The following is a 60,948-nucleotide window of genomic DNA, read 5'->3' as shown; positions in this document are numbered from 1 at the left end:
AGCAGAAGGGGTTAGAGTCCCTAGGTTGAGCCGCCTTGGAACCTTGTGATTCTTGGAACAAATCTTGCCATTTTTATAGTATTATGTTGCTGCTGAAATAATTTCATTTTTTTGCCTTGATAATAGCCCAATACAAATATTTATTGTGAATTAAAGATCATTTCCCTCATTTGTTCAAAATTTAAACAAAGAGTCCAAGGGAGGAATAGGATAGAGGCCCTTAGAGAATCTTGGGAGAAAAAATCTGGCCTACTTCTGGCCAATGGCCGTAATACAATACTTATTTCTATGAATTGATGAGTTTGGAAAACTGCCACTGGGAGAGCCTGGCAGAGCAAGGCTCAGACCACCTTATTGTAAGAATAATTTATATGTTGTAATAAAGAACGTGGTAGAAAATAAGATATTCTTTATCTTATATCTTAAGAACATGTGTGTGCTAATCACTTTCCAATCTCTCTGAAGAGTAAAAGCCCAACTCTCAGTGTAGCAAGTGAGAAAGGAGACGTTAAGACTGGCCAAAATTGATGTCAATTATCTTGGGACTATCACAGAAAGGCAGTTCATCATAACAGGGAAAAGATGTCATGATCATATTCATGGTGCTTGTCTGTTTGCAACTTCTTTTTTTCCACCCATCCTAGGATATGAGGAGTGGGGGACAGGTCAAGGTCTCTAATTTCTTCTTAGATCTTTGGGACAGTGCAGCAATTTAGCACATAATTCATTATTAGAGGGCCCAGATAATAATCTTATCACTACTTAATATTGTCTTGAGCAGGAAATAAAGCAGTTCTTCTGGCAGATGTCTTTTCTCCAATATATGTATTCTGAAACTTAAAAAAATATTATTACTTCAGGGACACAGCAGGACAATTTTTGTCAGAGAGTCTCATTTGAAAAGTGAAGGATTATAGTAAGTTCATGGCTTTCCTTGGCCATTGTCTAAACAGAACTTGGAAACAGGGAGAAATAACCAATTTTATTGAACTTGTCAAGAACGCTGCAATCTTACTAGGAGGGGGAACAAAACAACCTTTTTGATACATGCCTACACACCTGCTAGGATTATTACTAGCTACTCAGTTTTTAAATGTTCAGGCAAGACCTCTGTATTAGAGTTGTTTAGAGAAACAGAGATCTGGTATAACCCGTCATAGATGTGTGTAAGTCAAGACTAGTGCTTATCAGTTAGGGAGGGGTGTAGCTTATAACATTTGAAAGACAGATGCAGATATGAGCCTTGAAAGCAATGCAAGAAAAGAACTGGTTATTGTTGTGGGATTGCGCCTACTCAATGAACACTAAATAGCTAATTAGTAGAAAGCTACCCCTCATCTAGAGACAAAAGGCTTGGGAAACTGGGCAGGCTGAAAAGAAAAGACAAATCAAGATGAACAAATCTTGAGGTAAATAGCATTAATTAATATGTAATTATGAACTAATAAAATAATAAATGACTGTTGAGTTAAACAATTTGCTAGCCTATGGGGAGCTGGTGGCAAAAGCTGCCTCTCTGCTCCAGAGCTAGTTAATAGGCATCTAAGCTGGGGGATACACCACTTCTCCAGGCTGATGTTAAGGAATGGTCATCCTGAACTTCTGAGTAAAAAGAAGACTGATGGGGCAATGAATCAGGGAATGACTCTGGGATCAATGACACATGAGGTCTGGCAGTCAGCCCATTCACACCTGTAACCTTCACTCTTGAGCAATGCCTTTTGAACAGACAGATGCATAGAGTGAGTTCCTGGAGACATGTGAACATGCAGGAGAAACTGCAGTCTCATCCAGTGGAAAGAGATTTTTCACACTAGAGGAAATCAAAGTGAAGAATTATGTGATGATTCTGAGATGAGGTGGACAAAAATTCACCCTGTATCAGGGCTTTGTTACATGGCTTTAGTTTAGTTGCTATAAGAAGTTATCACTCACACAATAGGGTTTTGTCTTTTGTGTGGAAATTACCATTCCTTCCAGCCAGTGGGAAGTTACTGGAAGATTGCTCCTCCCTCCTTAAAAGGACTGGTTGAAGAAGAGGATATTTGTAAAGGAGTCTGAAGATTTTAGTGGAGGAAGAGTAACCCCATTGTAAGAGATCTTGACTCATTAATTAACAAGGAGATACTGGAAGGGAATTTTTCTGAGCTTGGCACGCCCTATTTGGATTAAACTATTGTAATAGTGTTACTTAGACTGGATAATGCTGAATTTGAGAAATGTACAAATGTCCAACTTTTGAATGATGGTTGCCAAGGTTATAGTGAAAGGTCACATTTCTGTGGATGGGCGTGAGCTTTCTCCTGAGAGGAAGGGATAGTCCTACTGTCAGTCATTCTGGGGAGATATGAATCCTAGGATGAGAAGTGAGGACATGAGGAGACCCACAGCAGAATGGGGGAAGGGGAAATGTCCTTGGAGGCCAAGGGTCATTTGGATCTAGAGTTGAGGTCCTCATTGCTGTGTGGAGTAGCATTCTCATTGGATTGAAATTAGCACCAAGTGCTAATTAGGTGCTTGTCATGGGTAAATAGGTGAGAAGGAGGCACATAGGGATTCTGGGATGGCTCTGGTAGTGGGCAGCAATGCGATATTTATAATTGACTTTTGACTTAAACCTTCTGTTATCCTCAAGGCCCCAGCAGTCTTTTGAAATGACCAAAATGTGGTGGCTGTTCTCAATAGCGCCCTGGGAAATCTGCAGAACCTCTAGTCACACTGCGGCTATTTATCCTAAATAATATTCCAAACATGCTTCTGAGTTCATGTCCCATGGCGGAACTCATTTTTGTGCCACAGGTGTAAACAAATCTTTTACTTGTTTTTAATTCAAGCTTTTTTTTTCATAAATTCCTCTGCTCTTTCTCGTAAGTTTGTCTCAAACATTGTACAGTTGTCCTGGCGGTATTTTGTAGGAGTGTTTGAGGAAACCTACAGTTGCCATGTCACCGTCCAGGTAAGCCACCGAGATGAGTAGGTGAGTTAGACTAGCACCTGTTGGTGCTGAGTTGTGCAAGGCAGCCTGGCTCGTGGGCCAGAGATCAGGTCCCACCTCCTAAGACTAGTTAGCTCTTCCGTAGTCAGAGATTTCTCATAGGTCCAGAGTAAGAGTACTCTTCTTCATTATCTTGTTTGCTTTCTGCTGAAAATGTTGCAATTCACCTGAATTTCTGAAGTTTTGTTCTTTAGTCTAAAGTCAATTCCCATTTTTGATCCTTTGTTATTGCTGCTCTTACCCTTCAAACTAAGAACATAACAAGGGAAAATAATAAGTTATTTTCCCATTTTGGCTCATTATCCTTTTAGCAGTGACTTCCAACTGACTTTGCAGTTTGAGGGATAGGCTATTAAGATAAAGACAGTTCAGAAAACTCTTTATGCTTTATGATACCTCATGATGATTTAAAATTAATTTTATAATAGAAAGCATCCAGTTCTAACTATATCTAAACTGAAGCTCATATTTGAAAAAAAAATCAACAAACTATTTTAAATCATAATTTATATGGGAAAATATAAGCAAAAAATATAAGCAATTTAATTTATCCTCAAGTCATATTTATGTTGTAATCTGTAAAGATTCTTCTTTATATGATAAAAATGCATTGCTTTTTATTAGGACTTAGATTAATATACTCATGGTGGGCAAACAGGAAATTCCAAAATCATTACTAATACTACATTCAGTTATTAATGTTCGTATTGCACCTAGAATTTTGCAATACAAGTTAAAAATATCCATAATATGTTTTCTTCGAGTTTTTCTAAAGCAGATTCCTACAACTTTTATTTTGCGGAAGCTAAAAATGGAAGCTCACAGCAATTGTCATATTAGTCAGTAGGCTTAACAATAAATATCCTCTATTACACAGCACAGTCAAAACAATCAGGGGATAGCAATTTTAGAGTTTTAGTCTTTCAAAGGACAGTCCTAACCAGGCCAGACTCTCATAAATCTGAAGATAAAGTTGAAATCATAGAAAAACTAAGAATAGTTAGAATAAAGACAGACACTTCAAAGTCTTTCATCCCCTAGGTATTAAAGAAAGCCATATTACAGCACAAATGGGTTCATATGTGCAAACTCACCAAAAGTGACAATTTTGTAACAGTAGTTACTAACCCTTTTCACACATTGAATGGATGGTTCTCCATTTCTGTCAGGATGAAATTAAATTCCTCAGCATGGTTTGTCATGAACCATCTTTCTAACCGAATTCCCAGTCATTGCATGTAACCATTCTGAACCAACCCCTTTCTGCTTTCTTACCCTGGGGCACTCTCACAAGGCTCTCCAGAGCTTCTCATGTCCTGTTGATGTTGTGTTATCTTGAAGCATTCTCCTACCCTTTCCCTTTTCTTTGCTGGGCTTATCGCAACATTTTGCTTCTTCAAAGCTTTCTTCAGCTAAGTTAGATCCTCTCCTCTAAAATGCCTTAACACCTCAACCCTTCACTCTAACAGTGAATTCAAAGTGGTGAGGGAGGGAGATTGGTGCTAGCCATCTCCTTTACTCATCTAAGTTCAAGAAAACCATTCTACTTGAGTTTCTGAGGGCTGGGGGGCTGGAAGTGACTTTGAGAAGCTTTCTCTGAGGTCATGCTGGAGGCACGTGGAGGATGGGAGGTGAAAACGCTGGAGTGGAGAGAAGTTTGGAGAACTTTCTCTGAGACTGGAAGAGCTCTTACAAACAGAGACCTCCACTGACGGGTGCCTGGGAGATTCACACTGGGAAGCTCAACTTAGAGTGTCTGAGCCCTTAAAGCTGAGCCTCATGAGTTTCAGGGAAGCCCCAGATTTCAGGGAATACATGGCTTAGACGACGAGGAGTCTATTAGACTTGAGCCAGAGTGAGATGAATGAAGGTCATAACACCCTTTCATGATTAATTGGCTGTCTGAAATTCCCGACCTTGGAACTTTTGAATGGACTTCGAGGAGTAGCATCTCATGTCTGAGAGGGATTTCCTCCTGAATCCAGTAGATGGGAACTCGGGGAACATAAAATTCAGTTTAGGGAGAAATAAGAGAATGTCCCCCTGGTGTTACAAACGACATCTCTATTAAAAAGTGTAGCCTACTGGGCTAGGAATGATTGTCTTTCGTCCCTTTCTGACTTTGAATTATTTCCGACAGGAACTAGATTTTCTGCATTTCCTTTCTTCCATGCCCTCACACAAAGCTTGGCCGACTTCGGGCCCTGATAAATAGTCGTTGCATGATGTAGAATCTGTAAGCCTCGTTTTAGAAGGTTTTGTGTGGTAGATATTCCTTTGACCACCCGAAAAATTTCATTTTGGTACCAGTAAGTAGTAAACCAATAATTCACATCTAAGAACAAAGTCGTTTTTAGAAGGTTCATATGAGTCCCCCAAACTGACAGTTAATAGAGCGCTGAGTGTAATCACTCATATATTGGGTGCGTAAAAATGGTTAGATTAGAATTTCTTAAATTTGGTTTTAATTTCTGACATGCCAAAAACTGTTTATCATGCCATTTGGGATAAATTCCTTCTGTCGTGTATTTTGTCATGTTAGTCAAATCCGGAGAGAATACAGTACATGTATTTTGCTTTAATCTGAAAACATTGGCAGAATTTGTTCAGACGTCGAAGGGGAGATCCGCTGATCCAATGACAAGGGTGTTCCTGGCATCCAGCGGAGCCCGTGTCGAGGCAGGGATCCCTGCGGGCGGATTGGGGTTCTGCATTGAGATGCACCGCGCAGCGCCGGCGATGGGGCCGCCCTGGGACGATCTGGGCTGCCAGGGCCTCTCTGCGGGCCGGGCGGGGCGGCAGCGCCGCGGGGCAGACGAGGGGCGTGGGAGAACTGGCAGAGGGTGCGCCAGAGACCGCTTTCCCGAGCGCGAACGCCCGGGTGGCTGCTGGGGAGCAGAGGGGCAGGCTCGGGCAGCTCCTCAGCCGCGCCGGCGATGATGAAACTTGAGAAATAACAAGGAGTGGCCTCTCCGCGTCCTCTGGGTCCAATCCGGTTTCAGAAGTGAAGTTGCTCCCGGGCAGGCAAGCCTGAGAGAGGCCAAATACACTTAAAAACAAGCAGCGGCGAGAAAAGCACCTCCCGCGCCCTGCACCTCGGCAGGTCTCGCTCTCGGCACCCTCCCGGCGCCCGCGTTCTCCTGGCCCTGCCCGGCATCCCGATGGCCGCCGCTGGGCCCCGGCGCTCTGTGCGCGGAGCCGTCTGCCTGCATCTGCTGCTGACCTTCGTGGTAAGCCAGATCTCGCCGGATAGGGCTGGGGTGGGGACGGGGGTGGATCCGCCCTGGACGCTGCACGGAGCTGGGGACGAAGCGGGCCGAAACGTGACAACCGCGGCTCAGATCAATGCTGCGGGTCTGGTAGCAGCCCCAAGTTCGGGCCTGCAGGAGTGAGGAGAGAAAACGTGTGCTTGCGGGTCGACTCTGGACTGAGCTTTTTGTTTTGAGACACCGTGTTCGATTGTTGGAATTCTGAGTCGCGCTCAGGCTTCGCTGCGCTCTGGCGGGCGCCGTCGCGGGTTGGGCAGGGGGTTGGGATTCACGCTTCTCCCCAGGTGGTGGAGCTGGTGGTGATGGTGGTTGGAGGGCGCCTTTGGGTGGAGAGGATCCCTGAGAGCTCAAAGCACAGACTTGAAATGGGATTTAGGGGCTGCCCGCTCCCCCGCTCCGGGTCCCAGTTGACCTGGATGGGTTCGTTAGTGAGTGGAGCCGGGGCTGTGTCCCTGGGTCCCTTGGTGGGGCTGCCCCTGAGAAGTGGGTTTCTCGGTATCTCCCCTAAAGGGTATTCAGAAGCTCACCCAAGCGGTCCACCCCCGCCAGCCACCCAGCCGGGGGCGGGATGTGCCGGGGGCGCGAAGGTGTGGGAAGACCCGGCCAGAATGGGGATTGGGGTCGTGTTGTGTTTTGGGGATGCTGCCGAAGTGTGGAGGCGGGTAGAGGGTGACAGTGGTGAGGGATGATGGATGCGGTGGGGTTGCGTCTTACTTACTCCGGCTCCGGGGAGGACTGCGCGGCCGCAGCACAGCCTGGGGTTTCGAGTCTACGGAAACCTGCCGCCCAGGACGAAATCCTCTAGGAGAGGAAGTTAGAGACGATGCTCTGAGAACACGGGAGACTTGAAGTGTTCGGAACTCTGGCGGCGCGGTTCCACGCGAAGCTTCAGGCTTCAACAGAGTTTCATTCCGCACGCCCAGAAAGGAGCCGCGGACCCGCGACTTACCCGCATCCATGGATGCGCATGGGGTCCGATGGGAGCGAGGTCTATACCCGCGTCGGCAGTGAGCCGAATCTGGTCTCGCGGATTCTTACTGCTTCCTGGCCCTCCACCCTGGCAAGTGGGAGTGGGTCCAAGGATTGTCCTCCCTTTAGGTCAGCGAGATATTAATATGGGATTGGTAGTTATGATCTACGATATGTTTATGGAGAAGGAATTGGACAAATAAGCGCATCCATTTGCCCGGGAACTGTTCCAACAAAGTATCTGAGCTTATGAAATGACTACAAATGGAAACGGCTTACAGAATGTGTTCTTTTGTAATATATTTAAAAGCGTTTTCAGCTTTTCAGTTTACAAGCATGCATTTGGGGTTTTGTGTTTCCTTTACGAAGGGATTGAGGATGGGGAACGAAACTACGGGTGCTGCTCTCAGAATTTCTCGCATTCGCTCGAGGCTCCCAGAGGCCATGGAAGACCAGGAGCTTTCCCGGCAAGGCATGGGTGGGGGTGTCGGGCTGTGGCAAGGAAGAAGGTGCGCGTAAATCTAAACGGAGGAAGCTTCAGCTTTGATCTAGCACATACTCGTTTAAGATTTTTTTTTTTAAATAATTCCGTTGAGTTTAGGTTAAATGCTGTATCTGGAGACTTAAATACCGGAAAGTGCGCAGAAAATGACAATTTATTTCATCTGCAATTGTCAGTTTACAAACACTTGCAATTTCGGACCAGATGGGTAAATTAACACTTCTCTTGACCATCTCATGTATGTATTTCCTTCCTTTTGACTCATACGACTCTCAACTTTTCAATATAATATTAATGACACGGCATTTTAGAAACATTTTTCATTTTATAGAGACTTTAATGGATATCTTTAAACCACTACTTATCTTTAAAACATTGCTTGTTCTAAGGAGACAGCTTTTCAAAGCAAGTCTTTAACAAGAATCTGAGACTTGTTAAATTTTAGTCTTCCCAGTAAGCAGCCCAACAGGTTGAGGGAATTTCCCCATTCTGCATTTTTCCTGTATCTCCTTCCCACCGTGTGCCCCACCACACTCTGAAGTGTAAATACAGTTTCTAATAATCACACGCACAAAGAAAAAAATGACAGGGAGATACTGAAAAAAGAAGTATATCAGAGCATCTCACTCACTATTGTAAGTTTTTGATTGCCTCAGAAAGTGTTTTTTCCTCTTAATGTAACCAGAATTGTTAGGGATGGTGGAAACTAATTTACATGAGATCAGTTGTCTTCTGCCTGTTACAAATAATAAGATTCTTTTAAAAATATGTGTTAATACTGTTATCAAATCCACTTTAAGATTATGTTATCTAGTATACATTATAAATGGCACATACTTGGACACGGCTAATCCATCATTTTGTTAAAAGGGCTCCTCTTCTAAAGGAACTAAAATAGTTGAAACGTTTGCAATAACTCCCCTCAAATCTGTACTTTTCCTCTTTGGAGTATATGAACTCTGCCTGCAACCTATGTTGATAAATAGGCATCCAAATTTTTATATTTGATAGGGTTAATGTGAATAATGTGAGTCCTTACCAGAAAAACTTGTGATGTTTTTGCTCTTGGTAATATTTGATATATTCATCATTTTAAATTAAAAGGGAGTATAGTAATTTCTAAAGGCTTTTACATTTGTGACAAGAAGATTAAGGCAAATAAAGGAAGTAGATGAAAACTAGTTTTAAAACTGCAAGCTTAAAAACGTCAAAATTATAGTATACATATATTTAGATTGATGCATTATCAGCTACCTTATTAAAAGGAGATTGTTGATGTTCCTGTTGAGATACAGCTAGATACGGAAGCACGTTCTGAATAAATAAATGTAAGCTCATGCACATTTTTGGATCCTGTTGTAATTCCCATGGCAGTCCTGTTCCATATATGGTATCTGTGGTGACCTGTAGTTAATCATACTTTCCGCTGAAAGTATGATAGCTGGAATTCCCATCTTACAATGAGTTTGGGTAGAAACAAATTTATTAGACTCATTTAAGTACTGAGAATGTAGAGCAGTAAATCTTGCAATTTACCTTTGAAGTGGTAAGAATTTGAAAGGTAATATTTCCATTCTGCAGAAGACTTATGGCCACAGGAGAAATGAAGAGTTTAAAATTCTGTAATTATTGTGTTTAATCCAGAAGATCCTCTTCACATTTAAGACATTCCATAGATTTCCATTCTTTTTCTTCTCTACTGAAGTAGGGTGTCATTTTAGAAAGCCTACTTCGTGTATTTACTATAAAATTAAACAACAGCATGAAAGTGAAACAACTGCAGATAACACCTTTAATTTTCGTTCTCTCTTTGGCATTAAATTTTTCCATCAGGATTTAATGATTCGTCTGATAAGGTTTCTATCATGCAATTAATACAATTTGCTTAGTACTATAAAATGCAACAAAACTATTTTGCTTAGGCTGCAGTAGGTAATACTTTATATTATCATTTTTAAAGTTTGTTATATTTTAATTTAAAATATGGGCATTCTTGTATACAGAAGTTATTTTTATTATAAAATATCTTTAAAGGTCATTAGTTCATCATTAATATACTAGTGTCTTTACATTTTTTACTTTATGTTATTTTCAATAAGGCATCCAAACCTCACAAAAACATAGTGTCAAATGACTTCATAGTTTCAAGAAACATACTATAACTGAAGTCTATTGAATATTATCCCTTTCAAAAGTTGTATTAATGAATTAACTGTACATTCTTTCTAATAATATCCTATGCAGCAATGAAAATGAATGAACTATTGCTATATAGTTAGGAACTTTGAAAATATTAGTAATGTTCCATTTCTTAACCTTGAACGTGAATACCCTAATGTTCATTTTATTATTTATTAAAACACACACATGCCATATGTAATCTTTGGTATTTATAATATATTTTATGAAGAACATTTTTTAAAAAGGAAAGAAATGAGCAATAGAAGGTATCAACTGAACTAAACCTCTTGAGTATAGACAAACCCTACTCTAATTGAGCAAGTAAAAAATAGAAAAGGCATAGATAAAACAATATTAGGAATGAAAAGGAAGTATAGTTTTGGAGAGAACAGATGTTTAAAATAATATGAATAGATAATTCCAATTAATTTGAAAATACAGACAAAACAGACAACTTCTTACAAAATACACATAACCAACATTGACTTGAGGAGGTATACAAAATCTAAATAGACCTATAACCATTAAATAAATTGAATTAGAAGTTAGAGAGCTCCACACACACTTCTTTAGATCCACCAGGCCCAGGTTTGTGATAAGTTATTTCTTTCAAAATTATATGGAACAGTGTACTTTATGTAAACTGTTTCAAAGAACAGAAAAATACAGAACTCTTCTTAACTCATTTTGTGAGGATCGTATGAAATTGAAAAATAGTAGCCTGATCTCACTTACAGACAAATATGTGAAATGAGATAAATTGAAAACAAACCAATATATTTGTAAGATATAAATATATTATGTTCTTGTAAGGCTTATCAGGAAAGGAAACGTGTTCACATTAAAACATCTATTATTGTATTTTAACATAGTATCAACAGAGAAAATGTTATCAACAGAGAAAAACTGATTATTTCAAGAAAGTGGAAACATTTCATTTCAAAAGAATTCATAGAATTCATAGCACACTAAGAATGTAGAGAATGAACTTTTTTTTTTTTTTGAGATGGAGTTTTGCTCTGTTGCCCAGGCTGGAGTGCAGGCTGGAGGTTGGCTCACTGCAACCTCTGCCTCCCAGATTCAAGTGATTCTCCTGCCTCAGCTTCCTGAGTAGCTGGGATTACAGGCTCGTGCCACCACACACGGCTAACTTTTGTATTTTTAGTAGAGACGAGGTTTCACCATGTTGGTCCGGCATGTCTCGAACTCCTGACCTCATGATCCGCCTGCCTCGGCCTCCCAGAGTGCTGGGATTACAGGCATGAGCTACCGCGCCTGGCCAAGAATGAACTTTCTTAATGTAATGAAACATATCTAACAAAAATGAATGAGTGAATGAATGTTACAAGGAAAAAAGAAAAAGACTCGTATTAATGGCAAAATTGTAAAAATATTCTCTTTAAGTTAGAAACAAATCCATAATGGTCAGTACAGGTGTTTCTATTCAGCATTCCAGAAGAGGTCCTAACAAGCATATCAGATAAAAATTAGCAATAATGAAAGACTTGTAGGATTAAAAGAAAATAAACCTAGTTGTCATTTTGCCAGGGACAGGATTAACTACATAGAAAATCCAACACTATCTATTAACAGATACTGGAACTAATAAAAGTAAGCAAGTTTCATGGATATAAGCTTAATATTTTTAAATGATTTCTATATATTATCAAGGGACAACTCAAAAATATGTTAAGAAGAATCCCATTCATGACAGCAACAAATCAATGTATCTAAGATAAATGTAACAAAAAATGTGAAAGACCTTTTTAGCAAAAATTGCAAAGCTTTATTGAAAAGCAAACATAATTCGGCCGAGTGCGGTGGCTCACGCCTGTAATCCCAGCACTTTGGGAGGCTGAGGCAGACAGATCACGAGGTCAGGAGTTCAAGACCAGCCTGGCCAACATGGTGAAACCCCATCTCTACTAAAAATACAAAAATTAGCTGGGCGTGGTGGCAGGCGCCTGTAATCCCAGCTACTCAGGAGGCTGAGGCAGGAGAATTGCTTGAACCTAGGAGGCAGATGTTTCAGTGAGCCGAGGTCACACCACTGCACTCCAGCCTGGGCCACAGAGCAAGATTCCGTCTCAAAAAAAAAAAAAAAAAAAAAGAAAGAAAGCAAAAAGGAAATATAATTCATAAGTAAGTGAGAATGAATCATGTTCATGGATGGAAAGGCTCAAGAGCCCTAAATGTCAAATCCTCTTTAAATTAATATTTAAAGGAAATGGAATTTGACCAACATCCTAAAATAAATTTTTACAGAACTTGGGGAACTGATCATGAAATTGTTTTGAGAGTCAAAGTCTAAAAAGAGCAAAAATACTACTTTAAAAAAAAAGATTGAGCAATGGGGAACTTTGAAGTTTTTGAGTATCTGGTATACATAAAATTTTAATAAAGATGTGTCAAATGAAAAAAACAAAATTGAAGCACTCTGTTTATCAGAAGATTTCATAATAAAAGTTAAAAAGCAAACTAAGTAAACCTACAAGAAAAAAATTTAACAAGCACAAACAATAGATAAGTGATTAAAGGAGAAGAATAGACAATTTACAGAAGATAAATGGCAAATAAACACAAGAAAATACAGTCAATCTCACTACAAATAAATAAAATGCAAATTAAAACAGCCATTAGGTTGGCAACATGGAAAAAGTCATAAAATTATTTGTAAGGGAGGATATGGGAAATAAGATTTAATATGCTGGGGGCATTAATAGAAATTGATATTAGTACTTTGTAGAGCAACTTGGCAATAGCTAATAAAATTGAAGATGTTCATGTATGGCACAGTAATTTCCGCTTTAGGCACAGCTGTTTATAGTGCCATTTGTAATAGAAGAAATGAAAAGCAATCTAAATAACCATCAATAGGAGAATGACTAAAAATAAACTGTGGTACATTTATGGAAAAATCTCAAACATACTGTTGGATGAAAAAAGCAAACTGCAAAAGGATGCATATAAACACATACTATCCAAAACCAGCTTATATTTTATGGGCACAAGCATATACTGTATAATAAAAGTATAAAATCCTACTGAGGAAGTACAAATTCTAACTTCTGAAAACGCTATTCCCTGGAGAAGAGTTGGAAATATAATAGAGCATAAGACTTTAGCTACATGTGTAAATTTTAATTAAAAAATAGAACAAAAATTGCAAAATGTTCATTTTTTTAAAAGATCTAGATGGGCACTGAGCATTTATTATGTTTTAATTGATTTAAATATTTCACAGTTAACTGAGATATTTTGAAAAGAGATGTGAGTAAATATATATTGGGCATAGCTTTTTTTGGGGGATTCAAAAATAACAACTACAGAGTTGTGATATATTTCAACCAATGGGTGGTTTGTTGAAGGAAACCATTTCTCATCCCAAGGTGACAACTATATACTTAAGGAAAATATTAAATTAAGCATATGTATGATATGGTTTTTTTTTAAAGGGCAAATGACTTATTACTTCATTGTCCCAGTTTGCAGTCTGGTTATTATTTTCTGAAAATGATTTCTTGCCTTATTATATCTAAATTAAACAGCATTGTTACATGTTGGCCCTATTTGTCCATATTTTTGTGATATTTTTGTTTATTCTGACTAATTTAAGTGAGGGTAAGGTGGATCTTTGAGAAGTACAATAATTTTAGATCACATATTAGAATAATTGTGATAATGTATATATTTGCATATACATATATTTACAGTTATGTTACCATGAGTTAAAATATTTTAATTTTGTGCAGAAATCTGTTTCATATTTGATCATATCAGAAATAAAATACTTCTTTGTGATTATTATGCCACTTTATTGTGCTGAAATTACTTCTGTGAATTTATAAATTTGACAAGGCCTTTCACTGCCAATTTTTAGAAGTGATTGTGGAAAGTCATTTTTTTGATCAATGACAGTGTCCTTTTTTGTTTTAAACTGCATTATTGAGATATAATTTACATTCCATAAAATTCACCTTTGTTAAGTGCACAATTCAGTGAACTGTAGTAAATTTGAAGAATGTGCAATAATTACTACAATCTAATTTTAGAAGTTTTTCATCACCTTAAAAATAAGCCTCATACCCATTTACAACCACTTCCCATGGAAATTTACTTTGTTCCTGTATATTTACCTATTGTGGACATTTTATGTAAACGAAATCGTACAGTATGTGTTGTTTTGTATCTAGTTTCTTTCACCGAGTATGTTTTGTAGGTTTATCCTTGTTGTAGCATGCATAGAACTTAATAAAGTACTTTTTAGAGCTGAATAACATTTCGTTGTATGGATTGTTTTCACTTTTTGCCTCTTGTGAATAATGGTATGTACTGTGAATATTCATGACAAGTTTTTGTGTGGACTTAGGTTTTTATTTCTTTTAGGAAGAGTGGACTTGCTGGATCATATAGGTTTACGTTTAACTTTTTGAGAAACTGCCAAACTGTTTTCCAAAGTGTCTGCACCACTTTACATTTCCTCCAGCAAAGTGTAGGGGTTTCAGTTTCTCGACATCCTCACCAATACTTGTTATTTTCTGTCTCATTTATTTTAGTTATCCTAGCAAATAGGTATTGCATTGTGGTTTAGATTACCATTTCCCTAAAACCTAATGATGTTGGGCATCTTTTCATCTACTTTTTAGCCATTTTAATATCTTTTTTTGGGATAATACCTATTCTGATCCTCTGCCCGTTTTTCTGTGTTATTTATCTTTTTATTATTGAGTTGCAGGAATTCTTTAAATATTTTCGATACAAGTCCTTTATTCGTTTGAATTTTCTTCAGGCCGGGTGTGGTGGCTCACGCCTGTAATCCCAGCACTTTGGGAGGCCGAGGCGGGCGGATCACGAGGTCAGGAGATCGAGACAATCCTGGCGAACACGGTGAAACCCCGTCTCCACTACAAAATACAAAAAAATTAGCCGGTCGTGGTAGCTGGCACCTGTAGTCCCAGCTGCTCCGGAGGCTGAGGCAGGAGAATGGCGTGAACCTGGGAGGCGGAGCTTGCAGTGAGCCTAGATCGTGCCACTGCACTCCAGCCTGGGCGACAGAGCGAGACTCTGTCTCAAAACAAAACAAAACAAAACAAAACAAAACAAAACAAAACTATTCTATGAGTTGTTGTATTTTTCACTTTTGTAAAGAAAGTGGCATTTTTGTGGAGAGCAGAAGTTTTTATTTTGAATAAGCATTATTTAAGAACTTTTCTTTATCACTGTGTTTTTGGTGTTGTACATAATAAATCATTTCCTAACCCAACATCATAAAGATTTGCTCTCAAGTTTACCTCTAAATAATTTATTTCTTACATTTATGTCTGTGGTTCATTTTGAGTTAATTTTTGTATATGGTTTGAGGTAGGCGTTCAAATTCACTTTTTTTCAGGAAGATATCAAATTATCCCAACACCATTTGTTGAAAAGACTATTTATTTCTCTTGAAATGTCTGGAAGCTAACCATAAATGTAAGGCCTTATTTCTGGGATTTAAGTTCTACTCCATTCATCTATATTTTTATTCTATTGCCAGCACCACTCTGTTTTGATTATTGTAGCTTTGTAGTAAGGTTTGAAATTGGTAAATAGGTCTTTCAGTTTTTTTTTCATTTTCAATTTTATTTGGGTAACTTGTATTTCTAGAAAGATTAATTTTCAATTTCTTCAAAAAAAGTTATCTGGGATTTTTATAGAGATTGTATTGAATCTGTAAATTAATTTGGGGAATAGCCATGAAGATGGGCTATCTCTCTATTTATCTAGGTCTTTAAAAATTTCCTTCAGCAATGTTTTATGGTTTTCAGTGTATAATATTATACTTATTTGATTACATTTATTCCTAAGTATTTTATTCTTCTTTATATGCTACAAATCAATTTTTTTGCTTAGTTTTCAAATTTTTCAATGCTAGTGTACAGAAATGCAGTCACATGTTCATTTTGTATCCTGTAGCCTTACTGAACTCATTTATTTAGACAGTTTTTTAGTGGATTCCTAGGATTTTCTGTCTACAAATTTATGTCATCTGTGTATAGAAACAATTTTACCTTTTCCTTTCCAATTTGGATGCCTTTGATTTTATTTTCTTGTGTAATTTTCCTGGCTAGAAGCTCCATTATAATGTTAAATAGAAGCATGGTGAAACCCCATCCCTACTAAAAATATAAAAATTAGCTGATCATGGTGGCGGGCGCCTGTAATCCCAGCTACTTGGGAGGCTGAGGCAGGAGAATTGCTTGAAGCCGGGAGGTGGAGGGTGCAGTGAGCCAAGATCACGCCATTGCACTCCAGCCTGGGCCATGGAGTGAGACTCAGTCACACACACACACACGCGCGCACACACACACACACACACACACACACAGAAGCAGTTAGAGCAGAGCAGACATCATCGTCTTGTTCCTGATGTTAGAAGAAATGATTCTGTTTTTCTCCTTTAAATATGAAGTTAGTTGTTGTTTTTCATAAATGAACTTTATCATATTGAGCAAATTCCTTTCTATTCCTAGTTTGCTGGGGGTTTATTATAAATGGGTGCTGGACTTTGTCAGTTGCTTGTTTTACATCTATTGATATGATTATATTTTTTAAATCTTTATTTTCTACTGTATTAATGTGACCTTTTAAATTCTAGATCTTCAGTCGTGCTGGTGAAGCCTGCAAAAAGGTGATACTTAATGTACCTTCTAAACTAGAGGCAGACAAAATAATTGGCAGAGGTGAGAAATTTTAAAAGTCTTTTTAAAGCAGAAATGTAGTTTACATAGGCTGGAAAGAGCATGATATAATACCTTTGCCTTTTGGAGTTAGCCTGAATCTACTAAAAAGGGATGTTCCTCCAGGGAGTAAACCAGAAGTTATCATTCTGTTAAAAATGTGAAGAGAGAAATATGTCATCAGCCCTGAAGATGTTTATTTATTTATTTATTTTTGCTAAATATTTCCACCTGGGGCAGATTTGAATTAAAGTGAAAACACGACTCATGGACAGCAAATGAATCCTTTGAGAGGTCGTTTCTTAACTGAGTAGTAATTTATCCATTTGCCTTATGTTAAGACAAATAGTTGAAGAATGGCATGGATGACAGGTACATTTTGATATTTATATGCATTTTATTACCTGTTACTAGAGGCCAGAAATCCCAGGGAAGAAAGACTCTGCGTAGAGTTTCAGTGTGGGGCCTTGGAAAGCTTGGAACACACAGAGTATTGTGGGCCTCCAGGGAAAATTGTGTACAGAAAAGTGCCAGTGGGAAGAAAATTTCGGAGATTGGATTTTTCTAACATGACTCTTTACCAAACTCATACACTCCATTGCTCTTTGGCTCATGGCTTCTCACTGAATATAGGTGTATCTTAAACACTCAGATTGTATTGTTAGGGAAACTCTTCTATATGTTTATTCAGGTGTGTTGGGGGCATGTTGCTCAGTTTTGTCATGATTATAACATGCCCACATCTTTAATTGGAAGGTCATTTTCATAAGTCTATTAGAAGCATATAAAGGTTTAAAACACCTTATTTAATAGAAATATACACTCAATAATTATTTGTTAACTGAAAGAAAATGATCGTTTTTTAAGTAATGTAAAAAACAGATTAAGATATCTGGTAAATGCAAAGTGATTGGCTTATTTCATCCCACTTCATGGTTTTTAAGAATATTATATAAATTATTTTAACACATTTTTTCTTCTCGTGTGCTTTTACCTTACAACTTGGAAATTTTTACTTGCAGTTAATTTGGAAGAGTGCTTCAGATCTGCAGACCTCATCCGGTCAAGTGATCCTGATTTCAGAGTTCTAAATGATGGGTCAGTGTACGCAGCCAGGGCTGTTGCGCTGTCTGATAAGAAAAGATCATTTACCATATGGCTTTCTGACAAAAGGAAACAGACACAGAAAGAGGTTACTGTGCTGCTAGAACATCAGAAGAAGGTATTTAAAGTACATTAAATATTTTCAGTCATTTTTTCATTAAAATACTCTCATTAAAAATTGCAAAGAGAAACAAGGATAAATAGGGTATTTTCCCCTTTTGTTTTCATTTTGTTCCCTTTCCTTTCACTTCGTTTCCATTTTCTTACCCTTTTCCTTCCCCTCCATTTTCTTACCCTTTTCCTTCCCCTCCATTTTCTTACCCTTTTCCTTCCCCTCCATTTTCTTACCCTTTTCCTTCCCCTCCATTTTCTTACCCTTTTCCTTCCCCTCCATTTTCTTACCCTTTTCCTTCCCCTCCATTTTCTTACCCTTTTCCTTCCCCTCCATTTTCTTACCCTTTTCCTTCCCCTCCATTTTCTTACCCTTTTCCTTCCCCTCCATTTTCTTACCCTTTTCCTTCCCCTCCATTTTCTTACCCTTTTCCTTCCCCTCCATTTTCTTACCCTTTTCCTTCCCCTCCATTTTCTTACCCTTTTCCTTCCCCTCCATTTTCTTACCCTTTTCCTTCCCCTCCATTTTCTTACCCTTTTCCTTCCCCTCCATTTTCTTACCCTTTTCCTTCCCCTCCATTTTCTTACCCTTTTCCTTCCCCTCCATTTTCTTACCCTTTTCCTTCCCCTCCATTTTCTTACCCTGTCCTTTTCATTCCTCCCCTTTTCCTTCTCCTTTCCTTCCCCTTCCTTTTCCCCTTCCTTTTCTTCCCTCCCTGTCACCTTCCCTCTCTCCCTTTTTCTATCCTTCTCTCTACCTCTCACTCTATTTTTGTCTCTCCCTCTCTCTCTTTCTTAACACTTGTTGAACTCTGGTTTTGGTTTTACTTTATTAAATCTGAATTATTTCTCCTCTGTGAGGGCTTCTTCCACCTCTACATTCTAACTATTGTCTTTTGTGCACTGGTGTCAGTTTGGTTATCCCTCTATTATAGAACTCAGAATTTTTTTACTGCAAAACCTTTACAGTGAGGAATGCCATTATGAAAGTAGTCACAAAATGATGAAAGGTTTAGACTGGATTACACCTAATCTGTGTTAACTGTATCAATAATAAAGCTAATTTAAGTTACAGCTTAGCACTTTGCTAAATGTTTAATGCAATTATTAATTAATTCTTATGAAATAAAATGTCTCCCTTGCTGCATCATGAAATGAGATGGACATCACTAAAAAGTCTAATAGAACTTTTTCCCATGATAGAGACAGCACTATCTACACTGTTTGATATGATAGCTCAATATTAATGGCTACTCTGCACTTGGCATGTGGCTAGTGCAACCAAAGGATAGAGCTTCTTATGTTACTTAGTGTCAGTTAATTTAAATTTAAATAATCACATGACTTATGGTGGCCAAGGGCTACCGTATCAGACTGTGTAAATAGAGCACTATGGCAGTGAAGGACATACATTTTCTTTCTCTGACCTAAGGGCATGAGCTTTTAACTAAAAGAACAAGTAAGTGCTATCTGGAGATTGTTGTAGACAGAATATGTTCTATGTCTCTATTTGGGACAAAGCAAGAAGAACTAAGAATATAGTGGTGATTTTCCTAACATGAAAGTATAGTCAGTGTTAGAATGGTATACAAAAAGAAATTCTCTGTTTCTTGAAACCTTTAAAATCTGGATATATTCTTTCTTACCCTTCTAATGCAGAAAGACTTTATTAACTGGTTTAGCTCCAGCATGGAAATGCCTGACACTGAAACTCCAAAGAAGGATTAGGTTTATGAGCTGTCCACTATTTTACACAAAGTAGACTGTGATGCTTTTGTTTATTCATGTATTTGTTTTTCTCTAAATTCAGGTATCGAAGACAAGACACACTAGAGAAACTGTTCTCAGGCGTGCCAAGAGGAGATGGGCACCTATTCCTTGCTCTATGCAAGAGAATTCCTTGGGCCCTTTCCCATTGTTTCTTCAACAAGTAGGTTTACACCTTTTCTGGTCAGGGTTGCTTTAATTCTAAGAGTCTGTTTCATTGAGATTTAATACCTCTTTAAACATATAAAAATAAACAGATCTGATTAAAGATGTTCATGAGGTGTAACAAAAGTAAAACGAGAAAGAAAATTACTAAAAACCTAATAATATGAGAAAGGCTCTAAAGCCATTGAATGATCTTTATTTGTTTATTCATTTATTTAGCAGGGAGTTACTGAGCACTTAACTATATCCTGCGGGAGGTACCACTCTAGGTCCTAAAGATATAAGTAAATTTAGTCATGGCCCTTGCTCTCATGTGGGTTATTGGCCTCGTGAAGGAGACAGAAGTAGGATAATAATTACAATTTTCAGTGATGAGTGCTATGATTCTAGTATAGAGATGTTGGGTGATTTGGTAACAAATGAGATGAACATTAAACCCTGAGGTAAGGTGGTAAAAAGCAAGAGAAGGCTTAGAGAAGGAGACATCTGAGTAGAGTCCTGAAGAATGGAAAATTTTTCTGCAGGTAAATAATTGCAGAAGAAGAGGAAAGTACAGAAGTGAGAGCTCCTCAGAGGAGCTCCGGGTGGCTTAGTCTTCCAAGGTGTGATGGAATGGAGCAGGGAGATGAGGCTGAAGAGGGAGGTAGGGGTCAAACCACTATGGACTATGTGCATTCTGCTAGTAAGTTTAACTTTATCTTAATAATAAGGAGAAATTCTTAAGCAGATTACTGACATGATCAGGTTTAGTTTTCTCATTAAGATAATGGAACACGCACAATTGAAACCATTACTGAAGTAGGGCTATGGCCTTCTGCTTGCCTTTTTCCCCTTAAATTTCTAATAGTGTGCTTGATATTTAATACTAATGGTGTAACCTGTGTACTAATTGTTTCAGTTTTTAACTATCCTTCCACAGTCATTCACATTTATTTTTTATACCCTAGTGCTAGACATTTGTTTATTCTCCATGAATATTATAACTTTATTTGTTTATTCTCCATGAATATTATAACTTGAACACTGATGAAGCATATTAAGAAATGATTTCTAATTGCCAAAGCTGTACCAATCATAGCTAGTTTTAGCCTTTGCTTTGCAAAACCAGTCACCATCTTAGTCCTCATTTCCTTGACATATTTACATTTGACATAGCTCACCTTTCCCTCCTGTTTGAAGTATTTGTTCATTTGGCTCCTAGGACACCATTCGTCTAGTTTTCCACTTACTTCATTGATCACTCCTTCGTATGTTTGGCTGGATCTTCCTCATCCATCCTCCTAGCCTCCTGTCCCAGTCTCTAAACTTCGGAGAGCTCCAGGGCTCAGTCAATGAATCTTACCTCTTGTTTCTTGATATTTACTCTCTCAGTGATCTCATCAGATCTCATAACTCTAAATACTATTTTTTTTCATGAATACTTAAAACTTTGTATTTCCAGCCCAAACTATCTAATTGATATTAACACTTGGAAGTTTAATAGGGTTTCAAACTAAACTTATGGAAATAAAATGCTTGTTATTTCTCCTAAAAACAGCCTCCCATCTCAATTAGGAGGGATTAGAGTTCAATCATTCTGACTCTCTGGGCATTGGAGTGTGTTTCATAAGGTTTAAGCTGCAGAAAACATAGTTCTCTCTAAGTTCTTAACAGATAAGGATTTATTACCATTTATTAAAGAGTTTTCAGAATTGTCCGTAGGGCTGAAGAAACAAATTTTAGGTTGAACTTTCAGAAACAAATCCTCAAGCTAGCTATACCACAGTATCTACAACCAAGGGACATATTGCTTTCTCCATGATAGAGAAGACATTATTCTGAGAACCAAAGTGCCACTGGCACAGTCAGGAAAACACCATAGCCATGTTCCTCCTCATGAAACTTCAGAACAGTCTCTGAACTGCGCCAACCAGCATGAGAGAAAAGATTGATCTGTATCCTATTTTGTAACACAAAGTTGGTGAATATCTAGTAGTACATATGCTATTGCAGAAAAGGAAGGAAGGAAACCAATGCATCTGAATTGAGCTGTCAGAAAAAATAGCAGAAGTAGCAAAAATGAGACACCTGCCTACCTCAAAGAAAGAAAGAAACATAAACTGTGATGCCAGCAAAAATAACAGAAGCGGCAAAAATGAGACACCTGCCTACCTCACTTTTGGCATTCCAATCTTGTTCAAGCACGTCTGACCATCCATGTTTAAATCCAGAACTCTGGTTTCAAGAGATTCTGCAAAATTTGGAGGTTTTGGTTTAATTTCGTTTGAATATTTCTAGCATCTACATTATGAGAGGACACTGTAGAAGGAAAATGAAACAGATATTGAGCTTCAATTTAGCCTATATGTCTATTCTTCTCATAGTTAAACTTTTGATTTCTGTATTATTATACATTATTGGAATAGGTGCATTTTATTGAGATCCCAATTACTAGTGGCTTAAACAAGACAGAGGTTTATTCCTTTCTTGTAAAAGTGTGATCTGGTAAAAAGGTTCTAATTTGAAAAAACACCAAGGACCCAGGTTTCTTTATTTTTTAGCGTGGCTGTCTCTGCAGGTTCCAGATGGCTCACCTCTGTGTCCAACAGGGAGAAGACACTCTCTCACCTTCTAGAGCACAACTGGATTTTGCACATATCATTTTTGTTCACATTCCCTTGACCTGACCTTTGCATGTGGCTCTAACTAATTGCAAGGGTGACTGAGAAATCCTTTCTTCTGGACAACCTTGTGATCACTACAAATTCTAATACTAAGGAAGATGGGCAGAATAGATATTAAGAGATACTAGCACCCTCTGACATAGTGTCCTTGACTTCCATCTTTATACCACACATCCAACTCATCAGCAAATTCTGATGGCTGTACCTTTAAATTATATCCAGAATCTAACCACTTCTCACCACCCCTATGGCTATCATGTTAGCCTAACTAACTACAGTCTCTTCTCTGGGTTTTTGCAGTGACTTCCTCAGTGGTCTACCTGCTTTTTTCCTTACCCATCCAACCACCTCTAGTCATGCTTGACAAAACAGCAAGTATTACCTTTAAGGATATAAATCAGATGATGTTACCCTTGTCTAAATTCTCCAGTGGTTTTCCATTAGACTCCAAGGAAAAGCCAGCATCCTCGAATTCTCCAATGTGATGTGGCCCCTATTACCTCATTACCTCTTCATCTCCTACTTCTTTTTTCCATGCTTTTTCTACTCCAATCACAGTGGCTTTCTTGCTACTCCTTGAACATGCTAGGTAAAACACCAGCCTGTTCCCTTGCACTTCCTATTTTCTCTGCCAGAAAGATCCTTCCCTGTTTATCCTCATAGCTTATTCATTTAATTTTTGTCAGTTTTCTTCCTAGGGTACATTCCAATTGGGATTCCCTTCTTCCTATGAGAATCCCTGTTTGCCTTACCCTTGCCAACAATGGTTATTATTGTTCTTTTCTACCTTTTCTATTGAAATTATCTCTTTAAAATAAAAAGATACATCAGCTGCATTTAAAAAATATTGTAACTGAATTTAGTTTTAATTTTTTTGCATATTTTTTTTCTACTTTTAGGTTGAATCTGATGCAGCACAGAACTATACTGTCTTCTACTCAATAAGTGGACGTGGAGTTGATCAAGAACCTTTAAATTTGTTTTATATAGAAAGAGACACTGGAAATCTATTTTGCACTCAGCCTGTGGATCGTGAAGAATATGATGTTTTTGATGTAGGACTTTTATTGATATGCCTGACTTTAAATTATTAAACTATGTTTCTTCTGATGCTTACTCCAGCTATGATGTTTTTGATGTAGGACTTTTATTGATATGCCTGACTTTAAATTATTAAACTATGTTTCTTCTGATGCTTACTCCAGCTACTCTTTCCTCTCTCCTTGCACTCTCTTCTTAGAGGGTATCTTAGAGTCAATGGGAAATAGAATGTGCAACATTTTGGAATACTTGGTCAGCTCTTTGTCTCAACTGCTGTTAGGTAAGCCTGAAATGAAGCAAAGAGGTTCAATATTTGAACATAAATTTCAATGTATTTCGATGTAAATGTCAGTAAATTTCCTAACAGTTGGTTTTGCTTATGAGATAATCTCTCTCTCTTTCTTACTGGTTGCTGGCACCTTTTCCTCACTTCAAGACATGTCTACAGTTGATTGGAAGAATCCTCTATCTATACTGTTCTTACTTCCATTTTTGTCTTCCTTCCACACAGATGATTATTTGATCACATCTGAGAACTACATAAGAAAGTGAAAGTGGGAGACCAAACTCAAATAAGGGCTAATAAGCCAGTATTCTGATATAGATGAGCTTATAGTCAATAGCAAATAACTCAGATAATTTTCAGTGTAATATGGTAAATGCTGTGAGGTCATGTGTCATTCCCATGATTCTGATGGAATGATTATCGGAAAGAGAGATTCTGTTCCTACAAAAAAGAAGGAAGAGATGCTGTGTAAACAAACATAGCTGATGTACCCCATATGACATGCTTTGCATTTGCTTAGAAAATTTTCAGTTCAGTGTTGTAATCACATGTTCGGTAAAATATATTCTATTTGACATTACATTGCCTTTACTCAGCAATGGGGAAACTAGTACGTGTATTTTGTCAGAAAAATTCTTACAAATATGTGGTCTATTAGGTAAAATAATAACAGGGTTTGATAGTGACAAATTGGGAATTGCTGCTTTATTTAGATAATGTAGTAGGAATTTTTCCTGTTGCAGTGAGTTTAATTGTTCTCTCTGGCATAATTTTCTGATTATAGAGAGAATTTATATTCACATTTAATTCCTCAGTCTAGTGGACAGAGTCAGCCCCGACTTCACTGTACTCTGACCTAGGTTTTATTTGCGATAGCCATTTCCACCACATACTGGATGCTCTTTGCAGTAAAGTGTTTCTCCATTTGGTGCATTGATAATTAAAAACACAGTGAATAAAAAAACTTCAATGTAGTTTATTATTGAAAAGATTTGCAAGGCAGATAGTAGATAAAGCATCTTATTCTGTCTTGCCAGAATCTGATATTAATGGAACTTTCTTTTTGCTATTTTGCAGTTGATTGCTTATGCGTCAACTGCAGATGGATATTCAGCAGATCTGCCCCTCCCACTACCCATCAGAGTAGAGGATGAAAATGACAACCACCCTGTTTTCACAGAAGCAATTTATAATTTTGAAGTTTTGGAAAGTAGTAGACCTGGTAAGTCTGCTTTTAAGAATAAAAAGAATCATTTTAAATATGTCTGTGTACATTTTAAAAGACATAGAGCTTTTTATACTCAAGGCCAGATCAGCCTAGGATAACGTTGAACTAGAATCTACTTACCAGAAAACACTTAATCCCATCACTTTCAATCAATATGTGCCTTACCCAGATAGTACAGAAGTTTCTGTCATTGTCAATATGATACTAATTAACTGTAAAGGCAGCTAACGGTTGTTCAAGCTTTGTGTAATATTCAGTTTATATATTTTATTTCATTTCCTCATGTGGGTTTTTCATTATTCTCAACTCCAAGAGAGGACATGCAGGGTGGAATGAACAATAAAACTAAACTCGGTATAGTTTTTTTTTTTTTTGAGCTTTTATTTAGGAAGGTGTTAAATGACTTCCACTCAGGGTACAATTTTTTTATGCTCCTATTTATATTCTTTTAAAACTACTACCTCACTACTTCCAATTTAGAATGAATACCGGAATAACTTCAGAGAAACTTACATCAAATGTTCTCTATTCTAAACACTTGCTCTTACATGTGGAAAACTGAAGTATTTTAGTTTACCTGGCCCTTTAAATGTGGCACTTACGATGGCTTCTGAGACTTGTAATATGGAGAATAACCACTCACAATCAAGTTAAAAGAAGGAGGATTCAGTCATAAAAGATGACTTTCCTAATTTGCTTTTTAAAGTTTCCAGCAGTTGCTTAGATCTGCACTGCAATATTATATCTGCTTTTTCCCTTTATGTTTTCCTTTGTTAATCTGATGTCATAGATGTTAATACTTTATTACTCACGTGGTACAATTTAAAAATTTTAAAAAAATTATTGTTTTGGAGTTTAGGAAACCTAGTTTTGTTTCTTTTTAAATAAATTTTATTGTGTATAGTGAAGGTTTACAACATGATGTTATGGAATACACACAGATAATAAAATGGCCACTAAAGCACAGAAAACATCGTTTTTGATGTAGGGTGTGTTACTAACTCACTGCGGAAACTCATGGAAGTCCCTCTGAGTTTTCTTACTTGTAAAAGGAGTTCATTACATTACATGACCTACAATGTTTTTAGCCTCACAATTCTATGACATTACATTGACATTATATTGCCTTTAATTAATTAGCAATGGGGTATGCTTTCCCTTTTTCAAAAAGGGGTAATTAGTTTCAGGCTTTCTTGAGTCTGTTCTCTTTTATAGTAACAGAGAAAAAAAAGGACAAACACTTCGATGCCCAGCTTAACCCAAGGTACTTTAAGCACATTTTATCAGTAGGTTCAGACCAGTTAAGGCTGTGATACTAAACCGGTTTATTAAAACAAATCAAATCAGGAAGTAGCAAAAAGATTATAGAAAGGAGAGGCTGGACTACTAAAGGTCAACTTGATCATCTATATTATTACTGCATACCCCTAATCAGTCTTGATTTAGCTATTAATCCAAAGTCCAATTTTTTAAAAATCTGATTATTAAGGAGACATGGTTTATTCCTCCATCTAGGTTTGTTATTGAAATATGTGCACATATGTATTCCAATTATTTTTGATTGCCATTTAACTAATTTATTTAGTGATTTATGATCAAATGTGTTAAACTATGAGCAAAAGTATACCTTAATTTTCAGCATCAAAGTGTTTTGTGTGAGAAATTTGAAGTTATCCTCTTCAGTCCTACCTAAAGACGAAATAATACTCTGGTAATAAATACATTTTAGATTAGGTTTCTATCATCATTGTTAACATTTTAAGATTGTAGATACTTTTGAAAGTATATTTAACAATTCTGTAAATTAAAGGCTGTTTTATTTTTTAATGTGTAGGTACTACAGTGGGGGTGGTTTGTGCCACAGACAGAGATGAACCGGACACAATGCATACGCGCCTGAAATACAGCATTTTGCAGCAGACACCAAGATCGCCTGGGCTCTTTTCTGTGCATCCCAGCACAGGCGTAATCACCACAGTCTCTCATTATTTGGACAGAGAGGTAGCTCACACACTCCATAGAATTTCATTTCGCTGAGGATTAAGCTTCTCTCCCCCATTTATTATAACTTGCTATCCTGTGGATTAATAGTTTAATTTTATTTTAGGCATAAGACAATAAGAATTCCTAACAATTTTTTCTGTTTTTTATATTATTTCTATTTCCTTATGTTAGAGTAGCCATAAGGACTAGAAATGCACATCAATTGGCATTTAGAAGGGATGAGAAAAGAAAAAATTTCATTATAAATTTTTTTTTCTTATGTGTGGCTAGTTGGTTCCAGTTCAGCAAAGGTTTCAATTTTCATGTAGGACAATTAATTTTGCTTGTTCTATGAGTGTAGATCATGCCCTGATTTCTACTTTAATTATTATAGATATATATACTTTTAGTGGGGAAAGGATTAGTTGAAATAAAATTGATGGATTATTAAAAATATGAAACACTTTTTTGGATGATAATAATAGCATATTGTCATGTATCCAGTGCTTTATATTGAACTTCTTAATGCATAATTTTATTTGCCCTTTAGAATATATTTGTTTGACTAGACACGTGTTATATCCGATCTATAAAGGAGAAATGTGACAGAAACATTGATTGACTTGCTCAAGTCAAATTACTGCACTGAATCTTATCTTTAGTTTTTATTGTTCTATTTTGTCAGCAATCATGCATTATTGACTAAGGCAGATGAATCAGTTTTATATGGACAAAATAGCTTTATTGGAATAGTTCAATGTTTCCCACTACAACTAGAATACCTTATATAGAAGAGTCAATATGACTAGAAAATACATTATAAGGAAGAAATCAATGGGATTTGATGCCAAAGAAACAGGGAGAGATGGTGGGAATCTATAAAAAGTACTGAGAAGTAGTACAAACGTTTTAGTTGTCGTTATTTTTATTTTTTATGGGGCCAGAGCATTTTATGTTATAGATAAAATACATAAGGATAATAGTAAGTGGGAAAGTTTTAAGGGGAAAGTCTGAATGTGCTTTTGTATCTGTGGAGTTTGTAGGGATGATGTAGTAATCAAGTGAGTAATTGAAACTTTGCAAGTTAACAGGTTTTAGTCATCAAATTTTTTAAAATGAGGTTTAGAAAAATTAAATTTAGGGGTCCACAACTTGTAAGATACAGTTTTAGGATCAAACCCAGGTCTGCTACTTTCCTGATGAAGAAAAAAATCTACCAGATTTTGTGGGCAACAACCATGGAGCGTTGAGGGGAACAACATGAGAAGCAAAAATCATGGGAGATAAAAAAAAAAAACAGTAAATTTAGAGGAAGATAAAAATAATATCAGGGATTCTTAAAGCATATGGGAAGAGCGTTTTAAGGTGGGAATATTGGTTTACTTTCTCTGTTTGTATTTTTTTCTTTTTTTTGAGAGAGGGTCTCACTCTGTTGCCCAGGCTGAAGTGCAATGGCACAGACATGGTGCACTGCAACCTGTACCTCCTGGGCTCAAACAATCCTCCCACCTCAGCCTCCTGTGTAGCTGGGATTACAGGACACACCACCATGCTTGGCTGATTTTTTTTATTGTTTGTGGAGACAGGGTTTTGCCATGCTGCCTAGGCTGGTCTCGACTCCCGCGCTCAAGCAATAAGCCTGCCTCAGCCTCTCAAAGTGTTGGAATTTACAGGCATGAGCCATGGCGCCTGACCAGAATATTGACTTTCAGTATGGAAGGGAGATCAAGTAAAATAAAGACGGAGGGAAGAGATAGAGGGAAACAAAAACATGAAGAAAAATAAAAGAATGAAAGCGTGACTAACGAACAGTAAAATAAAAGAGGAAGGCCACAAAGATGATTGTACCACAAATTAATGACTTCAATTCACCATCACCACACCATCTGCAAAATTTCATTTTTCGCAAATCTAACAGCAACCTTAAGTCCCTGTCTATTGCTGACACTTGTTAAAACTCTCTCTTCCCTTAGATTTCTGGTCTTCCTCCTGCTTCTCTGATCTTTCCTTTTTAGTGGGCTTTGCATAGTCTTCTTATTCCCTCCATGCTAGAAATACTGTAGGTCCTTACATCCGAGGCTCTTCTCATCCTGCAGCCTCTCTTGAATTGAATAATCTGATTCCTGCCATAATTTCAACCACCATCTAGATACTGATGACTTCTGGATAGACATTTCTAGTCACGATCTCTTCTGTACATATGAGGCCATATATCCAGGTGCCTTTTGGACTTTACTCCTTAGATTTCCTTTAGGCACATAAGATTCAACATATGCAAAACAAAACTCAGTATTTCTACCCCTTTGCCAGCCTCAGTAGTGTTTACTTCCTCCGAGAATTGTTCTCCTGCATTTCCTGTATTGTTTGATCATGCACCTGTCTTCCTATCTCTCCAAGTGGGACATCTGAAAATCATTCTCTCTTAACTTGTATATAGAATTTACTGTTAAGTCCTACTCCATTCTAACTCCCAAGTAAATTTCCTGCCATCCTTTCTCTTTGACCTCATTGCTACTGCCTCAGATTTGGGACACTTGCCCTATTTATTTATTTGTTTGTTGTTTAGAGAAGAGAACTAGCTCTGTCGCTCAGGCTGCAGTGCTGTGGCATGATCATAACTCACTGTTACCTCAAACTCCCACTCAAGGGTCCATCCACCTCAGCCTCTCAAGTAGCTTGGGAGTATGGACACATACCACCGTGCCCAGCTAAATTTTTATTTTTTTGTAGAGATGAGGTCTTGCTATATTGCCCAGGTCTGTCTCAAACTCCTGGCCTTGAGCGATCCTTCTATGTTGGCCTCCCAAAGTGCTGGGATTACAAGCGTGAGCCACTGCGCTGGCCTAAGCCACCTGTTTTAGATGATTGCTGCAGGGGAGTTTCAACTAACTGCTTTGACTTTTTGGCTTTCTCCAAATTATGCCAAAACTTCCTTAAGGATATATTTTTTTAAAACTCAAATGTTCTGGCTGGGTGTGGTGCCTCATGCCTGTAATCCTAGCACTTTGGGAGGCCGAGGTGGGTGAATCACAAGATCGGGAGTTTGAGACCAGCCTGGCCAACGTGGTGAAACCCCGTCTCTACAAAAATACAAAAAATTAGCCAGGCATGGTGGTGGGCACCTGTAATCCCAGCTACTAGGGAGGCTGAGGCAGGAGAATCATTTGAACTCAGGAGGCGAAAGTTGCAGTGAGCCAAGATCGTGCCACTGCACACCAGCCTGGGTGACGGTATGAGACTCCGTCTCAAAACAAAACAAAACAAAACTCAAATATTCTTATTTTGGGCTGCCCCTATGACTTCCAAAAACCTTTTCGCTATTACCTGTTACTTAGAGCATAATTTCTGAGTACGGGTCTTTGTCATTTAATCTCTGCCTGCCTCTTCAGCTTTATGCTTGTCTACCAAATTCCTAGAGTCTGTGCAAATATGGAAATCAGGTAAAAGCACGGACACACACAGATGTGTGTGTATGTGAGTGAGTGAGTGTGCAATTGAGGTTTCATTTATAAATTTACCAAAAATTTTTCAAGACTAGTTAAATATTTGCTTTGTTTCCAGGTTGTAGACAAGTACTCATTGATAATGAAAGTACAAGACATGGATGGCCAGTTTTTTGGATTGATAGGCACATCAACTTGTATCATAACAGTAACAGATTCAAATGATAATGCACCCACTTTCAGACAAAATGCTGTAAGTATATGATATCAAAATCTGCCTCTGTCTTATCTGCTATCATTTTTTATTTAAACTGAATTAATAAAATTAATACTTCATGAAGTATCATACTTTGACGTATAAGTATTTTATGAATAAAATTAGAGTTTAAACAAACGATATGTAAATTTATTTTATTTATTCATATTACTGTTTCTATTATCTCCCTTCTGTCAAAGGCCAGTAACATGAGTCTTCATTTGTAACGAAACTTTTCTTTTATTTAAAATATAACCCTTAATGAAACAATAGTGTTTACGATTCACAGTTTTAAAATAATCTATATAAAATTATAATGGTAAGTATTTTTGGAATGGAAGAAACTTTTTTTTAAAGTTGTCTATAAAATAAAATTTCAATTTTCAATGACTTCTTTCTGTTTCAGTATGAGGCATTTGTAGAGGAAAATGCATTCAATGTGGAAATCTTACGAATACCTATAGAAGATAAGGATTTAATTAACACTGCCAATTGGAGAGTCAATTTTACCATTTTAAAGGGAAATGAAAATGGACATTTCAAAATCAGCACAGACAAAGAAACTAATGAAGGTGTTCTTTGTGTTGTAAAGGTACGGTAATGTATAATTGACAACTTAGCAAATTAACAGGTTTTAGTTAACTAATAATTTAATCAACTAAATAGTTTCAGACCATAGACTCTACAAGTTGGAAGAGAATTTAAAATCTATTTAAACCACTATTCCAATCTCATGCCTGTGTGTCTTCTGTAATTTTATTGCTGATTGCTAGTCACCTAGCTTCTGCTTGAACATTCTCATTTATAAGGATCTCCATAGCTCCATTGGCCACTTATCCTACATTTGAAATGCTTTGGTTCTCAGAAGTTCTTACTTCTACTGTGTCCAGGTTATTTTTTCTATAACTCATATGTTTGGTTCTGATTCTTCCTCTAATGCTATTCAGAACAGCTATAATTCTTTTGAAAGTGCTGCTATGTTCGTTTGAGACTTACTTTCTGTAAGATAAATATTCTCAATTTCTTAATTCTTACATGATGTGACATACAAACCCATATTCTTCTCAGTTTCTCTATAATATATGCCTGGTTGTATCTGATCCTTTTAAAGGTGATATTCACAATGAAATTTAATATTATCTCAGACAGCAATGAATGAACTTATTTTTTGTTCAGTATGTTGTATATTTGGTTGTGCTGGTACATTCTAGGATCCAGGTTATGAGGGTAGGAAGGGATCTGTTTGAAAAGGATCATTGGTTTTATACTTCTATCCCAGAACAAAACAAAAATTAATATTGTCCTGTGGACAAGAATAGAGGTCATTCATTGAGTGAAAGAGGCTTATCTGCCGAAAATAGTAAAGTGGCATCTTTGGTACACAAACACCTCTATTTGCAGTTTTTTCCTCTGTAAAAATTTCCAAGGCTCATATACTAAGACTTGGCAAGTTCTGTCCAGATGTGAAGAGTCAAATATAGACTCTTGACATCAAGCCTCCCTGTTTTATTTTTCTATAATATGATCTGCTCAAATTGAATACTAAAAACCAAGTACTTAAAAAAAAACCACTATGCTTTATAGTTGAGCGTAATAGGAAAGGAAATAAGAAAATACCACTGATTGCTTTTGTTTTTTATTAGTCCAAATCAATCTAGTCTTTATTTGGACTCTCCAGAAAGCAGAATGCAAGACAAAGACCTGAACATGGGAACATATTTAGGAAGTGGGTCCCAAGATGCCAATGTTAAAATGGGGAAATAAGACAGGGAAGTAGGAAAAGCCAATCCAGTCTGCATTATTGAGCTAGTCATCTTTGGTGTTCATCCACACAAGAAACCATGTAGAACTTGCCTCATAATTATCCCCTCAAAAATGGATACTTGGGGTATTTACCCCTCACATCCCTTCTCAGTACCCAGGCCCCACTGGTTGAAGGTTTCACCCAGGGATCCTTAAATTCACCACACTTCTGGATTGGGCTGTGCCTGCTGTTTGCTGAGGGAGCCCTCTGGTTTTAGAGGGAACCCTGAATCTGAAGAGCCAAATCTTTGAGTCTTGAGATGTGAATCTATCAGCAGACGTGGGAACTGGCTGAGGGGCTGTGGTGTATAATTGTTCTGAAAAGGGCTACTGTATATCTCATACAGTTTCCAAGGCTGAACACTTAGGTAGTACAGGCATATGTTTCGAACTGATGTGATTGCAACAGATGTTCTGTTAAATGTTCTCCTGGACACTCTTCTCCCCTCTTCCTCCTGATGCAGGCAAATCCCAAAATTGGGGCTCAGCCCAGAGGGTTCCTGGCTTCACCTGGAAAAGAATTCAAGAGCAAGACAGTAGAGTAAAGTGAAAGCAAAGCAAGCTTATTAGAGCAACAGACAAAGGAAAATGGTGGCTTCACAGACAGAGCAGGGCTACTCCCTAGGCAGAGTAGCAATTGTGGATTGCTGGCTAGCTGTATTTATAACTACTCCTTAATTATATGCTAAATAAGGGGTGGGTTATTCATGAATTTTCTGGAAAACTGGCAGGAGTTCCTGGAACTGAGGGTTTCTCCCATTTTAGATCATACCAGGTAACTTCTGGGCATTACCGTGGCATTTGTAAACCATCATGGCGCTGGTGGGGATGTCTTTTAGCATGCTAATGCATTATAATTAGCATATAATGAGCATTGAGGTCAACTAGAGGTCTCTGTCCTCATCTTCTTGGTTTAACTGATTGTGGCTGGTTTCTTGACTGCATACTGTTTAGATGAGATTCTGTTTTAATCAGCAGGGTCATGACTGATGCTCAGAAAACAAGTCCTGCTGATCTCCTACCTCACCCCCACCAAGCCGTGGTTTCTCCTGCAAATAAATCAAAGGAATAGTTTAAGATTTGGGAAGGGTGGAAGATATAACGACAGTAGCTTCTGTCAGAGACCCAAGCTCAGACCTTTTGGTGTGCTGTCTATCTGCTCCTTGGTCAGAAGGCAGCTTCTCCAGTCTCTCTCAAGGCCGTTGTTCAAGATCCATATGGAGAAACTCTATCATTATTGTTATTATTTAATATCAGAGGTTTTGTCTTGCTTAGAGGATATAAAATTTAAATACCACTAGGAATTACATTTCTATTTGTAAGTTTTTTTGACCAATACAAAATGATCTCTAGCAAACTTTTTCAAAAGAATATACTCTAATTTTTAAAAAGGCCTAATCAATGAGTATATGTACTCAATGTTCTTTTGTATGTTTTTTTGTCCAAGGAGTTCTGACCATAGAGGTATTAAGAAAAACATTTCCAAAGGTGATTGGAAGTTATAACCTATATCATAGAATATTTCTCATTCCATGTGACTGACATGCATTTGTTTCATTTCTGAGTAGCACTCCAGGATTCTCCAGAGTGCTACTCAGAATGGGCAGCAGTTAGATAATAATATTTTACTGCTTTGTTTTTGGTTCAGATTAACCTAATTTCACATCTGGAGAGTATCAAAAATTTCCCCAATACATTTATATACATTTATTTCCATTATTTTAAAACATAAGATAGTTACCATTATATTTGATATTACATCCTAGTTTCTACATGAAGGAAATTCTTTTAATATTTTTAGAATTTTAAAAGTAGTTACCATGAATCAAGTTCCTTTTATGTCACAGAAAATGCTAGGCACTTTACATAAGTTGTACATAGTTTTCATATCCCCTATATGACAAGGTGTTATTATCCCTGTTTTACATTGATTTTTTAAAAAAGGCAAACCCCAAAAACACAACAACCACCTAAGGCTGATGAAGGTAAATAACTTCCTCAAAGTCAAGCATATATTAACGATCTACCCCGGAACACAAACCTGGTCTATTTTGTTCCCAAATTAATTATCTTTCCATTACTGCATGCCATACCTCATTAAGCCCACAAGGCAGTTTGTATTCAATATGTCACAGAATATATTACATCTGTAGCCCCTTGTCATGAAATCTAATTATATTCTCAAATTCATACTTCATGTTAAACACAAATTAACAATAATGGCTAACATTTATTATTTACTAAATGCCAGACACTTTGCCAAGTGCTTAACCTGTAGTATCTCATTTAATTGCTTTAAATGTCAATAGATTCTTTATTACATTTATTTAATAATAAGGCCAGTAATTTTCAAATTTTCAGTAAGCAGTTCATTAGTTCAAAGTTCAAAAGAAACAAAAATTCAAAGTTCAAAAGAAACAAAAAGCACGGTGTAAAACGTCTCACTTTTACTTGGTCTGTCAGCCACTCAGCTCTGCTTGGAAGAATTAATACATGCCACCTGTTTCCTGTGTATTATTCAAAAGGTATTTTATATATACACATACATGTTTAAGTAATCTTATCATGTTTCTTTTTTAAAAACAAATACATTTTACTTCAATTAACATATCTCTTGAGTTCATTACATATACATTGGAAATATTTCATGGTATGGTATGGACATACCATATTTTTTTAACCAGTTCCATATCTATGGAAGTTTAGACCACACCTATGAATATTCTGTATTCCTTATTCTGTGCTTTTCTTCATTCAACAACTTTTCCCTGAAATCATTACATATCAGTATGTAAACAGTTTTGCCATTTTTTACAGCTATCTATTTTAGACATTACAGTAAAATATCCATCATATGAATGTAAATTATTAACTAGTTCATTATAAATGGAAATTTAGGCCATATCAATGGAAATTCTAATTTTTTTATTATTTCAAAATATACTACAATGAATATACTACAATGTAAATGTAGGATAAATTTCTAGAAATGGAATTGCTTAGTCAAGGACATGGCTATGTTTTTCTGTGGTTGCTTTATTGCCTGATTGTCCTCCAGAAAGGTGGTGCATGTTGACATGCTCATCAGAAATGTACACACATGCCTGTTGTAAAATAATTGCCAATTATATTATCAAGTTTTGATATTTATCGGTTGAATAGCAAAAAAATGGTGTTTCAGTGTAGCTGAGCATTCCTTTTATATGAAGACGCCATTGAATATATTTTATATCTTCAAGCTCACTAGTCCTGTCTTTTAACCACTTTCTATGTTTTGCTCTTCTTATCTATTAACTATTTATTTATAAGAGTTTTACGGAAGGAAATATTTTTGCAAATATTTTTACCAATTTTTATTGTTTTATAAGTTTGCTTGTGTTGGTTTTTGACCTCCAGGATTTGTTTTGTTGGCAGGGCTTGCTTGGTCACAATTTATCAGAGGCTTCTGTGGTTGTGAGATTTGTGTCATTATCATGGTATTGACATTATGAAAGCATTTTATCTGAAATTCTTCTACATTATTATTGTTTAATTATCTATCCAGTTAAATTTTTGATCTGTATGAAATTTATCCTAGAACAATTGTGATGTGAATCGAATTTTAGTTTTTGTATCTGTTCCAATACAATTCATATTTTGACATATTTTCTTTGTCATAAAATAAGATACATGTATATTTGAGTTTGTTATTGACATTCTCTTTTGTACTGTTAATTTATCGTTTATTAATTAGCATCTATATGCTGCTGTATTATTGCTAGCTATTTAAGAATATCAAATGTATAATATGCATTTTAGTATTTGCAGTGTTCCATGCCACTCTTACCTAGTGATCTTCCTTTGTGGATTTTTTTCTTATGAATATCTTCCTTGTTTGTTCTTCCATGTGAACTTTCAAATCAGCTCCTAAGTTTAAAAATATCTCTTTTGATGTTTTTACAATTATATTAATTTCATAGAAAGAGTAGGAGAGAATTAGCATTTTTCTCATAAGTCATAGCCAAGATTGTAATTTCATTTTTTTCAGCTGTTTTGTCTAATTTCTGTCTAGGATTTACATCCATATCCACAAAAAGGATTTACCATAGTTTTTCCTTTTCTATAATTGCTATTAAGTTTTTACTATCAATTTTATGCTTGCTTCATAAAAATAATTTATTTCCTTCTTTTTTTCCATCTCTGAAACAGTATCCCACAAAACTTCCCAAAAAACATTGAATTAAAAGATTTGTTTATCTTTCCAAAACAAGCCCATGTGGTTGTTATTCTAATTCTTCTCATTTCCAGATGAGTAGACTGAATCAACGAGAAATAACATGCTGCAGTCCATGCAGCTAGGATAGGTGATTTGTACCCCACAGTCAGGTGTTGAATGTCCAGACTATCTAGGAGAGATAACTCTGTTCATACAGCCAAGATACAAACCCAGATCTCTCTGGTGGGGAGCTCTTATTCATAATCCCTGAGCTGTTCTCCTTCTGGCTTGGTGTCCTTGCTTCCCTTATGTCGCCTCTTTTCCATTACTTGAGTTACTTAGCTTGATAAAGCCATTACTTCATTTGCACAAGAGGATCTTCTCTTCTTGGAACCTTAATTCATTTCTACTTTTGGGAGTTTACTGTTTAAATTATATTCTTCTTCTGACATTACTAGCTCATTTGCTAATCGTACCTTCTCTTTTCCTTTGAGTCATTCATACTGTTTGCTAACATTTTGATTAATAAAATTTGCTTTTGCCATGTCGTGTTATCCTTTTCATATTTTATCCAAACCCTTAGAAAAGCTGAATTATCACAGGGCTCCTTTGATAGCCATGCTAGTCTTTGAAAGTATCTTATTCTTTTCCTTGGGAAAGAGTTGTGATTGTGTGGTTAAATCACGTCTTTAAGTACTTTTTTTTTTTTGAAGATGGAGTCTTATTCTGTCGCAATTCTCCTGCCTCAGCCTCCCAAGCAGCTGGGACTACAGGCGCATGCCTCCATGCCCAGCTAATTTTTTGTATTTTAGTAGAGATGGGGTTTCACCGTGTTGCCCAGGCTGGTCTCGAACTCCTGAGCTCAGGCAATCCGCCCGCCTTGGCCTCCCAAAGTGCTAGGATTACAGACGTGAGCCACCGTGCCTGGCATCTTTAAGTACTTTTTAATCTCAGTGAGTCATCTTTTATTTGAAAATCAAACACTGTATAATCAGGGTGTTCAAAATCCATGTTTCTGTCATGTAGGCTATGTACCTAATGATGACTAACCTTTTGAGTACTGATTAAAGAATGACATCACTATGTTGTTAACTCTAAAGGAATCCTCCTCTTCCAATGCCCTGGTTCTTCCTTGCTAGTCAGAATTATATCCAGGGAAAGAGTGCACGTTATTCATTCCTTTATACCGCAAAGAGTTAAGTAATCAGTAGGCCAAACCAAGAATTGCTCTGGTATACTTTTAGCTGAATAAAGCTTGCAAACATTGTCTTACTAGTTAGCGTCTCCTTTTATTGCGATATATTGGCTGTTAACAAAAACATACAGCATTTATTCCCTTCATTCGCCTCTGTGACAGCTTGAGAGATTACTCAGAATTTAGTGTAAAGCCTTATTTTATGCTGTAGTGTTAAATGTCATTCTTACAACAATTTCACAGAAGAGAAGAGTTAAAGAGACTAAATAACTTTCCCAATGCCACACAGCTAGGATGTAGTGTAGACAGAATTTGAACCTAGCTCTTTGACTCTAACTATACGCTGTCAAGCGCTATGTTAAATTGTTTTCCACAGCTGTGTGATCTTGGAAAGTTGGCCTCTGTGTTATCTGTAAAATGGGAACAATACTTCTTTCTGCCTCCCTAATAGCTCTTCAAATATAATATTGAAAGTAACAGCACTTGGTAAACTGTGGGATATTATTATTTTATCTTAAAAAGTTATGCTATGTCCTTGAGACTAGTGTTATAATGTTGCAAAATAGATAACTTTTCTGTAACCACAAAGCATGAGTGATACAGCCTTTTGCTGAGTTCTGGGTAAACTCATTCCATCTCAGTGGCTTCTGTCCATTGGAGCAGCAGCAGTGACGCATATGGGCTTGAGTGAGGATAGTATTATTCTTGGTCCTTCTCAACATGGAGAGTCCTCAGCTCCATTTCCACAACTATACATTTTCTAGGGAGTTGTTAACATCTCAGTGCAGATGTGGATATTTTTAAGCACTTTTTTTAAGTGGCGAAACAAAAACGTACCCTGAGGTGGAAGAGAATTTACAGGCTTTCCTATTAACGAGATTAACTAATCCCATTAATCTTTAGGATTTCATCTCACCAGATTTTTAATTTTGGAAAGTTTTAAGCTACTAAGACAATATCCATCTTAAGCCTCGAAAAATGGGACAAAGAAACTCCAAGGCTTCAGCGAGTGTTTCTGGATTGAATAGTTGCACCTCCTCCAGTGCAGCAGCTGTTCTCTAAATTTCCATCCATTTCTCATTGCCAGCAGTTGCTCTTACTCTCTGTGTGATCACACCAGCACATGATATGTGTGAAGCAGTATTCATCAGCATCAAAGGAACAGATATTAATATTTTTTTCCTTGGCTCTCCAGTTTCTGGGATATACATACAAAATAAAAAAAGGTTTTACATACATTTTGTAGATTCTAAGATTCAGAAACTTTCTTGACTTTTTAGTGGACTTGTGATACTAGTGTCTTACTCTGTTAATACCTAGGTGTGGAGAAAGATTTAAAATAATTTTATTCACCAGTTTTGATTTTGTTCAATGTGTAGCCAGTGATTGTTTTGATAAGCAGAAAGAGAAATTGAAGAAAAAGTGCTTCAACTTTATAGTACAGTGTAACATAATGTTTTATGGGTTTTACTTGATTTGTTATCTAAAACTGAATTTTAGTCAAAGATTGATTGGGAAATTTTTTAGAGATCAGTGAGCCAATTAAGCAGCACACGATAGCAGAGGGATTATAGTGTAGGCTAAGGAAATGGACTCAGGTCAGACTACCTGGCTTCAAATTCAAGCTCAAATGATTATCTTTTGGTCTTAAAAAAAATCAGTTTATCTCCTTTTCCCGTTTTCTGCTCTGTAAAATGAGGATGAGGTCAATAATACTTACTTCATAATGTCATGAGGATTTAGTGAGTTTATTTTCACTGTTAGAGTAGTGCCTTAGATTCAATGATAATTAAAATCAGTCACATAGTATTTCCCTTACTCCTCTGTGTATCCACTGTGAACGTTTCATTGGATAAATTATAGACAATGCCAAAGTATAATTCTCAAGTTTTCAGAAATGTAATTTTCATAAAAATAGGTAGTGGGCATGGATGGATAAAGGTTTTAACTCATTCATGAAGGAACCAGCAAAAAGACAAGTTGATTCCTAAGAAGAAATGAGACTCTGGATGGATTTTGATAAAAGCAAAGCAGCAATTAGATGGCTCAGTTAGATGCCTTAGAGGGCAATTAAAACACACATTTGGGGCCGGGCATGGTGGTTCACGCCTGTAATCCCAGCATTTTGGGATGCCAAGGGAGGTGGATCACCTGAGTTCAGGAGTTCGAGACCAGCCTGACTAAGATGGCAGAACCCCATCTTTACTAAAGAAAAAAATACAAAAATTAGCTGAGTACGGTGGCACGTGCCTGTAGTCCCAGCTACATGGGAGGCTGAGGCAGGAGAATCGCTTGAACCAAAGAGGCAGAGGTTGCAGTAAGCCAAGATTGCGCCACTGCTCTCCAGCCTGGGTGACAGAACGAGGCAAGACTCTGTCTCAAAAATAAAATAAAATAAAATAAAATATTGGGATATCTTTTCTATGAGACAGAAAATGAAATCATTGCACCTTTTGGTTTTGTGAAAGTCAACATCAAACTTTACAAGAGTTATAAAATGCCTGGGCCATAGTCAGTAGTAACTGATAAGCCCAATAAAGGCACCTTCCCATACTCAGATGACCCTTAGCCCAGCCTGTTAGACAGTGCTCCAAGCAGGACCATAAGAATACTGTCATCTGTTTGCATTACTTTTTGAATCAGAGTAATTTTCCTTAGTAAGAGTGAAATATAAAAATATTTCAGGAATTTCGTTTGTCCAACTCTATGAAACTACCTGCAGAAGGTGTTGGACCATTCTTGGTAGAGGCTTAGCACGGGATCCACTCTCTTTTTAGCAAGGGATAAAAGTCAGTATTAACAAAATGTGAACATAGAATTTATGCAGCACGGGTCAGAATGACAAATGTTCACTTGCCATTTGAAATGCCAGATGTATTTTACACTGACACTGATATACATGGACTTTATTTTAAAGCCACTGAATTATGAAGAAAACCGTCAAGTGAACCTGGAAATTGGAGTAAACAATGAAGCGCCATTTGCTAGAGATATTCCCAGAGTGACAGCCTTGAACAGAGCCTTGGTTACAGTTCATGTGAGGGATCTGGATGAGGGGCCTGAATGCACTCCTGCAGCCCAATATGTGCGGATTAAAGAAAACTTAGCAGTGGGGTCAAAGATCAATGGCTATAAGGCATATGACCCCGAAAATAGAAATGGCAATGGTTTAAGGTAAAAATAAATCTATAACCACATACTAATAATGTACTTGTAATCATTGAGATAGTAACTTATTTGAAAACATTTTCTGATGCTAAAGACTATTTATTTTTATTAACAGGTACAAAAAATTGCATGATCCTAAAGGTTGGATCACCATTGATGAAATTTCAGGGTCAATCATAACTTCCAAAATCCTGGATAGGGAGGTCGAAACTCCCAAAAATGAGTTGTATAATATTACAGTTCTGGCAATAGACAAAGGTAAAAAAAAAGTTTTAATCTGGTATTCTATAAAGGAATTAGAGAATAAAATGTAATTATTCTTATGCAGATTTATTTTGGTGGTAAGTATATGGAATTCTTCGAAATTACTTTAAAGACTCTTTCTGTCTCTCTTAATTATCTCACAAGGTGAAACTGTTTGGTGACAAGAAGCCATGTTTTATTTATCTTTATATCCCCAATGGGGCAGGACCTTAAATTCTTATGTATTTCTATGCTAGAGGACAAAAATAAAACTGAAATCTAAAACTAGATAAAATGGTCTCATCAGACTCTTCCACATCCGTTTGTGTCACTTTAAATTGAGCTTTTATATAGTTCAGCTGAATATTAGGTCAAAATGATCCTTTTCTTGAATTCTGTTCCTTAAAGTAACCTAGAGTTTTTCAACCTTGTCTTCATATTAAAATAAAAATATTAATCTGTAGATACTTTGTTAGACTAACTGAATCAGAATATCTGGTTGTGGAGCCTAGGAATCTTATATTTTAAAAAAATCTTCCTAGTGGTTTGAATATATACTGGGATTAGAAATCTTATCTGTAACCACTTTACTGCTTACTAACATGTGGCACCTGGAACCCCCAAAAATAGAGATTGAAATTCAGACATTTATTTTTATTTGGTAGTAATTCTGGTAAAAGATTTATTGACAGTTGTATCTGATATTATCAGTAGCAATAGTCATTTCAGATTAGCTGCAGATTCTATTTATCCGTCTATGTTCTTATTTATCATTTCCTTTAATAATCAGTTTATTTAAAAACAGATCATATATATAGAATATAATTGACTTTTTATTCTTTAAGAAACTATGAAAGAATTTTAAAATAACACTAAACCTTATTCCTCTCTCCTTAGATGGTAGATCATGTACTGGAACACTTGCTGTGAACATTGAAGATGTAAATGATAATCCACCAGCAATACTTCAAGAATATGTAGTCATTTGCAAACCAAAAATGGGGTATACCGACATTTTAGCTGTTGATCCCGATGAACCTGTCCATGGAGCTCCATTTTATTTCAGTTTGCCCAATACTTCTCCAGAAATCAGTAGACTGTGGAGCCTCACCAAAGTTAATGGTATTTAATAAAAAATAATGATTTATAAACTCTGAAATAACAGAATAACTGGAGGATAGATTGACTTGCTTACTTACACAAAGCATGAAGTAAAACTGAGTCTCATTAATATATTTTAGAAGGATAAACTAACCTTTTACAAATATTATATGGGGGCTCTGTTATATATAAAATGAAGGAAGATGTAATTTTTATGAAGGCAACATTTACATTTACAACAAAGGAAAGCTTTGTTAAAATGTTGGGCAGCTTATCATTAAGACAAACTTTGTGTGTGTGTGTGCATGTTTTTAAAAATAATGCCAGTGGCTGGGCATGGTGACTCATGCCTGTAATCCCAGCACTGTGGGAGGCCTAGGTGGGTGGATCACTTGAGGTCAGGAGTTCAAGACCAGCCTGGCCAACATGGTGAAACCCCATCTCTGTTAAAAATACATAAATTAGCTGGGCGTGGTGGCAGGCACCTGTAATCCAAGCTACTGGGGAGGCTGAGGCAGCAGAATCACTTAAACCAGTAGGTGGAAGTTGCAGTGAGCTGAGAGATGGTGCCACTGCACTCCAGCCTGGGGAACAGAGGGAGACTCCGTCTCAAAATAATAATAATAATAATAATAATAATACCAGCGAAGTGAGGAGAGAGCAGAAGATGTGTAGTTTAAATTGTATTGTAAGCTGACTCTGGAAGTGAGGAACTCAGGTGTATAGACCAAGCACTCTAGGGTATCCTGGAAGTGAACTTGGCGGGATATAGGAAGGGATATGGGAAGGAATATTGAGGGGCTGCTGCCTATTGTAGCAGTTTCTGGGGGCTGTCATGTTCTGTACTTCATCCATACTTCATTCTGTTGTTACTGCCATGTTCTTTCATGCAACTGGGCTTTTGTGTATATAACCATATCTACATAGAATACCTCCTTTTCCGTTTCTTAGCTTGATATTTATGAGCATGATATTTTTTTCATGATATTTATGAACATCTACTATCTATTAAGCACTCGTCCAGATCCTGAGGATTTATATAGAGATGAACAAGACAGACACAATCCCAGCTGAGATGCTCCACCTCTGAAGTTTGTCTTGAATTGGAAGGAGTGGCACCATGACCCTTCGCTACCTGCATTGCAGTGCCTTTCCTGTTGTATTAACATCTGATTACTTCTCCCTTCCAATACATGAGTTTCCTGGAACGTTCGCAATTCATCTTTGTACTTCCAGCACCTAGCCTAATGCTTAGTAGATACTAACTGCTTCATAAATGTTTGCTTGTTCAATAATTGATTAATAATGTGCATAAAAGAAGAAACATACCAGGAGAATAAGTATATCCATGTCATTAGAGTCTAGAAGGTTTTAGTAAGAATGTCAAGAGGTTGGGTGGAAGGAAGGGTAGCATCTGGTGGTGAAGGGCCTTGTGTGCCAGGCTGAGGGGACTAACCTTGGTACAGTAGGCGACAGCAATTATGCATTGGGAATGTGCAAATAAGGCAATGCCATTCCAAGATTTACATCTTTTAAAGGTGACACTGATGACAGGAGGACAATATGAAGGGGGCAGAGTTGAATGAAGGAAAATCAGAGGCCAATGCACTACTGTGAATAACTGAGACATGACTATGGCTCCACTTGTTGTCTTGAGGGAGCGGAGAGATTTCAAGGATCTTACCTTAGACACAGTGTGGTCTTGAAGGGTCCTAAGTAAACCCAAGTGGTAATTCATATTCCTCTAGGGAGCCTTCAGGTATGAGGTGCAGCCAAAATCTTTGAAATTCTTACAGCTACAGCAGAGCATTTAATCAAGGCTTAGGAATTCCAGATGACTTCCAGGGTGTGTATTATGCTACTTTTTCATTTTACTTAGTCTATTATAAATGCTCAGGGAGGTTGTAACTGCCATTGAAATTCTGCGGAGCTTTTGGTTAGTTGACAATATGAGACCAAGACTATCAGAGTTGATAAAAGTGAATTGTTATATAGATATTTCTGTTTTGTGTAAGCCTTATAAGTAGCCTGAGTGACATTAATTAGCTTCTGGTACTAAGATTACTTCCAGGTGCAAAGGTTTTAATCGTAAACAATCTATTGTGCTTTGAAAAATTACCTTATCCATATGAATAATGCGCAAATACTAGAAGGTCAATGGATAAGAAAACGTAAACTTCAGAAACTATTTGTGTGTACCTGTAGATACATTGGTACTAAAGAAAAATGCTTGAAGTGTATGTTAACAGCCAACCTAACATTATTAGTTTGTATAGATAAACATTACTGGAATACTACTGGGCTACTCCAATGCCAAATTAGTTCTTTAGGGCTCCCTTCTAAGGAATTACAAGGGACAATACATATAAGATAATATTAGAGTTTGAAAGGGTTGAAGATAGTCCTCCATTTTTATTTATTTTCATCTGGCAGGCAGTTCCTTGAGAATGATGCCTTCAAAAACAAGCGTGATGAAACAAATGCTAAGGGAAGAATAAATGGTCATTAAAAAATAAACTTCTTTTATTTTCTTTCAGATACAGCTGCCCGTCTTTCATATCAGAAAAATGCTGGATTTCAAGAATATACCATTCCTATTACTGTAAAAGACAGGGCCGGCCAAGCTGCAACAAAATTATTGAGAGTTAATCTGTGTGAATGTACTCATCCAACTCAGTGTCGTGCGACTTCAAGGAGTGCAGGAGTAATACTTGGAAAATGGGCAATCCTTGCAATATTGCTGGGTATAGCACTGCTCTTTTGTAAGTATTTTCACTTTCTTGAAGTTAAAATATATAATAAAAAATCTAGGTGTGGGAAAAGATGTTTAAAAAATAATCTTGTCCAAGCATCCATCAGATGTGAGTCTCTTTCCAAGTTCCTTTTGTGTTATTACCTGAGTTGTGTTTGAATATTTTCTGTGAAGGGAACATGATCCTTCTTGAGATAAAAGACTTTATGCTTAGACAGAATTGTTGAAAATTCCTTAGATTTCCCAGAATCTGACAAACAAATAGTCTTTATTTCTTGGTTCCAGTGCTATTCCTTTTAAGGCTAAATAGAACAATCTAAAATTTCTGCCTTAGGAAACTCCACTAAAAGCCACTTTCATTCCATATCGTCTTACCGTCCAGCCACAGAGTTATGGGAGATGTTCTGTTCTCAGCAATGTCTCTTCTTGGGTATATCTTGCCAATTTTAAATTCTGTTAACCTCCTCCAGCCTAGATTAGCTTTGTTTTGTGATAAAGTAGAAGTTAAGAGCAAAGAACTCAGGAATCAGACTGCCTGGGTTTGTACCCCAACTTCATCGCTTGTAAGCCATGTGACCTGGGGCAAATTACTTAACTGTGCTTCATTTCCTCATCTGTAAAAGGAATAACTGTAGTAGCCTACCATATGGTGTAGCACTGAGGATTAAATGAGGTAATGCATGTGAAGTGCTTAGAACAGTACGTAGTAAATTTCTAATGTGTTCATTATTTTTCATCAAGTCAAAAAATAAACATATATCAAACACCTACTGTAGGCAGGAAACTGTTCTAGGTGCTTAGGAAAAATAGGGAAAGACAAACAAACAAACAAGCAAAAACAATCATTCTGCCTTGTGACAGTTAATGAATAAATTAAATGCTATGGAGGAAAAAAAAGAGAGGCAAATAATTAGGATCTGTAGTGCTGTGGAGTGTGTTGGTGAGGAGGGTATTGGTGCCAGTGATTGCAATTTTCAATAGAGAGTTAGGTCTGAGAAGATTATTTTTAATGATTTTTGGAAGAGGTGAAAGAGCCAGGCGGAACGCCTTGGGGAAGAACTTTCAGTCAGAGAGGGAAGTCAATGGAATGGCCCTAATTTGTGATTATGTCTGGAGAAACCAAGGAGTGGCAGGGAAACCAGTGTGGTGAGAGTGGACAAGGGGAAGAGGATTAGGAAATGGAGCCAGAAAGGTAGTGTGGGGCCATGTAGGGTAGGCAAGAGTTGGCACACTTTTTCTGTAAAGGATTAGATAGTATATATGTCAAGCTTTGCAGGCCATGTGTTTTCCATTGTATCCAACCAAATCTGTCCTTCAAACAGTAACACTGCTATAAAAATATGTGAATTATGGGCTTTACTGTGTTCCAATAGAACATTATATATGGACTGTAAAATTTGAATTTCATGTAATTTTCTTTTTTTTTCTTTCTTTCTTTCTTTTTTTTTTTTTTGAGGCAGAGTTTTGCTCTTGTTGCCCAGGCTGGAGGGCAATGGCAAGATCTTGGCTCACTGCAACCTCTGCCTCCCAGATTCAAGTGATTCTCCTGCCTCAGCCTCCTGAGTAGCTGGGATTACAGGCATGTGCCACTGTGCCCGGCTAATTTTGTATTTTTAGTAGAGACGGGGTTTCTCCATGTTGGTCAGTCTTGTCTTGAACTCCTGATCTCAGGTGATCCACCCGCCTCAGCCTCCCAAAGTGCTGGGATTACAGGCATGAGCCACCGCACCCGGCTGTAATTTTCACATTATAAACTCTTATTCTTCTGAATTTTTTCAACCATTTTAAAATACAAAGTCTTAGCTCATAGGCCATACAAAAATATGTAGTGCTCTGGGTTTGGGGATTTTGCCAATGCACTATAGGGTCTTTTAGACTGGAAGAATTGTTGTTGTTATTCTTAGTTTAATTATCATGTATTTTCAATCTCCCACAATTATGATTTAGAATAATAATTCTTAATAGGCAAGATACAAAGTAGTTTCAATAAAGATAAATCTTTTCTAGGAAAGCAGTCTGTTTTTCTCATGTTTTTATGTACACAATTCTTTTTTTACATTTCATGTAGGAAAATTATTTTTAGGGGAATCAGTAAATTTTTTCAAAGTCTTTGTCTTAAATGTCAGTGATTTTTTTTCTTTATGTACTGCTTAACTCATAATTCTAAGTACTTTATTTTGATGGGCAGAATTCAATTAGTGAGATATAATGAAAAAATACAGATGATTGCTTCTGATTCTAAAACCTAAGCTATCTGGTGACATGTTAACTTAGAACAGCCAAGATAATTCATGGGAAACCATGCTTAGTGGATTTATTTTCCACTTTGATCCTTAGGTCGTAAGAAATAAATGATGATTATTTTATTCTATGTATGCTAAAGTAAGTTATTTTATTTTTATTTTTAAATTCAGCTGTATTGCTAACTTTAGTATGTGGAGTTTTTGGTGCAACTAAAGGGAAACGTTTTCCTGAAGATTTAGCACAGCAAAACTTAATTATATCAAACACAGAAGCACCTGGAGACGATAGAGTGGTAAGTAATTTTAAAATAAATATGTATTTGTATCTCCGATAATTTAATTCATCCTCATAAACTCATTTCAAAATTTAGGAGTTAATTTATATTTTTAATTGAATCAGATTTCATAGGCATAGATATTGTCTGTCAATATTCATATGTTTATATAGTGGTAATTTATTAAACTTCTTAATCCAGATGTATTTTTTTAGTTATCTTTTTTCCACTCTAGTGTCATAGTTTAAACTTGTTCTTTGATGTTGAGTATTTATTATAACAATAGTTTTTTTTGCCTGCACTCTACAATGTATATTTCCAGATATAATTTGTTTATGTAACTTGTTGACCATTTATAATGGGGAAAAAAGCTTGCTAAAAGTTCTCAAGATAGCTAGGAAAATATCAATGAGATATATCTAAAAGAAAGGGAGAGGGGTTTGGAAGATTACTGCCACTCTCTTTCCTTATATATTTCTTAGGACTTCTGAGGTGCTTTTATGCTTCTTGTTTTGTGTAAAGTATATATATATATATATATATATATATATATATATATATACACACACACACACAAAGTATATATATACACAAAGTATATATATACACACACATATACACAAAGTATATATATATATAAACACACACAAAGTGTATATATATACACAAAGTATATATATGTACACAAAGTATATATATATACACAAAGTATATATATATACACACACAAAGTATATATATATATACACACAAAGTATATATATATATACACAAAGTATATATATATATACACAAAGTATATATATATATACACAAAGTATATATATATACACACAAAGTGTATATATATATATATATATACACACAAAGTATATATATACACGAAAGTACTTACAAGGCATGTTCTTACCTCAAAAAGATGCCAACTTATTTATGAGAAATAGATCCTACTTTACAGAAAAGCAAAATAGGAACATGACAATAAACCAATATGATAAAGCACTGTCAGAGTTCAAAAATACCTATGATACCTAAATGTACTCATGTAGTTTGGATCAACCAGAAAGGCTGGTGACAAGAGGTACAGCTTACTTGGTAACTTAAAGAATAAGAAGGGTTTGAAAGTGAAGAGATGGTGAGAATAGCTAAAGAAGAGGAAAACAGCATAGCCTACAAGACTGGAGATGATACAGTTTAGGGGCTATTTAGCAAATAATAAATAAATTGATTTAGAATAGAAGAAATCATGTGTTGGAAAAGAGGCTTGAAAGAAGTTCGGTGTTAGAGAAGAGAATATTAAGAAACAAGTGGGAGATAGGACTTTTAAATGCTGCACTAAGGATTTCGGATTTATTCTCATGGTAAGGGAGAGTCAGCCAAGGCTTTTCTACAGGAGAGAGGTATAATCAAGCAGCGTGAAGCTGAGTCAGTAGGGGGATCAGTGAGAATAGGAAGACATCAGGGTTGGGGAAGATGAAAGCTTAGTTTAAGCATGAGTTAATTCTACCAGGATGATGGTAATTGTTATATTAAGATAGGGATGAATAAGAAATATTTCAAAGGTATAAATGATAAGCTTGTTGACTGACTGAACTTAAGGAACAAAGTAAAAAGCAGAGTCAAAGTGGCAGAGGCTATAGCCAGGGACAACGACTACATATCCAGTATTTTCTATGTCTCGGGGTGAAGATGCCTTTCTTATTCACTATTTCTCTCTTCAACTCCTCCACACCACCATGCAAAATCATAGCCCATCTATGCTTGACGTGCCTACATGTAGAAACCTGTGATGATCTCTCCAGCGAGAAAGCAGGTTTAATCCCTTGACAGTCCTTGACTCATAATAAGTTCTTATTTTATTTTTAAGACCAGCATGGATGACTTTTACTTAATATCTGTTCTTTGCCATTTAATGCTAGAGCTGATGATATTGAGTGGCCGTTTCACAATATGTACCTGTTCTGTGTTAGGAACACTTCTAAAAGGGGCTTGGAATTATTAATTTATATAAAAACATAAAATTTCATCTTGAATCTATAAACTTGCTTTAATACAATGAGTAAAAGTGATCATTTTAGCTTTGGATCTGAATTTCACTTGAAGGCATGCACATGGGATTAGGAGTTGGGTGAATAATCAGGACTGGAAAAGTAAACCTAGAAATTATTGACATGGATAAAGAGTTGTTGATACCCTGTGAGAATGAACTTTGGGAAATGCGGATGGAGGAGGGCAGAAAGGAGCAGAGAATAAAAGTATGAAAGCTAGCCTTGTAGGCTCAGCATTGCTTTTAGTTTATTTTAAATTCCTCTTTTATTCACTTAGAAATATGATCTTTGAACTTGTGTTTATTACAACGAAATTATACCATCAAGAAGATTTAATAATTAGGAGGGTTTTTTTTCCTTTTTTGTAATTGAATTTTATTGTAACGGCAACTTAAGTAAAAAAATGTAGGGTAGCACTGCCACCAAATGGCTACTTTTCAACTCTTTTTTTCTGGTATTTTTTTCTAAGGCAATGAGATAGTAAGTATGACTTTTGCAGATATATTTCAGGTTCAATAAATCATCTGTATTTGAAAAATCTTTCAATTTAGTTAAAGACTGCATTTTAAGTAGAAAAAAAATTTAAATTGATAGGAAGGTGGCACAAAGGAACCTGAATGTAATGGAGGTTCTTGTCCTGAAAGTAATGTAACTGTTTGTAATGAAAACTGACATGTCGAGGTTACCACTGTAACTAAACTTCTGTCCTATGGCTCAGAGGGTTGGAGTGAAGTTCCAGTATTAAGTTAATGTTTAATGAAGACTTTTTCATTTTAAAGCATTTCCTTGACTCTTTGTCATCCTCTACTTCCCTCCACATCTCTCTTTTTCTTTCAAACTGAACTTTAGGAAAGAAAAAATTATATTTGATTTCTCTATAATACTCCTTCCTGCTTACCCAGCACTCCCTGGAAATTCTTTTGGCAAAGCTCATCAATGGCTATTCTTTCACTTAAACCCAATGGGCGCTTATACTTTAATTGAACCCATTCTTACCTTGCTGTGATTTTTCTGTTGTTGTTGTTAACATCATTGGCTGCTCCCACTCCTTACCATATTCTCTCTTCATGGCTTCGGGGTCCTGCCACTTTGGTTTTCTCTGTTATCTCAGTGGCTATTCAGATCTGGCCTGTCACAGCTGTGTTTTTCTTACCCTCCCCTTAAAATGTGATTTTTCTTGTGGTTCTATCCTTAGCCCTTTTTTATTTTGGTTGACAATTTTCTCTGGATAGGTCCTCTATTCCCATGGCCCCAACTATCACCTATTTGGGAGTGTCTCCCAGAATTATATCTCCAGCTCAAATCTCTCATCTGAGTTCCAAATCTGCATATTCATATATTCATCTTGGATATCCCACGTTTCTAATGTTTACCATGTTCAAACTTTAGTTGCTCACTCTCCTCTTGCCCATAAGCACATCTTTCCTCCCTGTTTCAGTGAGTTGTACCATCTACCTGTTTGCCTTCATGGAACACAAAAGAATAATTTCTGACTCTGTCCTTGATTGCCTCATCCATCTAGATACTTGTAGACTCTCTGTGGAGTCCATCTACTTCTTTCAGTCATCACTGCTTCCTCCTTGGCTTAGGTCCTTATCATTTTTACCTGGAATATCAGATCAGATCAGATGCAGTGACCCCCATCTGATCTCCATGAACTTAAATTTGTCTTCTTATTTGTCTTCCACATTATTGCCTAGAATGATATTTTTGAAATGTGTTTCTCTCTGTAATGAGTTAAAATTCTTCACAGTCCCTGTAATCTTCATAATAAAGTCTATTTTTTTAGCATAGCATATAGATCTTTATATCTTACGGCCTTTTATAACCTTTCTAGCCTCCCCCCAACCCTAATCTTATGTGGTAGCTGTTCTCAACTGATTGAAGTTGGGGACCCCTGAAGGACATTGTTTGCCTTTTGCCTCCAGACCCTTCTACAGTGGTTGCCTTGTTTGTCCCACTCCTACTAGTCCCTAGTCTCTTAGCTCAGAGTTTTTCCAGTTACCTGTTCTATTCCACTTACCCTGTTTGGATTTGAATTTTAATGCTCTACTTCTGTGCTCTTGTAACATTTTGTGTTCACCCACATAATAGAGTAATCACATTCTCAAAGTATTTGTTTTTCTCTCTCCCTGGAATAAGATCTTCTTGGAGCCATCGAGAGACTATGTCTATCTTTATATCCCTAGGCTTTTGCATTTGCTATGGTGAAATTTGTCCCTAAAAGCTGATATGTTGGAAACTTAATCCCCAATGCAACAGTGTTGAGAGGTGAGACCTTCAGTAGGTGATTAGGTCATGAGGGCTCTGCTCTCATGAATGGATTACTGTCCTTATCATGGGAATGGGTTTATTATCATGAAAGCTTATTGTAAAAGCAAGTTCAGTCCCCTTTTGCTCCTCTCTCCCTCTCTCCCTCTCCCTCTCACTCATGCTCTTTTGCCCTTCCACCTTCTGCCATGGGATGGGCCCTCGCCAAATGTGAACTCCTTGATCTTGGACTTCCCAGACTTCATAACTGTAAGAAATAAATCTCTGTTCTTTAAAAATTAACCAGTCTCAGGTATTCTGTTATAGCAGCACAAAATGAATGAAGACGGTATCTGGGCACATAATTAGAAACTGATAAATGTCTGTTGAATGAATGAATGAATGAATAAAAGGTTGAACAAATATTCTCTCTCCTTTGCCTTCTCATGACAACTTAGAATCCATTTCCTCTCAACATGAATTATTTTATTTTATTATTTCAGTGCTCTGCCAATGGATTTATGACCCAAACTGCCAACAACTCTAGCCAAGGTTTTTGTGGTACTATGGGATCAGGAATGAAAAATGGAGGGCAGGAAACCATTGAAATGATGAAAGGAGGAAACCAGACCTTGGAATCCTGCCGGGGGGCTGGGCATCATCATACCCTGGACTCCTGCAGGGGAGGACACACGGAGGTGGACAACTGCAGATACACTTACTCGGAGTGGCACAGTTTTACTCAACCCCGTCTCGGTGAAGTGAGTTTCCTTAGGTGTTTTGAGTCTAAAATTTAAACCTCCGAATGGAGAAAAATAGACAATTCAAATTAACATATATTTTCTATATTTTTCTGTGGGCTCTCTCTTGCTTGCTCTTTTCATTTTCCCGTGCTCTTTGATTTTGCTACATTATTTAATTTAAAAGAGATTTTATTTCATTTTTCATATTTCATTTAATTTATAAAATCCCATATATATAGGAGGTTTTTAATATTCTTCACTAATGTCTCATTTTTAGTTGTGTATTTACCTCATGAACCCTTTTGATATAGAAGATTGCGAAAGCAATTCTAGTTCCTCACAATTACAAACTTTTCAAATGAAATCTGTATTTCTCTGTGAAAACACCAACATTTGTATGCAGTTTTAGAATGAAGATTAAATAGCATGATTTATATATATTTATCTTATTGCAAATTGACAAAATTTAATTGTATATGTTTATGGGGCACAAAGTGATATTATGATTTATGTCTGCAATGTAGAATGATTAAATCACACTTAACATATGCATCACCTCAAATACTTATTTTTTGTGGTGAGAACATTTGAAATGTACTTTCTTTGCAATTTTGAAATATATACTATTATTAACTATAGTCACCATTGCAGGACATATTTTAAATATACAAAGCACCATGCAAATGTAAAGTGCTTTTATTTTAAGGAAAGCAAGAATATGAAAGAAAGAAGGAATTAAAATAAGGAATTCTCTGTTCATACCAAAATCGCCTATGAAGCAGAAGCTTTTTTCTTTCTTTTCTTTCTTTTTTTTTTTTTTTTTAAGACAGGGTCTTGCTCTGTCGCTGAGGCTGGAGTTCAGTGGTGCAATCTCCACTCACTGCAGCCTTGACCTCCTGGGCTCAGGTGATCCTTCTATGTCAGCCCCCTGAGTAGCTTGGACTACAGGTATACACCACCACACCTGGATAAATTTTGTATTTTTTGTGGAGAAGGTGTTTTGCCATGTTGCCCAGGTTGGTCTCCAATTCCCAGGCTCAAGTGATCCACCCACCTTGGCCTCCCAAAGTGCCGGGATTATACGCATGAGCCACTAGGCTTGGCAAAATCCTCTATGAAGCTTTTAAAACATAACTAATGGCTGTGTTCTACTCTAAAAGATTCTAATTTAATGAATTTGGGGTTTTTTGTTTGTTTTGTTTTTGTTTTACATTTCTGAGATTCAAATGTGCAGCTAGGTAGAAAGCCACTGGATTAGACACTCTTCTGGACTAAATTTTTACCTCTTTTATCAGAGGATACCAGTGCCATTGCAGGACAAACAGTAGACCTTTAATCCTTGAATGGAATGCAAATGGGTGATACTCTGGTATAGGGCTGTAGGTTATGTATCCATAGCATTTTGGAGGGTCAAATTCAAGTGTTAATTCTTTTTCTACTTCTAGACAGTCAGTATTTATGTAATATCAGGTTGAGATGGAGTGAAGCTTAAGACATAGTCTTAGGAGGGTTCCTCAGTTGCACATCAGGTAATGGGAGGTAAGGCTAACAATGTCATGAAGAAAGAACGTAAGCCATGCCAATGAACTCCACATAGGCAAGGAGTGGGCACACAGGTGAGGAAAGGGAGGAGACATGGCAGTTGACGAGTTGGCAGACAGGCCAGTGGCAGAGAGGGTAGATGTGGCTGAATGCATGGCGTCTTCATTATAAAAGCCCAGTTTTTGCAATATGAGTCATGTTCATTCTTTTTAATTTCATTGAACTTTTCGATGCATGTATATATTTTGCCATGTTTGAGTATCTTGGAAACTTGCTTCTGAAGTTAACGTGGTAAATCCTACCTACTTTATAACTGCATATAATAGTGATTCAAGTTAACATGTATTGTACCTTTAATATGTGCTGGGCATAATATGTGTATTATGCATCATTATTTTGTCATTAATTTCTAAAATGATCTTGTTAGGTGGTCACTGAGACTAAAGGATATTTGGTCACTTGCCCAAAGTCATATAGCTAGTTGGTAAAGCCAGAGCTTTGACTCACAACCAAGGCTGTTTGACATCCTATCTCAAACTCCTAACCAGTATGACTATTGTCTCTATTTTTTAGACTAGACTGACCTCTGTGTATAAAATTTAGGGATAAGCAGTTAATGACAACTTGAATGTACTTAAATATGAAACTTGTATACATAATTTTTTATTTATATGGATCACTAGAGATGTAAACTATGCTGACTTTATGGTATGGTTGTGATATAGACCAATCATTTGCATTTTTTGTGTGTAGGAATCCATTAGAGGACACACTGGTTAAAAATTAAACATAAAAGGTAAATAAAAATAAATTTTATGTTCATATATTTAAGTTGTTTAAAACTATAATGCAATTCATTTTAAAAAAAATTTTACAGAAATTGCATCGATGTAATCAGAATGAAGACCGCATGCCATCCCAAGATTATGTCCTCACTTATAACTATGAGGGAAGAGGATCTCCAGCTGGTTCTGTGGGCTGCTGCAGTGAAAAACAGGAAGAAGATGGCCTTGACTTTTTAAATAATTTGGAACCCAAATTTATTACATTAGCAGAAGCATGCACAAAGAGATAATGTCACAGTGCTACAATTAGGTCTTTGTCAGACATTCTGGAGGTTTCCAAAAATAATATTGTAAAGTTCAATTTCAACTTGTATGTATATGATGATTTTTTTTCTCAATTTTGAATTATGCTACTCACCAATTTATATTTTTAAAGCAAGTTGTTGCTTATCTTTTCCAAAAAGTGAAAAATGTTAAAACAGACAACTGGTAAATCTCAAACTCCAGCACTGGAATTAAGGTCTCTAAAGCATCTGCTCTTTTTTTTTTATGGATATTTTAGTAATAAATATGCTGGATAAATATTAGTCCAACAATAGCTAAGTTATGCTAATATCACATTATTATATATTCACTTTAAGTGATAGTTTAAAAAATAAACAAGAAATATTGAGTATCACTATGTGAAGAAAGTTTTGGAAAAGAAACAATGAAGACTGAATTAAACTAAAAATGTTGCAGCTCATAAAGAATTGGGACTCACCCCTACTGCACTACCAAATTCATTTGACTTTGGAGGCAAAATGTGTTGAAGTGCCCTATGAAGTAGCAATTTTCTATAGGAATATAGTTGGAAATAAATGTGTGTGTATATATTATTATTAATCAACGCAATATTTAAAATGAAATGAGAACAAAGAGGAAAATGGTAAAAACTTGAAATGAGGCTGGGGTACAGTTTGTCCTACAATAGAAAAAAGAGAGAGCTTCCTAGGCCTGGGCTCTTAAATGCTGCATTATAACTGAGTCTATGAGGAAATAGTTCCTGTCCAATTTGTGTAATTTGTTTAAAATTGTAAATAAATTAAACTTTTCTGGTTTCTGTGGGAAGGAAATAGGGAATCCAATGGAACAGTAGCTTTGCTTTGCAGTCTGTTTCAAGATTTCTGCATCCACAAGTTAGTAGCAAACTGGGGAATACTCGCTGCAGCTAGGGTTCCCTGCTTTTTGGTAGCAAGGATCCAGAGATGAGGTGTTTTTTTTTGGGGAGCTAATAACAAAAACATTTTAAAACTTACCTTTACTGAAGTTAAATCCTCTATTGCTGTTTCTATTCTCTCTCATAGTGACCAACATCTTTTTAATTTAGATCCAAATAACCATGTCCTCCTAGAGTTTAGAGGCTAGAGGGAGCTGAGGGGAGGATCTTACTGAAAGCACCCTGGGGAGATTGATTGTCCTTAAACCTAAGCCCCACAAACTTGACACCTGATCAGGTCTAGGAGCTACAAAATTTCATTTTTCTCCTCACTGCCCTTCTTCTGAGTGGCATTGGCGTGAATCAAGGAAAGCCAGGCCTTGTAGGCCCCCTTCTTTCGGCTTTCTGCTAAAGCAACACCTCCAGCAGAGATTCCCTTAAGTGACTCCAAGTTTTCCATCATCCTTCAGCATGAATTCATTTTTAATCAGTTTGCTTTCTCCAGAGAAATTTTAAAATAATAGAAGAAATAGAAATTTTGAATGTATAAAAGAAAAAGATCAAGTTGTCATTTTAGAACAGAGGGAACTTTGGGAGAAAGCAGCCCAAGTAGGTTATTTGTACAGTCAGAGGGCAACAGGAAGATGCAGGCCTTCAAGGGCAAGGAGAGGCCACAAGGAATATGGGTGGGAGTAAAGGCAACATCGTCTGCTTCATACTTTTTCCTAGGCTTGGCACTGCCTTTTCCTTTCTCAGGCCAATGGCAACTGCCATTTGAGTCCGGTGAGGTATGGCTCACCTTATTTGGAGTAAGAAATCAAGGAGACAGAGCTGACTGCATGATGAGTCTGAAGGCATTTGCAGGATGAGCCTGAACTGGTTGTGCAGAACAAACAAGGCATTCATGGGAATTGTTGTATTCCTTCTGCAGCCCTCCCTCTGGGCACTAAGAAGATCTATGAATTAAATGTGTATCTAAAATTCTGATTTATTCCTACGTTTTCTGTTTTCTAATTTGACCCTAAAATCTATGTGTTTTAGACTTAGACTTTTTATTCCCCCCCCCTTTTTTGGGGGAGGGGGGACGGAGTCTCGCTCTGACGCACAGGCTGGAGTGCAGTGGCTCCAATCTCTGCTCACTGAAAGCTCCGCCTCCAGGGTTCACGCCATTCTCCTGCCTCAGCCTCCTGAGTACCTGGGACTACAGGCACCCGCCACCACGCCCGGCTAATTTTTTGTATTTTTAGTAGAGACGGGGTTTCACTGTGTTAGCCAGGATGGTCTCGATCTCCTGACCTCGTGATCCGCCTGCCTCGGCCTCCCAAAGTGCTGGGATTACAGGCATGACCCACCGCTCCCGGCCTTGTTTTCCGTTTAAAGTCTTCTTCTTTTAATGTAATCATTTTGAACATGTGTGAAAGTTGATCATACGAATTGGATCAATCTTGAAATACTCAACCAAAAGACAGTCGAGAAGCCAGGGGGAGAAAGAACTCAGGGCACAAAATATTGGTCTGAGAATGGAATTCTCTGCAAGCCTAGATGCTGAAATTTCCTGCTGTAACCAGAAGCCAGTTTTATCTAATGGCTACTGAAACACCCACTGTGTTTTGTGCACTCCCTCACTCACCGATCAAAACCTGCTACCTCCCCAGGACCTTACTAGTGCCGATAAACTTTCTCAAAGAGCAACCAGTATCACTTCCCTGTTTATAAAACCTCTAACCATCTCTTTGTTCTTTGAACATGCTGAAAACCACCTGGTCTGCATATATGCCCTAATTTGTAATTCTTTTCTCTCAAATGAAAATTTAATTTTAGGGATTCATTTCTATATTTTCACATATGTAGTATTATTATTTCCTTATATGTGTAAGGTGAAATTTATGGTATTTGAGTGTGCAAGAAAATATATTTTTAAAGGTTTCATTTTTACCCCAGTGAATGATTTAGAATTTTTTATGTAGAAGTACAGAATGTTTTTTCTTACTTTTATAAGGAAGCAGCTGTCTAAAATGCAGTGGGGTTTGTTTTGCAATGTTTTAAACAGAGCTTTAATATTGCTATTAAAAGAAGTTACTTTGCTTTTAAAGAAACTTGGCTGCTTAAAATAAGCAAAAATTGGATGCGTAAAGTAATATTTACAGATATGGGGAGATGTAATAAAACAATATTAACTTGGTTTCTTGTTTTTGCTGTATTTAGAGATTAAATAATTCTAAGACGATCACTTTGCAAAATTATGCTTTTGGCTGGCATGGAAATAGAAATACTCAATTATGTCTTTGTTGTATTAATGGGGAATATTTTGGACAATGTTTCATTATCAAATTGTCGACATCATTAATATATATTGTAATGTTGGGAAGAGATCACTGTTTTGAAGCACAGCTTTACAGATGAGTATCTATTATACATATGTATAATAAATTTTGATTGGGTATTAAAAGTATTAGAAGGTGGTTATAATTGCAGAGTATTCCATGAATAGTACATTGACACAGGGGTTTTACTTTGAGGACCAGTGTAGTCAAGGGAAAACATGAGTTAAAAAGAAAAGCAGGCAATATTGCAGTCTTGATTCTGCCACTTACAGGATAGATAACGCCTGAACTTTAATGACAAGATGATCCAACCATAAAGGTGCTCTGTGCTTCACAGTGAATCTTTTCCCCATGCAGGAGTGTCCTCCCCTACAAACGTTAAGACTGATCATTTCAAAAATCTATTAGCTATATCAAAAGCCTTACATTTTAATATAGGTTGAACCTAAATTTCAATTCCAGTAACTTCTATTGTAACCATTATTTTTGTGTATGGCTTCAAGAATGTTCATTGGATTTTTGTTTGTAATAGCAAAATACTGGATACATTTCACGTGTCCTTCAGTATTGATTTGGTTGAATATTGGGTCATAATGGTTGAGAAGCATGGACACTAGAGCCAGAATGCTTGGATATGAATCCTGGATCTGTCACTTACTTCTGTGTGACCTTTGAAAGGCTACTTATTTCCTCTCTTAGCTTTCTCATTAAAATCAATGAACAATGCCAACCTCATGGGGTTGCTGAATGATTAAATTAGTTAATATACCTAAAGTACATAGAACACTGCCTACACATAGTAAAAGAATTATAAGTGTGAGGTAGTTGGTAAAATTATGTAGTTGGATATACTACCGAACAATATCTAATCTCTTTTTAGGGAAATAAAGTTTGTGCATATATATAATCCCGAAACATGATTTCCAGACAATGGAATTGATAATTTATTCTTTCTGTATTGATTTTTTCACAATGAACATTGATAACACTTATTTTATTTTATTTTAAGTTCCAGGATACATGTGCAGGATGTGCAGGTTTGTTACATAGGTAAATGTGTCCCATGGTGGTTTGCTGCACCTATCAACCTGATAATATTTTTAATTTAAGAAAAAGGTTAATACCAGCTTAGACAGTTTATTTTGGTTCTTATATTATTTAGAATTAGGCTTGGTTTCATGGGCAGAAAAATTAAATAGTATTCAGAATATGTTTACGACCTTCTGTATTCGACAGTTTATTTTGATTGCAAAGGTTTGAATCTCAGAACCTTCTTTTCCCTTTACTTAAAAAATGGTAAAATTCATAAAACATGGTTATGAGTGGTTAAAATTCATCATTTTCACCATTTTAAAGTGTATAATTCAGTGACTTTAGTACATTTAAAATGTTGTGCAACTGTTACCACTATCTAGTTCTGGAACATCTTCATCACCCCAAGAGGAAGCCTTTTAAGCAGTCATTCTCCTCTTCCCCTCCCTGCATTATCCCCTGGCAACCACTAATATCTTTTCTGTCTCTATGGATTTGCCTACTCTGGACATTCATATAAATGAAATCGTACATATGTGGCCTTGTGTGTCTGGCTTCTTTCACTGAAATGAGGACTTTTCATGCATCCCTTTACTTGGTAATGAAATCCTAGAATATCTGAAAGGACTTGTTCAGGCTTTACTCAGAAACAAATATGATTATCAGTCTTCTATCAAATTCAAAATGAGTATTTTTAAAAGGAACATCCAATGAGATAAAGCAAAAATAGATCTGATAATAAGTATAACAGTATGTACAAATACTTGTTATCTGTGGAAGCATCATATCTTCTTGGCAAAAATTTACAGCTATAAAAATTGGCTAGCATAAATGGTCACAAAGAAAACTGACAATGTAAATACTATAAATGATTTAATTTTATATAAGGGGCCAATTAATCAAAAGATTCAATTTTTATTGTAAAATATAAGCAGAAAGTAATTCCTATTAAAATAATTTTAATGAAATAATTTTAAAAATCAGTTTAACTTTGCTTTGGAAAAATTAAAATTGTTTAATTTTATTTAAGCTGGAAAATACCTTCTGGATAAAAATTTATAAATCCAAGCATAATTCTACTATACTCAAAAGGGTAAAACCTTCTAAAAATTTGAAATGAGTTGAAAATCTGCTGTTGTTCAGATCTGAACTGTCTAAATGGATCCATGTTTCTGTCAAACTGCTCTATGCATTAGTCAGCATGCTGTCTAAAATAGAATCCATTCTGGAGGGTAATGTCTGCTGAAAATAACATGCTACATTCCTGTGCCAGAACACGTTCTGTGTAACACCACTGAACATCTTTAGGGAGTCCTTGCCTAGACTTTTTACATTCATGATTGAGAGTGGCTTGCACTAAAATACTAGCCTC

The 60,948-nt window shown here is 36.6% G+C and overlaps 1 protein-coding gene across 2 annotated transcripts; it reads left to right on the top strand.

Moving 5' to 3' along the window:
• The first annotated feature begins 5,845 nt into the window (after positions 1–5,845).
• Positions 5,846–58,402, top strand: DSC3 (desmocollin 3). Of its 2 annotated transcripts, XM_009433832.5 has the most exons (17): positions 6,070–6,225; positions 16,551–16,635; positions 17,655–17,854; positions 19,658–19,777; positions 23,342–23,497; positions 24,847–24,991; positions 26,832–26,998; positions 30,542–30,676; positions 31,086–31,271; positions 40,790–41,046; positions 41,156–41,298; positions 42,181–42,405; positions 44,922–45,146; positions 47,551–47,672; positions 52,456–52,713; positions 54,991–55,033; positions 55,115–58,402. In XM_009433832.5, the coding sequence occupies exons 1-16, from the start codon at positions 6,157–6,159 to the stop codon at positions 55,015–55,017; spliced, it is 2,520 nt and encodes an 839-aa protein (XP_009432107.5). In that variant the 5' UTR covers positions 6,070–6,156; the 3' UTR covers positions 55,018–55,033; positions 55,115–58,402. The 2 variants fall into 2 exon arrangements, with proteins under 2 accessions (XP_009432106.5, XP_009432107.5); XM_009433831.5 differs by lacking the exon at positions 54,991–55,033 and having other exon boundaries at positions 5,846–6,225.
• Positions 58,403–60,948: the final 2,546 nt, after the last annotated feature.

This window comes from Pan troglodytes, chromosome 17 (assembly GCF_028858775.2).
Source record: "Pan troglodytes isolate AG18354 chromosome 17, NHGRI_mPanTro3-v2.0_pri, whole genome shotgun sequence".
Taxonomy (NCBI): Eukaryota; Metazoa; Chordata; class Mammalia; order Primates; family Hominidae; genus Pan; species Pan troglodytes.
The sequence above is the reverse complement of the archived record's forward strand: the minus strand, read 5'-3'. Positions and strand labels throughout refer to the sequence as shown.

What these genes read in the sequence shown, in the direction of transcription:
- DSC3 (XM_009433831.5), top strand. Translation starts at nt 6,157, where the DNA reads ATGGCCGCCGCTGGGCCCCGGCGCTCTGTGCGCGGAGCCGTCTGCCTG. An exon ending in AAGAATATGATGTTTTTGAT is followed by an intron (nt 23,498 to 24,846) that starts GTAGGACTTTTA and finishes GCTATTTTGCAG; the next exon opens with TTGATTGCTTATGCGTCAAC. An exon ending in GTGTTCTTTGTGTTGTAAAG is followed by an intron (nt 31,272 to 40,789) that starts GTACGGTAATGT and finishes TTTATTTTAAAG; the next exon opens with CCACTGAATTATGAAGAAAA.